We start from the raw sequence: 68,381 nt of genomic DNA, 5'->3' as shown, positions 1-68,381 counted from the left end.
AATGTAGCCCAAAATTAGAAGAATAGCAAACCAGAAACAACACGGAAATATCCTCCGCAAAATTGATAACTCCGGCAACACAAGCAACCCAGGAAAGTCGTTCTCTGAGATTCCCCTCCATAGTCCATACAACAATCAATTCCTCCAACTTTATCCATTTGAATTATAGGACTTCCAGTTCAGGAAACCCTAATGAGGAGAGGCAAACAGGTTTCTTGTCTGCGTACAATTCGGATCCCAACAAAAGCTTCAAGTTTGGCAACATACTGAGTTTGTCAATTGAGATTGAAATAATGGACACTTAGCTTGACGAGGTTTGGCCGGAAGTGCAGTGGATCAGGTAGATTCTCTAACTTGACTTCCCGGCAAAACTAAGCTTGAGAAGATGCACAAGTTTTGAAAGTCCCATGTTTGCTGGAAATGATTCTCCCAGCGACAACGATTGAAGGTACTGGAATATCTCTACGGTGGAAATCACTAAGTTCACCCGTTCTTCTAATAAGCCAACTATCTTTAGTCAAGTAAACCAACCTTAATTATAGTCTTGGCCATGCCATATGGAAAGAGGTGTGCAAGGGTTTAGTAGACGACGAAACTAGGGGTGTGCATCAAAGCTGGTGAACTGAGAAACAAGACTAAACCGAGTTGGACCCATAAGTAGTTCGAAACAACATGTTAACTTACAAGGAATCAGTACCATTCTCATAATATGATTACTTATCAACCAAGGAACGAAAAAAATAAGCAGCATTCTTTAACATAAAACATTTATTGATGAGTTGAGAATACTTCCACATTATGTAGGTCAAGGTAATTTCAGTTTCAGTATAATCAAGCACAAAAGCAAAATACAAGTAAATTTACATTACCATCTCCCATTAGCAGTTTATCGTCAGTTGCAAATGACCGGGCGTGAATTGTGCATGGAAATTTCGATATTAGCTTCCCATCCATACAGGACACGTTTAACACAACAAAAAATAAAAGGTGCTTCCCAGCCTCATCGGTGATTTTGTTTTTCCCCTTTATGAAATTTGTAACTAAAAAAACGTAAATATTCAAAAAGGAGAGGGAGAGACGCTGGGCTGCAGTGTGCGTACCTAAAAAGCATCAGAAAATTACTAGAAACATCAACCGAACCACCTTAATTTTTATAGCCACCACTTGCAGCCAGGAACTTCCTCTTGCCAACTGGCTCTTCAAGCAACACCACCACATCTGTCACCTTCTCGAACAGTTGCTCTAGCTGATTAACTCCAAACTTCTGATAGTCCAGCGTCTTTTTATACCTCTGCTGGTAGACCTCCTCAAAACAACCCAAGAAAATCCGACAAGAGTAGCTGACAAGAATCTCTTGCAGCTCATATTTGAAATTCTCCAGACTAGGATCATCAATTCCACATTCACCTACTGTTCTCACATTGGTCTTTCCTTGGCTCGTCTCATCGTATTCTTCTACAACAACTCTTTCCTCCTCTGAGAACTCATCTGATGAGCCATTGCCTGTAGTAATATCCATGCACTCTTCTTGAGTCCCCTTCCCTTTCTTGTTATCCCTCTTTAACAAAACCAAAGGTGGTGCACTCGTGCCCGTTTTACAGTTCCGGAGGTAGACAAATCTCTTGTTCCCTTTTCCCTCTACAGCCATTGTGTCACCCAGCTTCTTGAACAGATTTACGAGCTTGAATGCACCATACTCTGATACATAAAGAGGCCTTCCAAAAACTTTCTGATACTCGGTTGGAACTTTCATTAGAGGCATGCAACCTCCCGATAGCTCAAGCAGTCTTACAAGCTGTCCCTTCAGACCATTTAGGTCCCCTGGCTGGACCCACCAAGTAGATTCATTTTGATCACCAGATGTTGTAGGCCCAGCAGAAACTTCATTGAGACCAGATGGGAGACTGTGTGACCTTGAAGCAGTAGGACAGCAAGGCACCATTATGGAACTACTGTTGAATTCAGACAGTGATTGTGAGACTATTGAAAAATCTCTCGAGTTGTAATAGCTTTGTGATATTCCCTGATACAAGATAGCTTCTTCTTCATTTTGGATATCCACATTATCATTGATATGGCAACCCATAAGATACCCAGAAATATCAGTGTGACCCCCACGAGGATGCATTAAAACTTTAGTAGCAGGTACAAAGCCATCTCCACGAGCCACACTAGGCCAGTCCCACACGAACTTACCAGCATTGCTGAGAGCAGATGAAACACCAACTCCAGATGGAATTACCAGGATAACAATATATCCACGTTGCCCAAGTATATGAAGTGCTGGAGCAAAATCAACATCCCCGGAGATGAGCATGATGGAAGAAGGTGGAGGATTGTCAAGGGCAAACAGGAACATATCAACCAGGATAGCTTTGTCAGCAGCATCCTTTCTTCCATTTGGAACATCAATTAGTCTAACACCAGTTCTCTGGCATCCCTCACGGAGTCGTCTAGGGAAGCCATTAAAGTCCCCATAAGCAGAAAACGTCATAACTGCTCCTTTAATTATGGGATGCACCTGTAAAGCCATTCTGATATTACCAGCTACATCTTCTGGACGGACATCACTAGGGACAGGGCAGTTCTCAATATCCCAAAAGATAGCCACAGGACCATCAAAGGAGCCTCGGCTGGGCTGGTTTGTTGGAGCTTGAAACATGTTTGTGTTTGAATCTGATATATTTGCTCCTCTTTGCTCTGACAGTTCTGAAGGCACTATTGATGTTGATGTATATGGGAAAGCCATCACAGTTCAAAACTCATAGAATCCTGCTTACGCAAAGAGAAGAAAACAGAATAAGAATGGTCCTCAAAAGAATTATTAACAGCAAGATTAAACAAAAGCAAAACCTGCATCCCAAAGTATGTAGAATTTTAATACTTGAGCATAATTTTTCTACTAGTTACTGAAAAGTTGCGAGTGGAGTTATACAGAATTAGATACAGACAACTACGGCCTCCAGTGTCTTAATAAGCATAATTTCAAAGGCGAATAATCACAGGGTGAAGGCCTCTTCCAAAATAAACCACACTGGTGTACCGAAGTGGAACCCAAAACAAGCAGCATTAGTCTTTCTCTTGTAAAAATGCAAATTAAACCAAAAGCGTACCAATTAAAGCGAATGAAGGGTACATTATCCCCACTGACATACTTAATAGAATTTGACTAAATGTACATCAAATTGTTCATTTCTCATTATTCTTATATTGCTGTTGTTTCTTGTTTAACGAATCTTCCTTGTTAGTCAAATATAATAATTAACAGTTAGGTAATACTGGACTTAAAACTAAAATCTTCGTTTAAGTGGATAAGAAATAAATATTAATAGAAGATGGTTAAATGAAACCTAGGCATCAAGTACAAGTGAGCCATGTCTGTCGATCTTCTTATGAAAACGAACAAAGAGGGTGGAGGAAGCCTCCTCACCCCGCACCCCCACCCCTCACTAAATCTTGTCGACCTCCAAGCTCAACGGGTAATAACACTTTGAATCGCTCGGCTTTGGTTACCCTTCCTTATTTTCTATCTCTAACTCTCTAAACTTTCGTTTGCGCTTCTTTTAACAAAGACCAAAAGTAATCATGGTACTCGATTGACGTCTAAAATCTCATTTTCAGCCAAGTGCGATTGTAACAGTTGAGATTCGTAAACTTTTAGTGCCAGAAATCAACGTAAAATCTCCCAATCCGATCAAATCATCACAGAAATTTAACACCATGCATGGAATAAAAATTAGAAATTAAACATAAGAAATACAGAAGGAAGAAAAGGGTACCTCATACTTTGCCCGCCGCTGCTCGTCAAGGCCCAATAAACTTAGATCCTAAATACCAAAAAGAAATCTGAAATTGAATCAGAACCCACGCAAATTGGAGCCGAAAAAGCAGAAAATTGGATAGATAGAGAGCAAAAGTGGGAAGAAGGAAGGATGCTGGTTAATGGGGAATTGGGGATTTATGTGAGAAACTGAGAATTTATAAGGAAACCGATGAGAATTTATATGAATTCGATTAGGAGGACTGAAAAATCGTACCTACTCTCTGAATTTCGAGCAAATAAAAACTGTAGATTTGGGCTTTGAAGTCGATGCCCACAGAGAGAGAGAGAGGGAGAGAATTGTGATTTTTTGCGGGGTTTACTGCTGAAAGTCTAGAGAGAGAATACAAGATTATACAGAGAGAGAGAGAGAGAGAGAGGGAAAGAGTGTTGAGGAGGGTCAGAGCTTTTTCATTTTCTGATAAAACTTCACGCGTATTTTGAAACCGACATCCAGCACTTGCAAGATTCTTTTTAACATCTGAAAAATGCGTGCGCTTTTTTTTTCAATGAATTTTTATTTAATTTTTCAAATTCAATGAAAATTTATTACTAGCTACAAAGATACGGTTTACAAATTAAAAGCCCAAAAATAGAAAAACATAAACGAGCAAAAAACAGGTCAACCAAACAAACCAATAAGAGCCCAACCAAACAATTGAGGCCCAAAAACAGAAGAGAAAAAAAGAGAAAAATCGAAAAATTTGCTGCTACCACCTCTGTCGAAACAGTGCATCTTAACATACACAAACCCACACCCACAACCGAACATCGCCTCTCCAAAGTCATCATCCAACCCAAACAACTTTGCGAGCATAGCCACAAAGTAAAGATAACTAGCAAATGAATGAAATCAGTTGGCTATCAAGAAAAAGAAGCCCATGGAAAACCATGAGCAACATTACCAGAAACAACAAACAATAGAGAGAAGGTGGTGGTGTTGGGAACACCCGAGCTGGTTGAAGCATCGAAACTCTACGCACCATCTCCATGGAAAGTATGATTGAGGATTGCAACTTAGATGAACGAGGAGGACGGACTCCAATGAGGTAAGAAGAGAAGGACAAATCAAAATGGTGAGCAGGAGAAAAAGCAGCAGAAAACGAGAAAGGATGAGATAAAGAAAGAAAGGGGGGATCGGCCACTAACTCCAGCCAAAGCTAGAGTCAATGTCACAGAATTTGATCAGGATAGAAAACCCTCACACAATGAGGGAAATACCCTCAATCAAGATTCTAAAAGACGCTAAAATTTAGTTGGGCGACAGGCTGGTGCCTAGGCAGACTAGGTGGGTATAAGTAAATTTATGATATATTTTATAAATAAAGTTATACTTAAAAAACATGTACATAGTTTTATTGGAATACATAAATTGTTAAATAAAATGACATATAGATTATACAGTATTAAACCATATTAAAAATATGGAAAACAAGCATATAATAAGTGTTCATTCAAGTATTCAACAAGTCTCTTACATTTTATTGACAAAATAAAGTGCAAAATGAATATTATCAATTTTTGTCTAAGTGAGAGTTGCAACCTAAGCAGGTATAAGCGGACACCTAAGTGGGTCTAGGCGCACTTTCTTTATTTCCAAATACCTATAGACTAATTGGGGCGATGTCCAACCTCCTATTGTCGAGATGAGAACTTTTAAAACAGTGCTCTCAAGCCGAGGGAAGGTCTCTCACAGGGAGAGAAAGAGTGTTCACTTTTTATGCGCGTGTTTCATTGGCGGCATATATAATTTCATTCCTTGGCAAATAGGATGTCATATCATGGGACATTCTTATACTAGGAAGTTTTTTAGCAGTTCATTTTTAATTATCCTATACATAATTTGAAGCATGCTTTTTTTTTTTTAATAAGAAAGATAAATTACAAACACAATTACCACCGCCACTATCCCAAACCAAGTTGATCGAGTATTATAAAAAAGAAGAGAAAACATCCAAACTTGAGAATTTAAGGATCTCTGACCAATCTTAGCAAGAACATCACCAACGAAATTCGCTTCACGAAAAATATGTTTAAACTCCACGTTATGAAACCGACAAGCAATCTTCGGGATAACTCTTGACAGTGGAATCGATTAAGGCCCACCCTTCAAAAACAAGAATGTCTCAAATACCATAGGCACTTGTTGCATGCTAATTTACTTAAGTAATCATGGGAAATGTTCTTACCCTAGTATGACAAGTGGCGAGAAAGAACCGAACTTTTATGGCTATGAGTAATCTTTTAGGGTTCGTTATCTTAAGGGCATGTTTGGTATTCTACTAAAAAACTTTAATTATTCCTAAAATAATTTCCAAAGAACAGCACTTAAAAACAATATTTTTTTAAGTCTAAAAATTCAAAAATCTATTTGGTTAAATTTTTTAAAATAAGTTTTCTTAGTTTGAGTTCAAACTACCTTAAGCATAAATTGAAGAAGAGATGATTGGAAAAGACATAATAGAGGAATTAAATGGCGAGGAGAGAAAAAGATAGGGAGAGGGCGAGGGTGAGGAGGTGAGGAGAGAGAAGAAAGAGATGGTGACAAGGGAGAGAGCAAAAAAATACATTGAGAAGGTGAGGACCGAGGGAAGAATGAGGTGATGAGAGAGATAAGACAAAAGGTGAGGTGAGAGAGATGCGATAGGGTGAGGACGTGGGGAGAGAAGCAAGAGAGGGTTAGGAGAGAAGAAGAAGAGGTTAGGAGAGAGAGAGAGAGAGAGAGAGAGAGATAAAGAGAGAGAGAGAGAGAGAGAGAGAGAGAGCAGGAAAAGATGTGTAAGAAAGAGAGCACTAAAAGGACCAAAAACTCTAAAAACTCATTTTTGGTGTTTTTAAGAAATAGTCTATGTTTTTAAGTTAGTTTTGAATCTAGTTTTTAAAAAGAGTCTTACCAAATAAAAATTCAAAGCCTAAAACTCAAAAAGTGTTTTTGAGTTTAAAAAGTTGAACTCAAGCATCAGGGCAATATGTAACAGTAAATTCAAAACTGAGGCACCTATATCAAAAGATTTGATAGGAGCATATTTAGGCGACTTAGTTAGCTTGTTTTCGTGCATTTATGTTGTTAGTTCATAGTTATTTTAGTAGTTTAAGCTATTTTCGTGTGTTTTTAGGTTCACATGGCTAAGGAAGCAAAAAGGTGCATTTTGGAGCAAAATTGGACTTGGAATGGATAGCATATGCTTGGAGCAAAAGGAATGGACGAAATTGAAGACCTAAAGGTGTTAGGACTCCTAATCACAAGAGGACTCCTAATCAAAAGAGGAATCCTAGTCAAAGAAGGTTTCCTACTTGAAGTAGGAAAGTTAAGCCAAGGTTTCCTATTTTGGTTTAACCTTTCCTAATCCTTAAAGACCCCCTGTTTCAGCAACATTAAAGACTTCTATTCATTCTAGGACATAAACCAAACTCTCCTTGCAACATAACAAGCCTTGCCGTGCACCCCATTGACTTTCCCTTCCTTGCTGTGCAAGGGAGGTCCTTGTTTCCTACTCTAAGTCATTAAAACACATTCCCTTTTCACCTCAGTCTCAGCCACACCTCACATACCTTTTCTATTCCAAAAATCCTTGCCTAAATTCAGAATTAAAATCACATTCCCTTTTTCCTATCCTTGGCCGCAAGTTCCATCCCTTTCCCTTTTAATTTCTGACTTTATGACTCCTTTTCCTGATGGATTTGGGGTCTAAATCCTTTCCTAAACTATGTAATAAACTCTAGGGATTCTTGCTCCCAAATAAATACCAAGGCCGCACCTTTCATTCAACCCTAATCACTCTCACACATAATCTACCTTCATTCACAGAAACAAACCTTCTTTGTCGCAGCCTTCCAACAATCCTTCCACCCTTCATCCAATTCCATACCTTCACTCAACCATCCACACACCATCCCCAACCTTTTCCGCACCACCCTACCATCCTAAATCCATTCACAACCCAGAAAATCATCCACAAATCACCTTAGACTCTTGTGCCGGAACTTTGCAAGGAAGAAGAGAAGAAGAAGAAGCCTTTGATGTTTATGCATTCAAGTTGGATGTTGAAGCGTTTTTAGGTGTAATCTATCTTTTGTTTTCAATGTTTAATTCAATTTTCCATTGTTTTGTTGTGAACATGAGAGACTAAACTCGTTTTAGCTAGGGGATGCTTTGAAACCATGATTATGTTTATGATATTAATTGATTAAGTCCAGTTATGATTTCATAAATTGTGAATGCAATTTACTTAACCGTTTGATGGATAACTTATTCTTGTATGTTGATTAGGGAGGCCTACTTAATTTGCATGCTTGAATTTGGTGCTAGAATATAAGAGAGTTTCACATAATCATTACAAACTTATATTCACAAGTAGTTAAGGTTGTTTTCACAATCATGTTAAGTAAATTCCTAGCATGAGTATCATGATGTCATAGTTACAAGTGCTTTGTCAATACTTATGATTTTCATTGAACGTAATGATCTTTGATTGTATCTCTATTATGATGTCATGTAGGGAACTTTTGAAGAATACTTTGGGTTGTCGTATGATGTCATCCAATCCAATAACTTAAGGAAAATCTGAGGGTTAATTAGTGATGTCACGGTTAATCTGAGGTGTTGAGGTTCATGGTTTATCGGAAAAGCAACTGGAAATCAATTTATGTTTGAATGTATCATGTGTGGAGAAGTATCCCTTAGCTATCTAATCATCCATAGTTTTTCCCAAATTCATCAAAATCTGTTTTAAGTCTTTTAATTACTTGTTTTTCTCTTAAATTCATCCAAAACCAAATCCCCTTTATTTACTTGTTTCAAATCTGTCCAAAAATGTGTTTTTGAGTCTTTTGAGTCAAAAACAATTGTATTTTCGTCCAAGTTAAGTCCTAGAGTCTAAATTGAGTCTTTTTTATTGTTTTGAGTTGTTTTGAGTCTTTTAAGTTTGTTTTGAGTCATACAAGTTTAGTTAAGAGTCTTTGGAGTTTGTTTAAGTGTTTTGAAGCATATTTTTACATCTTTGAGTCAATTTTCATTAGATTAGCAATCCCTCCTAATCCTCGGCCTAGAACGATCCCTACTTATATCTATACTACAATTGTCAAAAAGAGGGTTTAATTTGAGTGCTATTATTTATCACATCAAGATCCCTTAGCAAAGTAGTGTTCATCTTATCTAGGTAAGCTTTTCTGATGGTTTCATGTGATGAAATCTAAAAGTGCATTTGCTCCAAACATGCACAAAACAAATACACAACAATGCCACAGAGAAGGAGAAAACACCAATTTGAAGATCAACAACCAACCTTTTCTTATTGGTTTCCAATGAATCATTAACTAACTCTGCATTGCAATCATCAAACATTTTTCAAGCCAATAAGCCAATGGATGAACAATCAACGACACGTTTTGTTACAGAACTATTTCAACGAATGCCTCAACCAAAAAAAGACGGGCTAAAAACTCAAAAGATAGAAGAAAGGTGCACGAAATGATGAGATGATGGTAACTAACACCTATGCTGGTAATGAATTAGGCATATGTCTAAGATATATGTGTACAACCTGTATAGTGTCATTTGAATACGCACTAAAGTGATAGGAGTCCTTACAAATAACATGTCGGAAAAAATCAACTACTCTGTTTATTGTTGTTAACTTCGTTGGCACGAATTGAAAAAAAAAGGTTAGGACTTCAGAACCCTCTCAATGGCAGCAACATAGAACTCCTTCGGCATGGTACCAACCAGATTCACATTTCTTCCCATTCTTGAACAACAAACTACAGGCACAACCTTAATTTCATAGTCCTCAACAACCTGCAAATCAACATCTATGTTAAGCCAACGTGGGAAGAAGGAAATAAGCTGGTTAATTGGTAATTGGGGATTTATGTGAGAAATTGAGAATTTATAAGGAAATCGATGAAAATTTATATAAGTTCGATTAAGAGGATTGACTAAATTCGTACCTAGTTTCCAAATTTCGAGCAAATAAAAACTGTAGATTTGGGCATTGAAGTCTAGGGATGATTTGGTGTAGGATCCCAAACCGAAAATGGGATCCCGAATCCCAAACCAAAAATTTTCGGAACGTGAATTTGCAAACCAATCCCAAACCAAAATTTTGGTATTCCCAATTTTTGGGAATCCTGAAATATTTTCGGTATTTTGGGATAGTTTGGTATTCCCAAATTTCATACAAATTGAAATAGCAATCATTCATACCAAGTAAAATTAACATGCAACCACAATAAAATAAGTAACAAACCCAAAAACAAAAAAATAAGTTACAAACCTAATATGTTAGTTTCGTGTTGAAGAAATTGACACTTTTGTAGGAGGTTCGTACTGGCAAATGTGGCGATAAAAGGTTATGGTTACTACCTTAGACCACACCAATTATATTGCTACTAGTAGTTAGCAACAATTCAAATGTATAATAATACATATATAAATATAATAAATATAATATATAGGGAATTGTTATTAGCACTCCAAAAATCTCATTCTACACTCCTCACAAGTGTATTTTTCTTTCTAATTATAGAAAGTTTGGAGTGCCAAATGAGATTTTTGGAGTGCTAATAACAATTCTCATATATGTATATAAGGAATAGGTCATAGGATCAAGGGACAAATACTTTTACACTCTTTTTAAGCCTTTTGATTACAAGACATCCAATTGTTCTTATTTATTCATTAAATGACATGGATGTTTATGTGGGGAACTTTAACGAAAAGCTTTCGGTACTGTTCACTTTAACGAAAAACCACATTTTTACACTAAAATGTCAATCCTGGTACTATTCACTTTACCCTTTATTTTGTCCTTATAGTTAAAACTCAAAGTTTTCAAGCCATTTTCATTAGTTTTCCTTAATATTATAGATAAAATAAAATTGAAAAAAAAAACATAAAATCTAGAAAATTAAAACTAAAATTAAAAAAGGAAGAAACCCTAGTTGTACACAGTCCTCCGTCTCCCCCTTTGCTGACGTGGTTTTGCAACTTCATGTTGCAGGTTCTGTTGTAGGTTGGGGTCGACAAGATGGTTGGAAAATTGAAACGAGAGCTGCAAAAATCGCAACTAACCCCGTTGCAGAAATTGCAACTACCCCCATTGCTCAACCTACAAGCAGAGACCCAGTTCGGTTAGCAAAACATTATACGCTTCTCAATTTCAATCTACAAGACGTGCACTAACAATAGTGATCAATCAGATGTCTCTGGAATTGTTGCTTTCTTACTTAAAACCCTAGAACATAAGTTCGAGTTCAATTGAAACACATGAACTAACAAAACTAATTGTTTTTTTTTTTTTTTTTTTTTTTGCAAAACCTAATTTAATCACCCCGCATATATAAACAATAAATAGAACTTAGGGTTTCATTTTGCTTACCTAATGAAGATTGAAGAGAATAATAACTTGACTCCTTGTAGAAGGCATCAGAATTTCGTATCAATCCGAAACATGAAGTTGCAAAACCACATCAGCAAAGGGGGAGACGGAGGAATGCTTACAACTAGAGTTTGTTCCTTTTTTTTTATTTTAGTTTTAATCTTCCAAATTTTATGTTTTTTTTCAATTTTATTTTATCTTTAATATTATTTAAAATCCACATAAGCATCTATGTCATTTAATGAATAAATAAGAACCATTGGATGTCATGTAATCAAAAGGCTTAAAAAGAGTGTAAAAGTATTTGTAAAAATATTTGTCCATTGATCCTATCCCAATATATAATAATATATATTATTTATTTTCAGTTCGGTATAGGTTACCGAAAGATTGAGTAGACAATACCGAATCTTGTACTGGAATTTTGGGATCGGTTCGGTATTTTATCCCGAAAATTTTGGAAATTTTGGTTTGGGATCGGGATTTTTTTGGTTTGGTTAGGATTTTCGGGAATTTTTTCCAGCCCTATTAAAGTCGAAGCTAGAGAGAGAATTGTGATTTTTTGGGGTTACCCCTGAAAGTCTAGAGAATGCAAAGATTATACACACACAAAGAGGAACTGTGTGACAGGGGTGAGCAAACGGGTCAAAGACCCGCGGGGTCGAGTAGTTGCTATTCGGGGCGGGTATGAATTTACTAGAAAAGAAACGGGTCGAGGCATAGATGAAAATAGGGGGCGAGGCATGTCCAAAACTTAGGAACCATGGGCCCCATACCTGTCCATATAAACTATCCATTTTTCTAGATAAAATCTCCATCGTTGACCACCCTTCAATTCCAACACAAATAATTCACAATTGACACGAGTCTGCTGTTTCTCGCACAGTCTCCTCAGTTTCTCGATCTATCTCTAGTCTCTCCACAGTTAGAGCATTTCCACCTCTAAAAAGGGCCCCGAGAAATAGGCAATTCAATCCCCCAAGTGAATGGTAATTGTCTTTAGTGAACAGTAACTGCCCAAGTGCACCTTCACCCTGAAATTGAATAGCCCAAACAATTCATATTAAAATATTTTTTTTTTAATTTTTGTATTTTTAATTAAGCTTTTAATTGTAGCTGACGTCAGTTTGGCATCACATGGCCTAGGGGTTAGGCTAGTCGATTTTAGCCTAGGTTAGCAACTAGGCTCCCCCAGAGCCCAGTGGATTGGAATGGGGTAGAGGAGTTTTTTTTTTTGGGGGGGGGGGGGGGGGTGGGGGGGTGGGTAGGAGACGAGATTTAATCCAATATCAACTAGGGGATTTGAGAGGGGTGGAAGTGCTCTTAGACACAGACAGACTCTCCTCATTTCCTCCTCTCAACTGAGTTTCTCAATCAAACTCCCCTTCCGTTTGTCTGTGAGTGGGAATTGCTAGTCGTCAACTCCCTCCCTCAGCTCCTCTCAAATCGACTCAACCACCACCATCAGGTATCAGCTCTTCTCAACTTGACTGGATAGCTCCCTACCTTCCCAACCTCCTGATGATTCTGAATCTCCTGACTCCAGACCTGTCTATCTCTGTTCCAAATCTTCAAAAAAAGGGTATTCAATTTTAGGGATTTAGTATTGAAGAATAAATTAGGGTTTTACAGGTTTAGGGATTTTGTGTTTTGTAGATTAGGTTTTCTCTGAACTGTGTGCACTGGCGGAGCCACATTAAAGGCTACCATGGGCTATAGCTTTCAGTGAAAAATAAAATTTTACATGTAATTTTCATTGATTTCCGAATGTAATCCACCATATATTTAGTCACTAATCCTAGTTCAATCAATTTAATTATAAAAATATATAATATAGTTTACAAACCATCTATATTTCTTACATCCTTTCTTATCGCTTCTTGTACATATATGTTTCAAGTTTGAATTTGTTTGAATTTTAACACATTTGTTTAATAACGAAAAATTCTTGGCTCACCTTATGAAAATTTTCTTAAGCTAGCTGATACTGTGAAAAATACAATATCGGTTTTCTTTGTTTACAAGATTTAAATCTTTAAGTTAGCCCCACCCCGTGAAAATTTCCTAGCTCTGCCATTAACTATGTGTCTATTTTCCGTTTAATTCACTGATCAAGAATTTTCCTGTCGCTCTGTTTCGTGGTTTGTAAGAGCGATCAGCAACAGAGCCACCCTATTAAGGTTGTTCCTCAATTGGCTGACACACCATGGCTACCACATATTGTGTGTTGCGCCATGCTTCATCTTCTTCATCAAACTCCTCATCTTCTCATCTCATATGCGCCCATTTTTCTTCCAATTTAGAATTGGATGAGGACCCCCAATTGGAATCTGAAGAGGATCCAAAGTTGGAATTCATTGCAAACTTAAATTGAAAGAAATTGAATTGAAAGAGATTAAATTGAAATAGATTGAATTCAAAGGTCTGTCAAATAAATTGAAATAGATTGAATTCAAAGTTGGAATTCATTGCAAACTTTTTTTTTTTTTTTAATATTGTGCAATATTCTTGTCTATTTGTTTTTACATTTTTTTATTCCCACATTTCATTGAAATATAGCAACAACAACAAAAAAATAAAAAAATAAAAAAAATAAAAAAAAAGTTAACTGATTAATTGTGTGATTTGTTTTAACTGCTAGCTCTGAAGCTACATTTGTAGGCAACATTGTTGAGGATATCTTAGTCCGAGTACTTGATGGCACATATTTGAATGTGGCCAAACACCCAGTTGGACTACAATCTTGTGTACAAGAGGTGAAAGAGCTTTTAGGTGTTGGAGGAAATGATCGTTGTGTGGTTGGGATATGGGGAACATCAGGAATAGGCAAGACAACAATTGTAAAAGCTGTTTATAATGCAATTGCTCATAAGTTTGAAGGTAACTGTTTCCTGGCAAATGTTAGAGAAGCATCAACATCACGTGCAAGCATGATCCAACTTCAAAACACTCTTCTTTTTAAAATTCTTTGTGGTACAAAGTTGAAAGCTGTAGATGTTTATGAAGGAATCAGTCTTATAAAGAAACTGTTGAGGCAAAGGAAGATTCTCTTAATTCTTGATGACATGGATGAATTGGAGCATTTAAACAACCTGGTTGAAGTTGATTTGCTCGGTGAGGATTGCTGGAATCTTATGGTGTTGAGTTGATATATAAGGTCCAGCAGTTAGAAGATGGCCAAGCTCTTGAGCTTTTAAGTTTGATTGCCTTCGGAAGAAAAGAACATTCAGATGATTATTTGAGACTCGCACGACGTGCAATAGCCTATGCTCAAGGCCTTCTATTTGCTCTTACTCTTATATGTTCTCACATGCGTAATAAAAGTATAGATCGTTGGCAAGCGATATTGGATAGTTACGATTCTTCCAAAAAAGAACCTTATAAAGGTATTCAAAGAATACTTCTGAAAAGTTATGATGCCCTGGATTATGTCTTGCAACAAGTTTTCCTAGACATTGCATGTTTCTTTAAGGGTAGAGATAAGACTATGTTTTACAAATAATAAGAAGTTCGAAGCTCAATGTACCTCAAGATTGTAGTGAAGTACTTGTTGAGAATGTCATCATAACGATTGAAGGTAATAGGATTTTGATGCAAGACTTATTAGAAAAAATGGGTAAGCGTATAGTTCGTGACGAATCGCCCAATGAACCAGGCGAGCAAAGTAGATTGTGGGATCATAAAGATGTCTACTATGTTCTAACTGAAAACAGAGTAAGTATAATATATGTTCTTGCATTTGATTTGGCATGGTATTGAAAAGGAAAACCAAAAATTTAAAACAGACCTTCTGTTTGTTTGTTAGCTAAACGACATGGTTTGTTAACAATATTTCAATTTTCTCCATCTTAGGGAACAAAGAAAATTCGAGGCATTACGGTGAAGCTGCCCGAACCAGATGTGATACTATTGAATGCAAAAAGCTTTTTGCTCATGACAAATCTTGAAAATTCTATGTACTTTTCATTTCTTTTTGCATATATAACGTGGCAAGCTGTTTGCCTTTTGCTTTGAACTACTAGAAAGCCTATGTTCATCTAGGACTGTGATTTTGTTTAAACAAATCATGCTTTACCCGAGAGAACGAAGATGGTTTCACCTACTACTTACATTCAATATGTGTGCATGTATTGAATATACATATTCTGCGCTCAGCTTCTCACTTCATATGTCTTTGTATGCAGTGACCCTCGACAGACGGCTCTGACTACAAATCTCAAAAACTTTGAAGGAGGCAGCACAACGACCACAGATAATGCTGTTTTTGAACTTACAGCGACTGTGATTTTGTGGTTTATCTTTCAACCTCATGGGAAGAAACATGCTTGCATAGTTTACCTTCCCGTCTATGATTTGTTTTTCCTATACGGAATCTGTCTGCATACCAAGTTATAACAGCAATATGGGATTCATGTGTAAGAAGGCATATGCTAAGGATTCAAGAGTTGCAGGATCCACCTAATGCGCGACCAAGACGAATTGGTTTCCTTGCCTTTGGGATCAACCAGTAATCTTGGAAAGACGCCTCGTCTGCTTGAAACCTCAGATATCTTCGATCGTGATCTTCAAGGGCAATGCCTTCACTTGTACCTGGACCCGAAGCCAGCAGATCATCCAAAGTGATTTGCTAAAATTTTAATGCCCAGAAAGTTTGAGTCTCTCGTTCCTTCTTTAGCCTTCGTCTCCTATCAATTCATCTCTCACCAGTCGCAGGCAAAACCCCCTCGTACACATATTTAGTAAGCCGGCGGAATGAAGAATATGCTCAAGTTGAGGAAGTGGGCCGAGGTCGCCAGTGGGGTCACCCCCTGAGAAACCTGACGAACGAGCTCCAAACTTTTTCACTAGAATTTGCAAGAGAGACCATCAAACTTTTTCACTAGAATTTGCATACGTCTGTGGTTCTTATTCGCACAGATTTATTTCTTTGCGGGTAGATAATTTAATAATTTTACACATATATATAATAATCAAAGATTATTTTTGGAATAATAATGGGTGGGGAAATAACATTTTAACTTTTTAACTTTTAAGATGCATGGGATTATAAGATAATGAGATGAGTCTAGCAGCTCTCTTAAAATTTTGAGAAATTGACAAAAATGGCATTTTCTTGTTCTTGAGACCAAAATAGGACAAACCAGCTATGCATACTCTAGCTCCTCATGCACAAAAATTGTAATGACAAAAATACCCACACATAAATTGTAAAAGCTCACAAGTGATGACATCATTTTTCTGAATTCGAAGAGAGGGATGTAGAGAGATAACTTTGAATTGTGGATTTTTGGGTTGAGATCTAATTTCGAAGAGAGGAAAGTCGATAGAGAGTTCTGAAGAGTGAGGTTGGGAGTTTTGGGTTGAGCCTCATAACTATGGGCTCCAATTTCAAACACAAAGATGTAGAGAGAGCTCAGAAGAGTGAGGTCGGGGTTTTTAGGTTGAGCTCATATTTGTGAGCTTTGTGTGATTCTCTCATAACCAAACACAAAAAAGTCTTCCATCCTAGAGATAACACATTTGTACCAAATTTTCCGTTTTTGGCTAGAAATTTCCATTTTTTCCAACGACCGAAGTTTCGGCAAACATATTTAGGCACCCAAGCATCTGCTTCGTTTTGGAGACTACTAACGTAGGGTGTTTAATTCCAAGTTCCTTCATTAATGATGTATTAGATTTTTTGTAAGATTAAGTTCAATTTTGTTTCATGTTTGATTTTTCACATGCTAGAATTCGCAAATACAAAGTCATATCATGGGACAATCTTACCCTAGGAAATTTTTTAGCAGTTCATTTTTAATTATCCTATACATACTTTGAAGCATGCTTAGAGAAATTACAAACACAACTACCACCTTTACTATCCCATAACCAAGTTGATTTGAGTATCAAAACGAAGAGAGACCATCCAAACATGAGAATTTGAGGATCTCTTACCAATCTTAGCAAGAGTATCATAAACGAAATTCGCTTCACAAAAAACATGTTTAAACTCCACGTTATGAAACCGACAAGCAATCTTTGGGATACTCTCCGTGGCATCGATTAAGGCCCGCCCGTCAACAACAAGAATGTCTGAAATACCAATCTTCGTAGCACCCGGCACACACGCCGCCTCTGATGACAAAGGCACTTGCTGCATGCAAATTTACTTGAGTAATCATGGGAAATGTTCTCTTACCCTAGTATTACAAGTGACGAGAACGAACTGAACTTTTATGGCTACGAGTAATTTTTCAAGGTTCGATTTCCTCCAACATAACTCCGCAAAAAGAATAAATATTTAAGCTATTACCTGGTTTGAACAGCTGTAAAGAGTTCATCCATAAAGATAACCGTGTTATACCGCTAAGGCGAATAGATCAGATGACTCAGGTTCACCCACAAAAACCAGGAACGCACCAGGCCAATGTGCAACAGTAATTAGCATAACAGTGTTCATCCGCTCGAGATAAGCTTTTCTGATGGTTTCATGTGATGAAATCTGCAAGTGCATTTGCTCCAAACATCCACAAAACAAATACACAACTATACCACGGAGAAGGATAAAACACCAATATGAAGATCAACAATCAACCTTTTCTTATTGGTTTCCAATGAATCATTAACTAACTTTGCATTGCAATCATCAAACATTTTTCAAGCCAATAAGCCAATGGATGAACAATCAACGACACGTTTTGTTACAGAACTAGTTTCAACAAATACCTCAACCAAAAAAAGACGGGGTAAAAACTCAAAAGATAGAGCAGGTGCACGAAATGATGAGATGGCAGTAACTAAGAGCTATGCTGGTAATGAACTAGGCACATGTCTAAGATATATATGTACAACCTGTAGTCTCATTTGAATACGCACTAAGTGATACGAATCCTTACGAATAACATGTCGGAAAAATTCAACTATGTTGTTGATTGTAGTTAACTTCTTTGGCACGAATCGAAAAAAAGGTTAGGACTTCAGAACCCTCTCAATGGCAGCAACATAGAACTCCTTCGGCATGGTACCGATCACAGAGTCACATTTCTTCCCATTCTTGAACAGCAAAACTACAGGCACAGCCTTAATTTCATAGTCCTCAACAACCTGCAAATCAACATCTGTGTTGAGCACATAGCACTTGAGCTTCCCAGCATATTCAGCCGCAATTTCATCAATCACCCGGTGCACCATCCTACACGGCCCACACCAGCTCGCATAAAATTCAACGAGGACAGGGGTCTCACTGTTGATGACTGATTTGTCCCATGAGTCTCCAGTAACCGCCGGAGCTGCATATATACAAACATAATACGGTTAAGAGACAAAACCGAACATCCCCAACATACATACACACCAATCTCTCTCAATTCGGATGGACAAAATGTATATAAAAGACGCGGGTTAGGCCAGCAGGAAAGGGGCCCTCCATCCGAGTTAGAATCCCTTCCCCGTAGATTTGAGTACTTTAAAATATCGTCTTGTTAAAAAAAAATCCAGTGGGATCTACTCTCACATCAGTTCCCAGAAACAAGTAATCCATCAATTTATGTTTAAACATGTATGCAATCGCCAAAACAGGCAGATAGATAAACCCAAATCTTACCATTCAAAACCAAATTTTAAGCATCGAAGGAAAGTTTTGGGGCCAAATTGTTGGATACCCAAATGCCAAGATGCCTCGAGGAAACTACCAATCGGAGGCACAAAGCACACAAATTATTCCCACAAAACCAAAACATTTTGCATCCATGAAATTAACTTTCAGATACACAATTCAATCAATCAATCAACGGCGGACCAAACAAGAAGTGACGAGCAAAAGAAAAATGGATTAGATCTAACAGAGGAGGGAGATCAGAAAACACCTTTGGATTCGCGAACGGAGAGGATCTTGAGGCTGCGAGGAGGAACATTTGGAAGGCCGACGATGAGTCCCCGTTGGGGCTGCTGCAATCGGAAAGGGAATGAGAGATTTTGCGGAGAGTGGGAGATGAGAGGCGAGAGCATTGGGTTTTGGATGGCGGGGGAGCGTAATGAAGTCGAACAGTGGAACGTGGAGGCGGCCATGGCAGCTCAGCAGCAGCAGCAGAGGGGGAGAGAGAGAGAGAGAGAGATGGTGGTTGGATGGTTTCTGGTGCGATGAGGAAGTGAGGGAGTGGAATGGGGATTTTGGGCAGGTATGTTTTTTATGATGAATGATCAAGTGACAGCGATTGGTGGAGAACAGGACAAGTGTGGGGCCTGCTGTTTTAAATGGGATATAGTCGATGATTTGGATTTTGGAGTCATGGGAAAAAACAAAAATACAAAAGGCATAAAAAAAGCTGGCACGCCCGGTGGGATTCGAACCCACAATCCTTTGATTAGAAGTCAAATGCCTTATCCATTAGGCCACGGGCGCCCTTGTTACTACAACCTACTTTAATCTGTTATATTGTTATTTCTATAATATATAAGTTGACATCATCACATTACCCTGATGTCCTATCTCAAATTGTTAACAAACTTTCTCATTTTTCATCAAGACAAAGCTCTGGATTCGTTTTTATGGCAAACCTGTAATATCACTTGCTCTAATTTACTTGAGTTGGAATTCATACTTATTGCAAGGGAGTACGGTAGGATTCAAATTTATGTGTACAGGAGTAAACGCATTGCACTAACCTAAGCCAACCCATATCAAAGCTCTTGATAGAAAATAGGAACATGCATCAAGTTTGTTGAATTGATTCTCACCAAAAAAAAAAAAAAGGTGGTTGAATTGATGTAGTTAGATAATCGTGGCCAACAACACTAAGAGAACATTTGAATAAACAAGCACCAAGCATTTTGGCTGCTAAGGGTTTTCATTCACATAGCTCCATTGTATCAATTCATAACTACATCTACGTTACATTCTGAATACACCGTACTTGGTTTCTTCGGGGTCACGGTTCATCGAAGCGGAGATGGAGAGACCGATGACTTTTCTTGTGTCGGCTGGATCGATAATTCCATCATCCCAGAGCCTTGCTGTGGAGTAGTAAGAGTTCCCTTCTCTCTCATATGCCTCCACTACCTTTGCCTTGAATTTCTCCTCTTCTTCCTTGTCCCACTGCATTACATGCACAGGACTCAGATAAACAAAAGCCTAGTAGTTTTCTTAAAATGCGCTTTTATCTAAGATGGGCGATTTCTACCTCAATTCCTTTCTTCTTCTTGTTGCCCCTTTCGATTTGAGCAAGGACACCAGCAGCCTGAGTATTTCAATAACGAAAAAAGATGTCATTCTACACCTAAAGCCAGCTGTCAGTGACATGGTCCAAGGAATCATCTATACTGTCTTGAATTGAAAACGGAAATTAGATCTCTCATGACATCCAAAGTCGAGAAGATAATGCAAAAGAAATATGCAGGAAAACAAATCATAGGTATGTTGTTTGAAAAGGGTCACCTGAGCACCACCCATCACGGAGATTTTGGCATTCGGCCAAAGGTACATGAAATCAGGACTATAAGCACGACCGCACATTGCATAATTGCCGGCACCAAAGCTTCCACCAATGATGATAGTTACCTTTGGAACCTGTAAACATTCATTGTTATTTGAGATTCATGATTGATTAAGTCATAATCATGATTGATTATACTCATCTCAAGGTAAAATGAAAGCCATTCCTATACGTGTATTTGAACACATGGAGAAAAATTAAGATTGATGAGAAGAAGGGCTGATGCTACAATTGCAAAATCAGGCGGAACTAGTAAAGTTTTAAGGAAGAAAGTAATACCCTCAAGACATGCATATTCACATAAGGGCGCGAGGGGGAATAGATTCATAATCACACAAGAACATTTATATAAACAGAAATAAGGAAGAACAAACCTTGGCACAAGAAACTGCCATCACCATTTTTGCTCCAGATTTTGCTATACCATTTGCCTCAGATCTCGAACCAACCTACCAAGGAATATAATATATCACAACTATGTAATAACGAGAAGAGCATTTTCTCCATAAATTCGGCGGTTAACGAGCCCAAATAATCTCAAATTTGAGATATTTGAACAGGGCATAAGTAATTTTTTTTTTACTGTATATTACTGAACCAAAATACTGCCAATGCATTAAAAATGTGGTGTAGAAGAGACTGCCACTACTCGAATACACCTGAGGTGAAAATGCCAAGGACTAACTTAGACCAGAACGAGTGAATCCATTTTATACCCTTTTAAGTACATTTCTGCTGTCGTATCGACCTTTATGTTCCAACTGTTCAAGTTCAAAGACGTTTTAAATACCTTCACAAATATGAAAAGGCTTGGGTAACCTTTTAAAGGATGTAATGAATATATAACCTTCCTATTCTCAATGAGCAAACTTTTGGTAAGCATGGCTTCCTCATTCTAGAATGGACCCGATTACCAAAGAAAATAAGAAACTTATTACGCAAGTTCAAAGAGTGACCCTCCAGAAAAGCAAACTGACAATGGTGTTGATAGCGTCTTCACTAAGAAAGTAAAAGAAAAGGACATCGAGTTTACAACTTTACATACCATAAATCCAGTGATATTCTGAAGGAAGACCAAAGGAATGTTTCGTTGAGTACATAATTCAATGAAATGTGCCCCTTTTAGAGCAGACTCATTAAATAGTATTCCGTTGTTTCCGATAATTCCCACAGGCTGCCCAAAGATTCTACCAAAACCTGTTACAAGAGTCTGCAGAGGTGGTATTGAAATTACAAAATTCATATATTAAAGGAATAAATTTAAACAATCAGAAATGAAATTGGTGCAAATGCCCTTACAGTGCCATACAATTTCTTGAATTCATCAAATTCACTTCCATCAACAATGCGAGCAATAACTGATCGGATATCGAACTGTTGCTTATGCTCTGTGGGCGCGATGAATCGAAGCTCCTTCACATCATATAATGGTTCTATATATTCAGAGTTTATGTTTTGCAACCCGCTTTTCAAGCTTCTCCCAGCCATGTGCAAGTTCTTAATAATATTTCTCCCAAGAGCAAGTCCATGGAGTTCATCTACAAGAACACGTGAGATTACAAACGTGACCACAAATAGCTAACCTCCCTGCTCCCTCCACATACATGCATAGAACAAATAATTCTAAAAGGTAAAGATAAACAAATGTGTTATTTTAAGAAAACATTCAAATTTCTCCTTTCCTATTTCTCACTCGATACTCCTCAACTATTTCATTTGCGATTAAGACTACTCTACAACATGTCTATCCCTAAAGAATGGACCTTTGGAATTGGGAATTATATCACAAGAACTCTCCATCAATATCAAGACGATGCCTGACATTACATAAACTAGTAATCTAAATGAAGCTCAACCAATCCTTAACTTTCAATGAAAATACTTTCTTATAGTCCTGTTGGTATTTCAAAACTTTCACATGATCAACAACAACAACAACAACAAAGCCTTTTCCCACTAAGTGGGGTTGGCTAATGAATCCTAGAATGCCATTGTGCTCGGTTATGTGTCACGTCTTCCGTTGGATCCAAGTACTCTAAGTCTTCTCTTAGAGTCTCTTCCAAAGTCCTGCTAGGTCTTCCTCTACCCCTTCGGCCTTGAACCTCTGTCCCATAATCACATCTTCTAACCGGATCATCAGTAGGTCTTCGTTTCGCATGTCCAAACCACCGTAACCGATTTTCTCTCATATTTCCTTCAATTTCAGCTACTCCTACTTTACCTCGGATATCCTCATTCCTAATCTTATCCTTTCTAGTGCATTTGTTAACTAATATATCAAAGGGAATTGTTATTAGCACTCCAAAAATCTCATTCTACACTCCAAACTTTCTATATTAGGAAAGAAGAATACACTTGTGAGGAGTGTAGAATGAGATTTTTGGAGTACCAATAACACTTCCCTATATCAAATTACATATAAAGAGAGCCTAAAGTTAGCAGCTAGTTAATTCAAAGAAATGCATGTGAGGTTTAAAGTATGAAATGGCAGAAAGTAATACCTTGAGCAAAGTAGTCTGAAACTCCTGATGTCTTGCAATGCACACTAGCACCCCCCAAATCCTCTGCAGATACTTCTTCTCCAGTAGCAGCCTATTGAAACATTTCCTTGTTATACATCTAGATTGTATACATAATATTCACATTTTTTTTTAACAAAGTTTAAAAAGCAACATACCATATAAATCACGGGACTCATGCAGAAACTACACAAAGCATATACATGAGAAAACTAAAAATAACCTTCACAAGTGGGGGTCCTGCTAGAAATATGGTACCATTTCCTTTGACCATCACACTTTCATCCGCCATCGCAGGAATATATGCACCGCCAGCAGTGCAGGAGCCTAATACCAACGCAATTTGAGGAATGCCTTTAGCGGACATTATACTTTGATTGTAGAAAATCCTACCAAAATTCTCCCTGTCAGGAAAGACCTCTGCCTGCTTGGGGAGGAAAGCACCCCCACTATCGACAAGGTATATACACGGCAATTTGCAGTGGGAGGCAATCTCTTGTGCCCTGAGGTGTTTCTTAACTGTGATGGGGTAGTAAGTCCCACCCTTCACAGTAGGATCATTAGCTACAAACATACAAAGCCGTCCATGGACCGGACCTATTCCAGTAATGATCCCAGCAGATGGTAAGGATTCTTCATACAATTCATGTCCTGCAAGCTTAAAATTAACAAAACATACAACAATTTAGGCAAGATATCAACTGGGTCCAATCAATTCGTCAAAAAGATGAAAACTTTTCATCAGGGTGAAGATAACAATCATAATATATATGATTTAATGGGGTTTTTTCATAATCTTATTCCAAATTTGCAACTTTTAGTGTGTTTCAATCAAAACCCAATTCATGAAAGCTACAACTTGAGGAGTTTGATGAAATGGGAAACCTGAGAAAGCTCGAGAAAAGAAGCGCCGGGGTCGAGCAGTCGATCAATGCGTTCTCTTGGGAGGAGCTTGTTTCTGCTCTTGTTTCTCTTCACAGCTACAGGTCCTCCTCCGCCAAGAACCTGCTCATCAATCACTGAATTAATCTAATGGAGAGATAGAGAGACAGAGACAGAGACAGACAGGCCGACCTTTTGGATGTGGGATTGGAGGTCGGAGATCAGGACGTCCATGGTCTTGGAGTTGCGAGAGAAGGCCTCGGAGTTCCGATCGACGCCATCGGGAAGGACTCCGAGGCTGTAATTCCTACTTGTTTGTGCGATTTGCAATGCGGCGAGTGATTTCCGTGAAGCCGAAGCTACTGATTTTCTCATCAATATGCTGAGCATTTCGAGCTTCTCTGTTTCTGACTCGAATGTCTCTCGCACTCACAGAGACGCGCGTATTTAAAGAGGGAGTGAGCAGCCTATCTCTCTGCTGATGTGGAATGCCTATCCGTGTGAAATTTTTATATAATTCTATAGTCTGTTAGATAAGGGTGCGATAAGTTTTGGAGAGTACGACCATTTATTGGATCAAAGTTTTGCATATGACTTGAAGAGATTATAACAACCGAATTCACGATGCCAACCAGATCGACCAAGTGTGGGGCGATGGCAGCACCCACCAGGGGGCCTATTCAAAGTCTATTGATGGAGCAATATCGTTGAAGGGATTGAACACAGAGGTGTAGGAGTTGTTATTAGAAATGATGATGGGACTTTCATGGCTGGTTGTGCGACACAACTATATGGTTATTTCGATACTTTAACAACCGAATTGTTCGCGGTAAAGGAGGGTTTATTGCCTGCATACAATGCGGGATTCATTTCTATTATATTGGAATTGGATTCCAAAAGCGCAATGGATTTTAATTGTTGCAAATGATGCTCGTCTTAATTAGGATGGCAATATATTGGAGGAGATTGATATCTTGAAGAAGAGGTTCTCTTTTTTTTTTTTTTTTTTTTTTTGTGTCAATGACAACGATGCGAAGGAAACATGGTAACTCATGAATTAGCAAAATTTGGTCTTCACAATGGAGGTTTTCATATTTGGATAGAGGAGGAGCCACTTTGGCTCGTTCCTTTTTTGGGAGTAGATTTGGAGAATAATAATTGAATGTAAGTGGGGAGCAACTTAGTGAAGTACTTTTTTCCCTCTACACTAGAGGTTTTTAACGAGGCTTCCCTTGCTCCCCCAATCTTCTTGTACTATGTCATCTTTACTGAAAAGAAAACTCAATTTCAGATAAATAAATAATAAAAAAAAAGAGATTATAACAATTTTGCTTTTATTTTTTACTTTTCACTTTTTATGAAAATTGAAAACCAACAATTTAAATTTTGTTTGCTAGCACTTCAGGCTGAAAACTACAATTTAAGCGTCATTTGATAACTATTTCGCTTTTAATTTTTTGAACTAATAATCATTTGGTAACTATTTTCAATTTTTATTTTTCACTTCTTCACATAAAACCCTTTTTTTTTACACACAAAAGCATGACTTTGAATGACTTTAAAATTATATATATATATTTCATCAATAATTCCTAACTAAAAGCATTAGGGTTTTTTTTTTTTTTTTTTTTTTTAATGACACATATCATTTGAAGAAGTGAAAGGCACTCCCCTAGCTTCTTTTAAGCATTTTATGGAGCACATTGTTACCAAGTTAATGAAAGTTTTCATGGAGTACATTTTACCAAGTTAATGAAATTACTAATTAGCATTGAAAAAAATTAATTTAGACCCACAAATTAAAGGAAATAGTTTTGCTCATTAAATAGACGGAGGAAGATGAAAATAAAGAACTTGTGTTCAATCTAGTAAGTGTTACGATTGGTCCCTAATTTTTTCAATCGCTTTGTCCTCATTAATGTAAATTGACCGGCTCGATCGACTCGGACCAACATTGACTGTTGACTGTTTTCTAGATTCACTACGGGACCCTCCATTAGGGTATTTCGATGCGCTGATCCCAAATCCACACTCCGTTTCTCCAAACTCAATTGTTTTAATAGAGTTTTGCTAATGGATCCTTTTATGTGCTTAGATCCTAACAGTTTCAAACATTCTAGAGGACAAACTCAGCTAGATTGTTGACCAATGAGCGGAATTTTATTTTAGATTTGTGAATTTCAGTTTCATTTTGTGAATTAAACATATTTTGTGATTAACGATGATGACGATTTTATGAATATGGATTTTCCCTATTACTTGTCTTGTGGGATGCATACACTTACACAAAATTAGAATATTGTACTAGTCTACAACTGTAGGACAAATCATGCATGTGTATGAGTTATATTTCAGTGTTTCAGCTTGTTCATACTATGTACATGTTCCTTCATCTTATACTAGCTAGGGCTAGTGTATGATTATAATTTCCACTTACACTAGCCATGACTAGTGTATGATTATGCTACTCATCTTACACATATTTAGGTATTATATTTATACTCTCGGCTTGTAAATATCTCAAAATTACTCAGCAATGACATGACTATATTATTCAGATTATACTAATTGATGCTAGTGTATGCTATTGTATGTTATGCCACAAGTAAAAAATCAGTATATGCAAGTACTAGTTTTTCAATTTTATAGCATGCTTAAACTTCAAAAATATATGTGTATATATATGTAGCAGCTATATAATTTTGTAAAATAGGGGATTAATATGTTAAAAAAAAAACAAAAATATTTTAGAAAGCTTTTTTTTTTTTTCGTCCACTCACATTTTTAGGCTTTGCGTCCCCTTAGGACTTGGTAGCAGTAGCAGTGATCATATTCTACGTCAAGACACCTTCCCATAACTCTGAGATATTCCTACCGAGTTGGATATCTACTCCTTTTAAAATCCCTTCGAATAAACGACCATTTCTATGTGGACTAGTACTCCAAAGTTATAAGTACTTTGCACTGTCTGTAGAATTTGTAAACTGGCATTTATGCTCTAAACCTATTATCATGCATGTAATAGCTGAGACTCATTAGGTGTGGCCTTTGGAGATGTGTTGGAAACTTGAAAATAAGCATGGTTGCTTGCAGATGTTTTAATTTGGGCCTATCTCTATTTTCAGGGAAGTTCTGCCAAACTTTTCGATAGATCTATTTCAGTTGACAATTTTAGTTACGTGTTCATGCATATTATGGTTACGTCGCCCATTTAAGTGATAGCTATCACACCTCAACATCGGTGCCTACGTAACATCGAGATTGGAGCATATCATTAAGTGAGATTGAAAATTTAACTAGACCACACAATAAATTAATCATAATTTTGTATTGAAAAATCATTCACGATGATCAAATTTAACACATCCAACTTACCAGCGTAGGAAAATACTACTAAATGATGCTAGGGTCAACAATACGCTAAAAGCATCTCCAGCAGTGTGGAATTGCCCTCCCACCCAATAAAAATTTGCTCCAACAGCGAAAGAACGGGAGGGCGATTGGGCGTGGGCTGCTGCCCTTGCAACTGCTGTGCCCTTGTGCTACAGAAACCGCCACAATTTGTGGCCCACCCAAGTGCACTCCCAAAAGCCGAAAAAGCCTTCTGCTTCCTCTTCTCTCCTTGGACCCGCCACTTTGCAGCTGCATCAAGAGACCCCCATATGCAATGCAATTCTAAATGGCTTGGAATGCTACTCAGCCGTTGGATTTCCAATCATCCTTTTACCTGGACAGTTGGATTTCCAACCTTAAAAAAATTGAAAATTATAAATTGTCGATATATGTTACAATCCAACGTATTTGATTTATGAGAAACCAACGGCCTAGATTAATTTGAAAGTAAAAAAACCCAAACAAATTCTAACCAATCGTAAAATTAAACACACTTAACAAACTTAAATAAAGATTTTTATTTTTAAAGAACAAACTTACTAAGTACACACTTACAAGCATAAAGCAAAAAAAAAAAATATATATATATATATATATATTTGTGAATAATAATCGTTCTTGTCCTTGTCCTTCCTCATTTCAAATTGATGGAGTTGCACGAAGGCAATTACTATTTAGAGTCAACAGTGTATCTAATCCAGTTTGTTCCCCATGCTTTCACACTCCAGCGTCAGTAGGGACCCAGACAACTGCCTTAGCTTTTGGTGTTCCTTCGTAGATCTTCGGATTTCACCCCTACACATGAAATTCCACTCTCCTCTAGCTCACTCAAGTTAATTGGCAATTTTATTGCCCTTGCCCTTTAATTGTCATTGCCCTTCACCAACGGGGGTGGAGATGCTCTAAGAGCAGTTCCATCGGAGGTGGACTTGCCCAGCACCCTGTCCAAAACACAGGCCAGCACCCTGTCCAAGTGCTCCAGCCAGCAAAACAGCCTGGCACCCAACCCAAGCCAGGCAACAGACCAGCCCATTTCGGACAGACCCAGAAGCCGGCCTATTTGGCTGGCGCGTGCACAACACTAACGACTGGGTGCGAGTAGGAGACAAGGTTGCAGGCGGCAGGGCCCGCTTGTCAGCCCACTTGTGTTTACCCCGATGAGGGCTACGTGGCCCTCCTCAGAGTCGTTGGATTTCCAACGGCTAGTTTTTGTAGGCCATTGGATTTCCAACGGTAAAAAAAAAATTAAATTTGGCTTTTAAAATGGATCGTCCTATCACAGATCAACGATCCACGTTTTTTTCACCAAAAATAAAAATAAAAATAAAATAAAGGCCCAACAGTCAGAATTTTGACCGTTGGCCACGTGGCAGCTCGTTGGCTATTGGATTTGATTATTTTTCAAATCCAACGGTCCAGTTAATTACAACATTAAAATTTATTAAAAATTGTGAAATTTTTTTAAAAAATACAGAAAAATTTTTAAAAATTAAATTTTTTTTTCTATAAATAGCTAACCATCATCTTTCACCTTACACCACATTTCAATATTTTCTACACTTTCTATGTTTGAATATTTTGTACACTTTGAGAGAAAAAAATGACTTCGTGGAAGCTCATTGAAGATGTTACGTTATGTGACTGTTGGGTTCACACTACTCATGACCCGATTACGGGTAATGAGATGGATAAGCGAGAAATGTGGAGTAAAATTACGAAATCATTTTGCAATGTACATGGAAAAGATGTCAGATCTAGTCAAGGTCTTTAAGGTCGTTGGAAAAAACTCAACGCATCCTTTACTTGTTGGAAAAATGCCATCTCTCATGCTTCCGGTAATCTGCGTAGTGGGACAAGTTTAGCGGATTAGGTAACAATATTTTTATTTATTTATATGCATTCCACCCACATCAATATTTTAATTTATTTAATTTCTTATGTAATTTTTATGTAATTTATATAAATTTCACGCCCATCAATATTTTAATTTATTTATTTGTGTTACACCTGTATTTTTTAATACTATCTTATCCCACATTTTTATAGACACTGCCAGCACAAGCATTCTACAATGCAAAGAACCGTAACAAATCATTCAACAAATGGGAATGTTGGCAAATTGTCAAAGATTGCCCTAGATACAAAATTGTGGCAACCGGTCCAGAAGTTGTCATGCACGGTATGGGTCTACACAGTTCGCCAGAAACAGACACAACCGAACAAGAAGCTAACACATTTGAAGACATGGAAGGGACGCCTGAAGAAGTGCCGGAGACCCAACCGACTCGTCAGTCCCTCAGGCCTCAAGGTAAAAAGGCATCAAAGAAAAAAGGTAGTTCTTCCAAAAATGACTACACTAAATATATGGAGGAACTTGCTCGCCAAGGTGAACTGAACATGGCATGGGAAAAGGCGAGAGATGAGGAAAAAGCTACTGTTATGGCAGCAATAATAGCAGCTACTGAGGCTCGTGATGTGGCAGTTGAGAGACAAAGAGAAATAGTTAATCGAGAGAATGAGATGATTAGAAAAGCACTTCATCGAGAGAATGAGATGCTTAGAGAAGAAATGATGGCTCAAACAGATCATGACACTATGAATAAGTCTCTAGTAGGACTGTCTCCGAATTTAAAATATTTTTGGACATCAGAAAAAAGAGATATCGTGCAAAGGAGGCGTGCAAGAGATGCCGAAACAAGTCAAGGGGGTTCCAGCTACAGAAATCCTAGCAACGAAGATCCTAGCACCACATATCCTAACTCCACAGACTTTGTATAATTTCGTATTTATTTGTACTACTTTATTTAATTTGTTATGTAATTTCTTAACATTTTTAGAACTTTATTTAATTTCTTATTTATTTTTAGAACTTTATTTAATTTCTTATGTAATTTTTGTACTTTATTTAAATATTTGAATAAGATTACATAAACTCACCAAATAAGCATTTAAAAAAAAAACACCAAATAAAATTACATAACCTCACCATATAAACTTAAAAAAACACACACACACACACACACACACACACACACACACACACTAAATAAGATTACTTAAAAAACCAACCACAAGTCTTATTTTAATTATCTTCGCCTTCGTGCAATCCCCACTGGTGGTCAATCAAGTCATTCTGGCAGGTTATGTGCCAGTATGGCTCTTGCAATGAAGTGTACCGCTGAACGATCAATTCATTGTATCGTCCATCTCGTTCTAACGGCTCGTGTTGCCCGGGATCTTTGGTCCGGTCATGAGCATAGTAGATTTGTGTTCTTGAGTTGTTCATCGGATCCGACTCGTATTCATCGACGGCATCATAATCATACTCATCTTCAACAATCATGTTGTGGAGAATAATACACGTCATCATGATGGATCGAAGAGCTTCGACATCAAACATTCTAGCTGCAACCCTGACAATCGCCCAATGAGCTTGCAGGATACCAAAACAACGCTCGACATCCTTCCTACACCCTTCTTGACACTTTGCAAAGTGTTTTTCTTTTTCACTCTATGGATGTGGCACTGTTTTGACAAATATTGACCACCTTGGGTAAATACCATCTGCAAGGTAGTATGGTCCCTCGTATTTATTACCATTAACCCAATATGTGCATCTCGACCCATTTCCTTATAGCAGTTCGTCAAACACTGGAGATTGGGCAAGGACATTTAGGTCATTCTAAGCTCCTGGAACACCAAAAAGAGCATGCCAAATCCATGTATCAAAAGAAGCCACCGCTTCCAAAATGATGTTTTTGGCTCCTTTTCTGTTGCCATAAGCTCCTTGCCACACACTTGGACAATTTTCCCAAGTCCAGTGCATGCAGTCGATGCTTCCAATCATGTCAGGGAAGCCTCGCATCTCACCCTTCCTCAGAAGCCTTCGCATGTCCCTTGGCGTGGGTTTCCAAAGGTACTCATTGGTGTAGAGGGCTTCAATTGCAGAGCAAAACTGCATCAGGGACTCCAGAACTATTGTTTTTCCCATCCTTGTGATCTCATCCACTTGATTTGCAGATGCTCCATATGCAAGCATACGCAAGGCATCCGTAATTTTTTGCTCAGGAAGAAGACCTAGAACATGAAAAGCATCTTCTTTTTGCACAAAATATGGATCATGGTTGCAAACAGCACTCATGATTTTATCGAACAAACTTCGTTGCATTCTAAAATGACGTCTAAAAACATGATCAGGGAAAACGCTGTTGGGAATAAAATAATCTTCCAAGAGATCTTAACCTCGTCTTTCCCTTCTTCTATTGATGTTTGCCGCACGTCTGGGTTTGGCTATTTGACCCACAACTTCCATGATACGGTGGGAATGTGAGGCCTTCCGCCTTCTATGGTGATCATCCTCATCCTCCTCCATTGCGAATGCCTCATCTCCACCTCCACCTTCGTCAAGCTTAACCAATTCTTCCTGTTGTGCCAACAACCTTTTCTGCTGCTCTTGCAATTGTTTATACACTCTCCTTGAAGAAGACATTGTAAGAACTCAAGATTTGAAAACGATAAAGAATAATTCTGAGCTAAAAAAAAGGATTGAGTTTAGTGTGAGGATGAATGTAGGGATGTAGGGTTTATATGGACAAAAAAAGAGAAGATGAGGTTCTGGACAATGCCACGTGGCACTGCGTAATTGGTTGAAAATCTTATCGAAATCTTGGCTAAATTATTGTAAACAGGAAGTGACACGTGGCGTGTTGGGATTAGTTGAAAATCTTATCAGAAATCTATCTACAAAATAGTACGTTCGGATAATGACACGTGGCGTGACAAGATTGGTTGAAAATCTTATCGAAATCTTGCCTAAATTATTGTAAACAGGAAGTGACAAGTGGCTTGTCGGGATTGGTTGAAAATCTTAGCGGAAATCTATTCACAAAATAGTACGTTCGGATAATGACACGTGGCGTGACGAGATTGGTTAAAAATCCTAGCCGAAATTAAAACTATTTTTTTAATTTATTATTTTATAAAAAAATTATTTAATATTTTAAATGAACTAGATGCCAGCGCATTTTGTAAAGATAGAGATCGTTTGTGCCATCACATTTTTTTTGGAGTGGAGATGCTTTGCCTATTATTATTCATTAGGGTCTATTACGGTTTACTGAAGTGGATAAATGGGCTAGGTGCTGGCGCAAAGTCTTCAGGGGTAGAGTTGTTCTAAGAATTTGACTATGGAAATGAACAGTTTTTGCTAAACGGCGCCGTATGGTGTGCTGACACCAAGTTTCGGGACCAAGAAAGAGAATCCGACAGAACTCAGATAAGGTCCATTTTGCGCCTTCAACCGAAACTCCGATTTGCCTCAATGGAGTCTCTGTCTCCGGTTCTCTCACCGACCGCTGTGAAATTCTGCTATCCGAAGCTCGCTTCAATGGCTGCCTCTGCAGCCACTCTTCCTTCGTTCTCAGTTACCTCCATGGCCTCTGCACAGAGAAGAACACCTACTTCAATACACTCTGCAAAACCCACTAAAACCCTCTCCGCAACAGCAACAACAAACCCAATTTCGGTGCCTCCCAGGAAGGTCTTTTCGCAATACCCACATCAGCTTTTCCGTCAATGTTGTTTGGTTGCTGAGAAAATGGATGAGAAAAATGGAAACTTTGAAAAAAATGGGTTGTTGGGTTTGTGATCTTTACTTTCTCAGCAACCAAACGGAACTTTAAGTGAGAGAGAGCTGAATTTTTTAGTTTTTCTTTTTTTATGTATTATGCGCAGGTTCTGGTGCCAATTGGGTATGGGACAGAAGAAATGGAAGCTGTCATTATGGTTGATGTTCTGCGCCGAGCTGGTGCCGATGTTACTGTGGCCTCCGTGGAGCCGCAGCTCCAGATTGAAGCTTCTTGCGGCACTAAACTGGTTGCTGACACCTCCATTTCCTCGTGTTCCGATCAAATTTTTGATCTTGTGGCGTTGCCGGTTAGTTGTTCTTGACCAATTTATGTTACGTTTCATGAATTTATAGTTTATTAAGTAATGAACTAGTGATAAAATGCGGTACATACACGTAAATTGGTCGTTGAGATTGTTAACCATTCGTAGTTACTGGTTATGGGGATACTGTGCATGATGAAACTTATTACTAAAGCAACCAAAGTTTTTTAAAGTAGAATGAGAGCCACAGGAAGTTGTCTTCTTTTAATTTTCGAGCTGGAGAAAGTTTAAAAGAAGTGCAATAGTGTGCATCTATAGTTTGAAGCAATACAAATTGTAGGCACAAGGTATTCTGCATTCTGGAGGTGTTATTTTTGGAATTCTTGCGATTCATTTGCACGCCTGAACTTTCGCCTTTCATTTGACTGGATCAATATATTAGAAAGTTTGGTGATGGTCTTGTGTTTAAGTTTGACAACTTATAGCATCCACTGATGATTTTTATGCGTATGACCTCAAGGGAGGAATGCCGGGATCGGTGAGGCTAAGAGACTGTGCAGCACTCCAGGAAATTACAAGAAAGCAGGCTGAGGAAAGTAGGTTATATGGAGCCATATGTGCTGCTCCGGCAGTAGCACTTCTGCCATGGGGTCTTTTAAAGAGAAGGCAGGTGGGTTGTTGGTTAAATTTTCAAAATTTTGTCAATTTCAGTGTGCTTTTTTCGGCTAATGGTTGTTAGTGTGTTATGCAAGACTACTTGCCACCCTGCATTCATGCACAAGCTTCCGACGTTCTGGGCAGTCAAATCAAACATTCAGGTGTCAGGAGGACTCACAACAAGCCGTGGCCCTGGAACTTCTTATGGGTTTGCCCTATGCCTAGTAGAACAGCTATTTGGGGAATCCGTTGCCAAGGAAATTGGAGAATCGCTGGTGAGTGGTGAGCCCTACTACTGTAATAGTGTAATGTTAGTGTGTCCGAACTCATGCTTTAGCTTGATTCTTGATAGATGCTTAGTAAAATCCTGTCTCATTTTTTTGTTCATTATACAAGCGTTTGAGTGAGCATTCATGTCTGTGAAGTCATTGTATAAACTTTGCAATCCTTTTATCCAAAAAACTCCATCCTTTGTCAGACAGTCTCTAGGAAAAGCCTGCCTAAACTATGGTTTTCTTCATCTAATAAAGATGTTTCTTTTCAGATTCTTTATATTTCTATGGTATTTCCTTCTCATATTCAGTGTCGTAATACCTTTTTCGTGATAGCTTTGAGCTAATACTCTGCATCTCTTGTATTAGTTGATCTGTCCTGATGATGAGGAATCTAAAACGGAGGAGTTTAATGACGTTGAATGGTCTTTTGATCACATCCCTCGAGTAAGTTTCTTTTATTTCTGCTTCATGACTAATCTTTTGTAACCTCGATCTATAGATATGCAGTTCGATTGGATGCAGAACATCCTTCTCTACAAATAATGTATATGAACTTCAAAATTCTTTGTCATCTAAAAAATTTTGAAATGCTTGTTTTGATTAACGATAAAATATGTTTTGGATAACAATTCACCTCCACGCTCTTTTCATTTGACTCTTAACCCTGTTCACATTTCTGATTACACTTTTACATGACTGCCTACATTTATTTATTTTGGTTTTTTTATTACATAGTATCTTCTGCCTGTCATTCTATTTCTCTGTGTCCCTCTTTTTGGCGTAAGAAGCTTTTTATCATTCTATTGTCATGCAGGTTCTGATTCCAGTTGCAAATGGATCTGAAGATATTGAAGTAGTAACTATTGTAGATATTCTGAGACGAGCACATGTGGATGTTATAGTTGCTTCAGTTGAAAAATCTGTGCGGATTTTGGGATCTCAAGGCACCAAAATCATTGCTGACAAGTTGATTGGTGTTGCTGCAGAGTCAACATACGACTTAATCATTCTTCCGGTGAGACAAACCGAATAGTTAGTGATACATTTATCTTTCTTATGTTCTTAAACAAACTATCAAGATCTAAGATTAAGTTATGAAGCGTAAATATTGAATTCTGACTTTGGTGATGGTATTTATCTTTAGCGTTGTGCGGTGCATAATCAAAATGAAAAAGCAAAATGTAGAATTATTAATTCCTTAAATGGGTTGTAGAGGTATATACTTATTCAGTATTAGATAGATAGGCACTTCTTAAGTACTGTTGCGTTTATGTACGCTTTTGTTTTGTTGGTAACTGTGTGACAAAAAACAAAAAAAGATTTTTCCCTGTTACAAAGTAGACCATTCAATGGTTCTGGTTCCTTCTGATAGGGAGGAAATGCTGGGGCTGAGCGGCTAAGCAAATCTAGGATTCTAAAGAACCTCCTCAAAGAACAAGAACTAGCTGGAAGAGTATATGGGGCGGTCTGTTCGTCGCCAGCAATCCTACATAAACAAGGCTTATTGAAGGTACCATAAAATTTTCTTTTCTTTCTTCTATATTTTTAATGTTTATTTTTTGCTTATATGATTCCTTATGCTTTCTTTGCAAAATATAGGGTAAGAAAGCCACCGCTCATCCTTCCATTGTAAGCAAACTCACAAACGAAGTGATAAATGGCACCAAAGTAGTTATCGATGGTAAACTGATTACAAGCAGAGGACTTTCTACCGTCACAGACTTTGCGTTAGCTATTGTGAGCAAACTACATGGTCATGCAAGGGCAAGAAGTGTTGCAGAAGGCCTCGTTTATGATTACCCGAGGACTTAGGATGATCTAGACTCATAGATTGAAGTCCTTGCGGATGGAAGGCGATTCTTTCTTCAGCCCTTAGCCATGAAGAGTATAGTCTGCCCAACTCATAATGGGCAACGGAAGGAGAATCTAGTTACCAAGCAGTTTGGATGGATTTTTGAGTGTTGAGTTTGTCCATCCGTTTCCCCAAGTGCCCGTTCACAAAACAGATACGTCATCATTGCATTACACGACACTGCTGATTCACCGGTCCAGGCTTCTAGCTTTAGCAATTGATGTAAAAAATAATGTGTTGGAGATGGAAAGGCCTGAATATTATGTAGAATATTTTTGTTGGTACGGCCGGCTGTAAATGTTTTCTACTTTTATGTCTTTTGGAATGGAAAGTTGATGAGGAATTGTGAAGACTCTGAAAGAACAGGTGCAAATAGAAAAATGGTAGAGAAACCAAAACACAAAAAGGTTATTCCGTTGCCGGGACTTGAACCCGGGTCTCTCGGGTGAGAGCCGAGTATCCTGACCAACTAGACTACAACGGATTATTATTCCGTTGAGCTACAAATATAATTAATACTAGAAAAATGGTTTGGCTAGTAATTAATGATGAAAAATAGAAAGGAAATTGTTATTGGCACTCTAAAATTCTCATTCTACACTCCAAACTTTCTATATTTAGAAAGAAAAATACACTTGTGAGGAGTGTAGAATGAGATTCTTGGAGTGCTAATAACACTTCCTAATAGAAAATATAATTTCAAATACAAACAGTACCTGACAAAACTGATCACACGATATACGATGAACGGACATGATTTACAGATTTTGTTGGTCCAAAGAGAAGCCAATCAAGTGGCACATCTTGCACGAGCTGGAATTGGATTGCAACAGGAGGTGAATTGGTTTGAGGAACCTCCAAATTTAGTTGCAGATGCCTTGTTAGAGGATAGTGTTATGTAGTTTTCCTTTGAGTATTTGATGTATTTGGTGGCCCCTTTTTTTCCTTGATTCTGAGTTGGCAGCCCCAACAAGGCATTTTTAGGGTTCACTCTCTTTTATTTTGCTATCCTCTTGTTATGGTTCCTTATTCTCAATAATATCGTATCTCATCTCAAAAAAAAAAAAAAAAAAAACTACTATTTCCTGAATTATATATCCAAATATTGGTATGAAAATGGTAATTAAAATTTGAACCTTATTATATCAACTTTATATCGTTGTAAATAAGAATTAAAATATCATAATGCATCATGAACCAGAAGAATAATGGTGAATTCAGTTAAGTTTTTTTTCCCTTTTTTTTTTTTTTTTTTTTAATGTTGATACAAGCGATAGATAGTGGTGGATTCGAACGCAAGAGTTCAAGTGAAAAGTAAGTGCTTTTAGCCAACTAAACTATAAATTGGTTCCTTGCAAGTGAAATCAATTTATATGAGCAGCAGAAACGTGTTAACTAATAAGATGAAAACTACTAAGATAGTTTAAACTTGACTTGTTTAATTAAACTAGATTCCCACTGCCATCAAACGAGGATTAAAATACTAGAATGCACCATGAACCAGAAGAATAATAGTGAATTCATTTTATTTATTTTTTTTCTTTTTTCAATGTTGATACAAGCAATAGGTAGTGGTGGAGGGGGATTGGAACGCAAGAGTCCAGGTGAAAAGTGAACGCAAGAGTTCAAGTGAAATCAGTTTATATGAGCGGCAGAAACGTGTTAATTAATTAGATAAAAAATTCGAAGGTAGTCCAAATATGGCTTGTTTAATTAAACTAGATTCCCCCTGCCATCAAATGAGAAGCAAAGAATACACCAAAAACACAAGAAGTTTAATCTACAGGATGAGACTAATTAACTTTAATTATTTTTATAATTTACAACTCAACACTCCTCTCCTATACAGACCAGTTACCTACTGTTTCTAGTATAAGATTGGATTCAGATACCAGATACAAGCTCCAATCTCTGTACCGAACTACCTATAACGTTCGTAAACTCGAGCACTCATCTTATATTCGCAGTCCAATTTCATCCGAGTTACCAAGGGCCTGTCAATGTTCGTCGTAAGCATTGCCTTTTGCCTCCCCATTGCCGCTTCATTGTCTCCAACATCTGCCAACACATTCAGAGAACGGGATTGGTCGGTTTACTTTGCAGTTAAAATGCATCAAGATGCAAGTGAACACTCGAAGAAATATACTTGTTTTGCTTCATTGGTTATCTTATCTGAGAGCAATGAATTACATAGAGACTGGAGAGATACGAACAATGATGTACCTGATCTTTCTGCACTTCCATAATTTCCTCCTGCGGAGAAACAAAGTGAAGTCGAGGAGGGTTAGCGAAACTAGGACAACCAGGTTGATAGACAATTATGCTTTAATGTACATATATCATGTACCTGTTTTTTCTGTAATTCTTCGTTCATTTCTTTAAGTTTTGCAACTTCTGCCTCTAGTTCTAAGGTATAGGCCTGCAGGAAACCGAAAACAAAAGGTTTAAACAATTATGAATCGTCTTTCTTAAACAAAAGGATGAACAAAGCAGATCGCCATTAATTGACGGAGCTGTTCTAGGATTCAGAAAACATCTCAAGTTCAAAATCCCTGAAGACGTTTAGCCCTCAGTGACTTTTGAAGGAAAAGATTCACGTTTGAACTTTGTACATTGGCAGTGCAGAAGGCTGCTTTATGCATTCAGACAATGATACAATCATATCGACACCACAAAACCTCCTCACTGGGTTTCATCAAATATTAGTAGATGCTCTATAGATTTTTAGGTACATAAATAGCACCCATTTGCATAGACAAAAAGCTAACAAACCTTTAATTGGAGGCTACAGTCGGTCATTTCTACTTGTTTGTTCCTCACAGAAACTTTTATAGTAAAACCAGAAGACTTGTAAAAGATTAGGGTTTGTAGGGATTTCAGTTTGAACTGGATTTTGTTTTAAGTCCGAAGATTTAGGCGGGATATCATGTCCTTACTTGGTCACGAGAAGGGATCAGTAAGAATTCTACATGTGAATGCAAATGTCCGAAGGTATGCATCTTTAATGTTCTCCCCAAAAAACTATACATTTGTATGGTTCAGCTGAAATGCATGTTGATGCACAAAGTGCCACCACTCTAGACATCAAAATATAGGTCTAAAACTACAGCTAAACCACAAGACCACTCGAACACAACAAATTAAAGTCAAATTTCAAAATACAATGTGCAACACATCGAGATAGTATTTAAATGTATGATGGTAGCAGAGCCAATGGGGTCACCTGTTTACGAGCGCGAGACCTTGCAGCAGATTCTCTGTTTTTTATCATTCTCCTTTGCCTTCTCTCAACTACTTTCTCCACAGCTCCACTGCACTTCCTTCCCCGGTTAAACATGTAAGGTACCGGCGACAATGAAGATGTATCCCCACTGCTCTTAGCAATTACATCCGGGGATATCTGATTTGCAGGAGATCTTGTTGCAACTGCACCGCCCCCAGTGCCCAAACCAACCGCGCCAATTCCTGCGCCCGGAAACCCTCCAGCTTGAGAGAAAGCGGTGTTCATAGAAGGTTCCACAACCCCAGCCATTGGTCCCCTAGTTCTTGGGCTACTTAGCTGAGCATTGTTTACCAAATGCATAGATGGGGCAAACGCCATGGTTGAAGGCTTGGGGAAGAGTGGCTGCTGTTGTGGGGGCAACTGCAGCGTTTGTTGCTGAGAAGTTCTCACTCCACCAACATTAAGTGCTAAAGTAGGAGACTGATTTGGAACTGAATTTTTGTTGTCCGCAACTCGATTCCCCAAAATACCGTTGCTTATATTCGGTTGTTGAAAGCCGGAAGCTAAACCAACGTTGTTTTTAGGACGGTATAATTCACCATAGAATCCACCATTATTAGGCCTTACAACTGGTGGCTGTATATCTTCTCTCACGACCCCTGCTTTCAACAGAAAGTCCTCCAAGGTCATCTCTCCCAAAGTTTGTTGTCTCTGTGGCAAATTCGAACCGGCGGCAACATTATTATACTTATAATCAGTAGTCTCTCTAATCAAATTTTTCCAAACCTCATCAACCGTTTTCTGACTAAGCGTTCGCGGCAACGTTAACGAACCTTGTCTCTGCAAATTACCCCCCGGGGCATTTACTTCCCCTCCGACCCCAGAAGTAGCCGTCATGCCTTGAGTCTCCTCAGCGGTCCATATATTTTTCAACAGTTCATCCATGTTCATTGATCCATAATCCTTTCCAAGTCCACCTATCGTGTTCTGGAACTCATCAAACGTCAATGAGTACACCGAAGACTGCCGCACCAATCCAAAACTTCCTCCTGCCCTCCCACCATTGCCTTCCACTGGTGGTGCTTCACCAAAGCTCTTGAAATTGAAATTAGACCCCATCTTCTAAACTTGAAAGCTAGCTGTGCAAACAACTCTATATGTACATCCAATTCACTCAGTCAGCCACGTTCATAAAAAAATCAGGAAAATGATAGGTAAACGAAACAGAAAATTTACTAGCACTACACATTTCAATAACCATTTTTTAAAAACGAATCGAAATGATGCAGGGTTAAACCTCAGTGGATCGTACGCGCACAACAACCACTACTGACTAGACAAACGAAACATGGGAGAGTAAATTCCAACACACCCCTAAGTTTAAGAAACAGACAAATCAATGAAAACAATCACAACAGTGGCTTTATTCAATCCACCAACAGCAGCTTGACAACACTGAGATCATGACAAAAGATTCCATTTTCAAGAATTTGCAATTATGAAGAAGCAGGACAGAGTGTGAAAAATCATCAGAAGCAAACAACTTATCCTTCACACCTTTCCACAAGATTCAGATCAAATTTGGAAATTACCATTACTTTTCCATTGCATATTCTCTTTAGCTTCAGATCCACAAATTTACACCAAAAACAAACTAACAAGGATTTCCAAATTCTCCAGCTCCATTAACTCATGACTGTCACCCAAAAATAACCCATTTCTCTAAATCTTACTTACCCCCAACAAATTAGAAAAAGTTGCAATCTTTCCATTAGAAACTAAGAGACAAATCAAAACCCTAATCATATTTTTACTTCAAAATTTCACCACCAAAACAGCTAAAACAACAACCCATCTAACAAACTGCATAAATTTGCTTCCCTGCCTAACAAAAACAATTAAAGCTAAAAGAAAGGATAAAACCCAGAAAAATTCGGAGGCTAAATTAATTGAATAATGAGTAAACTGTATTAAATCAGATAAAGACAAACCGAATAAACAGAAAAAAAAAAAATCAGCTGAAACGAAAAATAAACTAAAAGACAGAAAGAAAAACGCTGAAAGAGAAGGACTTAATTACCTTAATTTTCTTTTTAATTATTTTTCCTTTTTTTTTGGAAAATTGAGGGAGTGACTCCTCGCTGGAGAGAGAGAGAGAGAGACTGTTTCTCTGAGCTTTCGGCTTTGTCTGCGATGCGTGGAGGCGACAGGTGTCTTGTGCCGCCTCCACACGAGTCCATATTTAAGGTCGGCTCGGAGGCTACGAATTTGGAATTTTTTAGATTTTTTAATACTGAAGTGGGTGGTTGAGCGATCAGATCTCGAAACGTGGACCAATCACGAGCTGAGATCGTGATTTGATGTCTGGCCACTGTCGTATCGAAACGTGGAGTGATCTCCGCCGCTGATGGGGGCTTTCCGACAGGTTGATTGGAGTGCGAGATCTTTTGGTTGTTTTATTGGTTGATAATGGTGGGCACAGTACGGGGATTTTATTTATTTATTTTGTTGGGGTTATGATCATGTGGACTTTCGTTTTCCTTTTTTTTTTCTTTTTTTTTCCTTTTTTTTTTCTTTTTAATTTGAAAAAAAATCTACCGTTAATAAGTCAATTCCAAAAGCACTTTCGGGAGAAGGAGGTCGTGCTTATCTACAAGATAAGCAAATAAAGAAGGTCATGGATGTTTTGTGTGTTTAGGTTTACTGATATTATGACTTACTTAGGAAGAAAGCTTTGACTCCTTTTCTCTTTAGTTTGTCTTTAAGTTGCAACACATGGTGATGATTTTGAATTGGATAGCGTATGGTGAGGTCACTAAATATAGATCAAAGTTTGATTTAGTCAAATATATGGAGGTCCAATGCCTTTTTGTGCGTTGAAGAAACCTAATTGGATGTTTTTGGTCATGCCCTAACTTTCGGGTGTTGGACCCATGGGAAATGATCTAGCAAACAGAAGAAAATTATAGGTCTTGCCTCTCTTTTTAGTCTAAGTCATTAGTAACCTTCAACAACATTCTTTTGTGGATAGTCTCAGATTTTATGTTGATACAATGTTTATTGTCATCACAAATTAGAATATCTGAATAGTAGTTGAGTGCATGTAAAAATTTTAAATGAGTCTTTCTTGTTTTAGTAAGGATAAGTCTTGGTCTTAGCAATTTTAGCTCTAAACTCCTGAGGCGAAGAATACGAATTTCAATGCCTTATCATACAACGCTGAAATGGAGCCACGATCAATTTTGTTTCTTTTGTTTGATGCATTGGTAGTTTGGTAGAAGTTCATCGTATACATGTTGGAAAAAGTTAATTTATTTTATTATTATGTAACCGTAGTTTGATACTTTATGAGTTTTCTTGTGGGCTTAAGTTTTGGATTCCTTGCCATTATGATGGATTAGGTTTCACTTACTTGCTTATTGTTGGTGTCAAAACTTGGACGGAGTTTGGCATTCGGTTTCAAAAACATATTTGCTCTAAATGTTGCTTTCGATCTCAATGCCACGAGATGATTCGTGTGAAAGAGAGAATATGCATGTCACTATTGGAGGCTGCCAAAAAAGAATGATTGTATATGAGTGAATGTGAGGTTGTGCAGGAATGACTTCTTAATCAAACGATTATGCACGGTGTAGGATGCCGATTCGGCTAGGTTATTTTCGGTGCCTTGAGTGAACGAAGACTTATAATTCAATGCAAATTTGTGTGTTTTTGCCTAAATGTAAATGCAAGATAAATGATAACTTAAAGCGAGAAACATAATGTAAGCATTTCAAAACGGAGTCAGGATTGCAAATGTTCATAAAGTAAAATCTAGGCTAATGGGCCGGACTACGTGGCTTAAAATGTAAATGAACTTGAAATATAAAGAAAGCAGTAAAAGCTTTTAGCAAGATTCATGCCATGAATGGAAAAATAATGCTAGAGTCCACCGAGATCACTGTCTTCGGACTGGACTTAATACAAAACATACTCCTCAAAAAGGGAATTAAAGTGGTTGTATTTGTATGTCAACCAAATCATACCATGAGCTGGCATAGCTATAACAATTTTAAATCTAAAGGAATGAGGCAGTGTTTGCTTTGAAGGAAGACTTTGGGTTTGTAGTTGAAAAGCAATTGGCTTTGTGCTGAAAAGCAATTGGGTTGACTGCAGAATCACTAAAGGTTTGTATAATCATATAAATTGAATTTGACGAAGGTCATGAGCTCGAAGGTGTCTATTCTATTTATAGGCAATGGAAAAGGAGCAACCTCGACTATGTCACGAGCTAGAGTAAGGGTGAACCGATCATTTGGCATTGACAGTGACTGTAATTCCTAGTTGGTGGTTTTCAGCTGTATTTTGAGGCGCTTCGCATGATTGTGGTAGTGACCTCAGAGTGTCAAATGTCGTGTATGTATGCATTTACGATTACAAGATATTTCAAGGCTTTAGTACTCTGTGTGACAAACGCGCCTCAGAGATACTCATGTCCGAGCCCTCGTATAGGTTGGAGAAAGATGAAATGATCATCTAAGCTCTGAGATGCTTGATAGGAATTAGGGTTAGCTATATCAATATGGTGTTTTGTTATTCTATTGATACAAGTCAGTCACAATGTAATCTTCGAGTTATGCAGCCACCTCAACTAATTTGTTGTTTTCTCCTTCCTTTTGTTCAACATAATTATATATATCCATTTGTAGTCAGTTTGTTCATCAATTTGACAGTTTGTTATGCGTATTTTGATTTTCAACTATATATCTAAGGTTGTCATGCATTTTCTTGTAGTTATTCAACCATTTGTTTTGTTTTCTCTTGGCATTTGACAATTCATATCAAGTAAGACAAATAGTGTGCTAATCATACTACAATAAAATTAACACACCCCAACCCTGATGTCCAATGGGCACTAAAATTAAGGCTTTCAGGCTATCACTCGGATGGGTGATGAAGCCATGATATGCATAAAGTTATAACGAAAGTGTTGAACTATTACAATTTACTGAAAATTTGCTAGAACTTCCCTTAAAATAGGGATAGGCCCAAATATAAACACCTACAAGTATCACCAATATTCCAACACCTCCCTTGAAAGGCCACACCTAATAGGTTTTTGACCCTCAATTACACGTCTGATAATATGTTTAGAGCATATTTACCAAAATACAATTTGTAATAATAAAGATGAGTAGATAACTTATCTGATAAGAATGTGTCGGAGCTTTGGGAAGATGTATCCACGTCGAATATGCTCACTATAAATGCTACTAACCCCGGTGACATAACATACAATATCATATGCTAGTCGTAGTTAGTAAGTTGGTTAATATAATCATGTCATTATTGAGTAGTCTTGAAGTAATGACAATACGAGGGCATGACTGTATAATCATGTCATTATGGAGTAATCTACGTAATGAAAAGCTGAGTATGTATCATGCACTTGTAGACCAACCTGAGTATGTATACCATATACATTTAAGCTGGATGTCATGGTCATCCATTAGTCGTGGCTAGTGTAAGCCAAATCATACAAACATATACTACAATGTTTGATTCTAATTCATAAAATCTATTTTTGCCATAAACATGACTAAAATCATATTTAGCTAAGCCTGCTTAATATTTGATGTTGCCCACATATCGAAAATCAAGGTCTGGTCACCCATTCAGCTTGCTCCTCCTTAAGGAGTCTTATCCTTGTCAATCTAGTAAAGTTCGTAACTAGGCCGAAACACAATAATGTCTCATTCTGAATTTCGAGACATGAATAAAATATTTAATTTTATTTAATCTTGTGCCTGCATCTAACTTTCAAGTTAGATTGCCTACGTACATTGTGAAGGGATCAAGGTAATCGTAGTTCACCTTCTGTAAGAGAAATTCAATGTCGACTTCATAATTGTTTGAAATTATTACTGATTCACCGATAGCAACTGCACATAGACACGTACAATAACCAACTAGCAAAACTCTGTTAAGACGATTAATTTGAAGAAATATGGTGCGGAATTGGAATAACACGTCGAAATACCCTAGGAGGAATCCTAGCCTCTAGGGTTGAAACCGAAAAACTCAATGATCAATTTTAGTGGACTATTTCACCGCCACAAACGAAATATTCTATTAAAACTAACTGCTAGTGAATGGAATATTTGACTCGGATACAGGTCCGAACTAGGTCAGATTTGGGTTCAGATCATGTCGGATCCAGGCTGCCAAATCCGAACGGGGTTTTCGGGTTGAGTTGACCTGGTTCCTCACCGTTGCAATGCCAGACTTCTTGTCGGAATCTGGGTTTTTTCGTCGAAAAACCTAGAAGCTTCCTTAGCCTCGCCACTTCTCAACCATTTCACACCACTATATATGAAAAATCATCTACTCAACGAGAGGAATCTAATTATGGTGGTTAGAAACCTTACCTTCCCCCCAAAATGGCAAAATTTCGTCGAAAAAAGTGAGCATGCGGCGGAGCTTTTAGAACCATCGTCTCAGGTTCGATTTCCAAAAGCTAAGGTTAGGAACAAGTCTGAGAGGATGATGATGGTGGTCTCAAGAACTCGATACGTAGAGAAAATTGAGAAGTGATCCTTGTGTGCGTTTGCCTGAGGAGAAAACGAGAGGGAAAGGATATTTTGAGAGCTTTCCAGAGTCTCTTTCTCCTCTCCCCCCTCCCCAAAAAGTGAAAGAACAGGGGCCATAGAAAAATATCCAAGTGGAAAATTACTAAAATATACTTGGCCTTAACGCTTCGTAAAATGTTCGTTTTAACTTCAAATTTCGTTCCACTTGCGTTCTCACATTCGTAACGTCAAGTGTTATAAGAATAAACTAAAATATTATCTCATACGTGTCATGAGCACAAGGTCAACAAAAGTCAAGCCTTATCCTTCTAGAAGTATTTTGGTCATTTCACTCTCATAAGGATTAAATATTCTAAATTCAGGGACTCGTCGAAACAAAAATGGTATCAAAACAAAGGAGTACGTTGTCTATGAAAGTGAGCATCTGCATTAAGCTATAACCGCGGGTGAAGAGGTTACAGATAGTCATGGACGCTTTTGACTGTCATGCATCACTCATGTTCTACTTCTACCATTAGTTTATATCACCTAATTAATAACATAACTTTATTATTAAGTTGCTACTATAATAAAAATAACACAACGTTCCAAAGTGGGTGTAATTTGAATATGATAATGTTGTTGGTGGTATAAAGTATACATACTAATAAAATCAAAGATATTATTAAATATCTTAGAAAAATAAAAGTGAAGGCCAATATGCACATGGGGAGTTTAACGTCACAAAGGTGTTCTGTCTCAATAACAAAAGGATATCTAAAAAAATGTTAACATATATTTTTGTATTATTGGCATGAGACACTATGTGTCGATGTACCCGTACAATGCAAGTCCCTCTTGTGCATGTGAGTATTGTGGGCTATACCCCTTGTCAAGTGGTCCAGATCCAAGGAATAGGATAATCTTCGGATCTCTTTCATCCATATCCTCTAGATCATTCAATCATATCCGTTCAAACAAAAATCGAACGGTGAAGAATCAATTCCCCATTCACCTTCACCTTCACCTTCTCATGTTCACCTTCTTCCCTCTTCTCCAACTCCAAAATTAAAGAATCCGGAAGATCCAAAAGGTAGGGATCTGGAGAGAATCCCAATCACAAATCCAAAATTAAAGGACTGTGATACTCACACACCCCTTTAAAAAAGAAAAAGATAAAAGGTTCACGCCTTTGTGCCTTCCCTCTCTCTCCTCCTCCCTCTCTTTATGAGCTTTTTGCTCACACGTCTCCAAATTATAATTTGAGTTTGAGTAATCAGTCCGAGAGGTCTTTCTTCAAAGTTCAATCGTTCAAGAGTTCGCACTGCCATCGCCGATGGGCCCAAATGAACGACCTTGCACACATTATCAAAATCCTTAAATTTGTTGGAACTAGGTTACCATTGAAGATTGTTGGAATTGCTCTAGTGACATGTGCAAGGTTTCTTTTGAATCTTTGAATCTTGTTCTCTGTTTTGGTAGGTGTACCAATAATTTGAAGTGATAAACTTCTTTCCCTTCCTAAGTGTTTTTGTTTAATTGCAATGTGCATTTTTCCAAAATCTTATTCTTGTTCCTCTCTCCTTATTCATACACAAAAATGAAAAGAAAAAAAAAAGCTCAGACGAAGAGGGAGGGGGAGGGGGAGATAGAGGGGATGGAAGGGGGAGAGACGGGTAAGGAAAGAAAACGGAAAGGTTTCACGCGTGAACTCTTTTTCTTTCTCCCCTTTTGTTTCAAATCGGATTTATTATTTTGGTAAGGTGTAACAAGGATGGTTTAAGATTATTGATTAAGTCATCGTCAGATTAATCTAAGAGTTCAAATGAAAGAGAACTTCATAGAGCCTTTAAATGAGAACTTTAGGTGAGCAACACTGGTTTTGTCAAATTCTGTAAGATTTCCTAACGAGTATTTTTTTTCCTTTAAAAAATATAATTTATCATATATGGCATATGTGATACATTTGCGATTCAAATAAAGTGTTAGGAAAGCGAGAAACCAAAGACAATATTTTGCGTGAAAAGAGTACTAAATTTAACTATCTGAGTTATAAGCTAGTTGCGAAATTTCTAAGTTTGACAATATGTTACTAAACAAGATTGTGCCACTACACATGGCAATGTATTAGTTTTGAGATCTAAATGAGGTTGAAAGCAAGCCTAAACTAGAGTAAATAAACACGGACACAATAACTGGCAAAAAGAATTTTGATATAGCCACTTAATTACAATGACTGAAGTCTGTTTGAAATTGCTTCCCTAAAAACCATTTCAGTGTAAGTGCTTTTATTTGAAATAGGACATTAAAGCTCGTCTGGCAAGTGTTTTTGAACGACTAAGTTAGTGGTTTTAGATAAAACGTTTTTAGAACCATACCTTAGTAAAAAGGCAAGTTAATTTTGGAAAAGCACTTCAAGTGCTTCTAGCAAGAAGCACATAACTGGTACTTTTAGCAGAAAGCACTTCAAATGCTTTTAAAACCAAAAAATATTTTCCCTAAGAATGCTTTACGTCATCTAAAAGTACTTACCAAACGAGTCCGTAATTTGTTGTTTGAAATATATGGTGGTATTTCGGGCCACTGATAAAACCTGAGCTTTGTTAGACAAGAACTATAATGGGCCGCGTTGGATCAGTTGCCCACTATAACCCGGCCCATATTCCAAATCCTCTCTCAGTTTTCTTTTGAATCTAATCATCGCTCCCTCTTGAGTTTTATCTCTAATCTGATAAAACCCTAAACCCCTAAACCCCGAAAGGAATTTCTGGTGTATAGCAAATCGAATCGAAAACCCCAAAGCATAAAAGGAGGTTGCTTTGCTTTACAGCCTAAACCCTAACCCTAAACCCCCAATGATTGGATTCATCCGTGCTGCTAAGGAAGCTCATTGACCGTTTGGATTTCTCTGAATCCTTCATGTATGTTGAGGTAAAAACCTCCTTTTTCTCTGTTAGTTTTTACCCTACAATTTGTTTTTTGTTTGCTTTCAGGGAAATAGTCTTCGGAATCCGATCAAGTTTTTCTCTTTTGGTGTGAGCAAATGACTATTTAAGTATTTTTCCTTATTTTTATTGGTAATTTAAACTTTAGAGTAGTAAATGAATGAGAGAAATTGGATAGGAACAATTAAAATTATCATTTGATACGCTTGTTTATCCAAATGAATCACGTTTCCTGATACAATGGCAGGTTTTCGAGTTTTATGTGTGTTGTTGTAGGAATTTTATATGAAGTGGATTGAATTTCATTTCACAATGTTTGCTGAAACAGTGTTTTCTTCTAGTAATCGAAAAAATATGTGTAGTCCCGAAGGGAATATGGAATTGGCATGGCTTGTTTTATGTAATCGAAGTTTATTCTCTGCCCGGCTGATGTTTTCTATATCTGTTTCCAGGTTGGTGCCCACCTGCAGAGGTAGGCATGTTTCCAAATTTTTGTCCTCACTTCGACTTTGTTGTCAATCGTTCTCGTCAGCTACAAATACTTTGCAGTTGCTATCAGATGGCTTTGCGAATGATAACAGAAACGATAATATCGATTTTCTATTCCACTCCTGCACAAATGTTCACCATGCTAAGCAACTCCATGCTTATCTTGTGGTGTTGGGAAAATCTAAGAATATCTTTCTTGCCGCCAAGCTTGTCAATCGTTATGCCTACCTTGGCAATGTGTCATTCTCTCGCCGCACATTTGATTCGATACCAAGGAAAGATGTCTATACCTGGAATTCCATGGTATCTGCTTATGTTCGCAGTGGGCGGTTCTGTGAAGCTTTAGATTGTTTCTCTCAGTTTTCATTGACTTCTGATCTTCATCCTGATTTCTACACCTTTCCTCCTGTCTTGAAAGCTTGTGAGAATCTGGTTGATGGGAAGAAGATACACTGTCGAGTTCTAAAGCTGGGGTTGGAATGGGATGTCTTCGTGGCCGCTTCTTTGATCCATATGTATTCCCGTTTTGGTTTTATTTACGTTGCTCGTAAATTGTTTGATGATATGCCATTTCGAGATACAGGGTCTTGGAATGCAATGATTTCTGGGTTTTGTCAGAATGCAAATGCAGCAGACGCGTTGGATGTCCTGGTTGAAATGAGAATGGAGGGGATAAAGATGGATCGCGTAACTGTCGCAAGTCTGCTTACTGCTTGTGCTCAATCAAATGACATCTCAAGTGGGATGCTGATTCATTTATATGTCATAAAGCATGGACTAGACTTTGATCTGTTTGTATGCAATGCCTTGATTAACATGTACTCCAAATTTGGTAGCTTGGGACATGCACGAAGGATTTTTGATCAAATGGAGGTTAGAGATTTAGTTTCATGGAACTCAATAATTGCTGCATATGAGCAGAATAACGATCCAATCACTGCACTTGAATTGTTTAACGCCATGCAACTACTTGGAATTCAGCCCGATTTTTTAACACTAGTGAGTTTGGCTTCAATTTTAGCTCAATTAAGTGACTCTGAAAAGAGTAAGTCTGTTCATGGATTCATCTTGAGGAGAGATTGGTTTGTGGAAGATGTTGTCATTGGAAATGCAGTTGTGGATATGTATGCTAAATTGGGTGCTATAGATTCCGCACGTACTGTTTTTGAAGGACTTCCTACCAAGGATGCTGTTTCATGGAATACTTTGATCACAGGCTATGCTCAAAATGGTCACGCAAGTGAAGCAATTGAAGTGTACCGCATGATGCAACAATGCGAAGAAATAATTCCAAACCATGGAACTTGGGTTAGCATTCTACCAGCATTTACCCACGTAGGAGCCTTGCAACAAGGGATGAAAGTACATGGACGGGTGATTAAGAACCGTCTCTACTCAGATGTATTTGTGGGAACCTGCCTGATTGACATGTATGGAAAATGTGGAAGACTAGATGATGCATTGTTTCTGTTCTCCCAAGTTCCTAGGAAGAGTTCGGTCCCTTGGAATGCTTTAATTTCGTGTCATGGAGTTCACGGGCATGGTGAGAAAGCTCTGCAGCTATTCAGTGATATGCTAGATGAGGGGGTCGAGCCAGATCATGTCACCTTTGTATCTTTAATGGCAGCGTGTAGCCATTCAGGTTTGGTCGATGAAGGTCAATCATTCTTTCATATGATGCAGGAACAATACGGAATCAAGCCTAGTTTGAAGCACTATGGCTGCATGGTTGACTTGCTTGGTAGAGCCGGGCATTTAAACAAGGCATATAGTTTTATAGAGAATATGTCTGTACGGCCTGATGCTTCTGTGTGGGGTGCTCTACTCGGCGCTTGTAGAATACATGGAAATGTTGAAATGGGCAAGATTGCTTCAGAACGCTTGTTTGAAGTTGATTCAGAGAACGTGGGTTACTATGTTTTGTTGTCAAACATATACGCAAATTTCGGGAAATGGGAAGGTGTAGAGAAAGTGAGATCTCTGGCCAGAAATCGGGGATTGACGAAGACTCCAGGATGGAGCTCAATAGAAGTGAACAATAACGTTGATGTCTTCTACACTGCAAATCAATCGCATCCAAGGTGCGAAGAAATATACGAGAAGCTGAGGGATCTAACCGCCAGAATGAAGAGCCTCGGTTACATTCCTGACTTCAGCTTCGTGTTGCAGGATGTCGAGGATGACGAGAAAGAGCACATCCTCAACAGCCACAGTGAGAGATTGGCAATTGCATTCGGAATCATCAGTACAGCCCCGAAAACACCCATACGGATCTTCAAGAACTTGCGGGTTTGCGGCGATTGTCACAACGCAACGAAATTCATATCGGTAATCACGGAGAGGGAGATCATTGTGAGGGATTCTAACCGTTTTCATCATTTTAAAGATGGAACTTGCTCTTGTGGGGATTATTGGTGACAGCAAATATGAGTTAATGTTACGATGGGAGATCCATATTCTTTTGATTCTTGTAATCATAATTGCCAACTTGGTGCCAGATTACTAGAAAAGGCCTTGGTCAAAGTTAGACCTGTAAACGGGTAGGGTTTATTGGGTTTGGATCAGGTTCAATCCGACCCGTTAAGTTAACGAGTCATCCGAATCCAACCTATTAAGATAACGGGTCATCCGAATCTAACCTGTTAATCTAATAGGTCACCTGTTTCACCCATTAACATTTTTTTTTTTTTTTTGCATTCCAATACACTTGCCCATATTAACCGTGGAAATTATGAACTTCACCTGGTTGAAAAGGATTCCCAAGAGCAAGATAAGCAGCTATATTTATATCAGCGTCATCAAAATTCACAAGGGGTGATTTGCCTCCTCGTTCAAGTGAAACTTGTTTCAGATTGCTCTTTGGTGCAGCCTGCATTATTTCAAGAGCAAGCGTCAACATTACAAATCACAACATGGCGTTCCAAGTATTGTCATTGAATTTCGTAACAATTTTTCACATAAAGGATTCAAATTTGAACGAAAGAAAGAGAATTTACTTTGTCAATGTCCATATGATGGCTGATGGCAGCACCATCAATCTTTCCAAAATCCGGTTATGACATTGAACACTCCGTTAGGAACACCAGCCTTCATAAGAATTTACAAGAGAGAGTCAACAATGGCGAGCCACATTGGCAATAAACACGAACAAACGCAGAGAATGATTGAGCTTACCAACTTAGCCAGATGCACACAGTATAATGCAGATAGAGGTGTTTGCTCAACAGGTTTGGTGCTAAGAGTTTATTTTTTTGTTGTTAAGGTTTTACTGAAATTACTCAAACATTCTCAACTAACGGGTTAACGGGTTGACCCAAAATAACCCGTTATTTAACGGGTTGTTAACGGGTTCACCAGTTAGTGACCCGACCTATTAAGCATCCACCTAAATACTAATATTAATAGGTCGGGTCCAAAATGCCAAGTTTAGTCAAAGTCTACAAGAAAAGACATTCTCTCATATAATCAATTTTTAGTCCTAATGGCATTACCGTTCAATATTTTTTGTTGTATGTTCAAAAAATCCATTGCATGTTCAGTAAACGACTGTCAAGTAGTAAGCTAGTTACATAAGAGAGAATCTCTTGTACAACAGGCTCCAACTTGCAGGATGAAAATCCTCTCCGGATTCCTTTTGTAGGGATCTTAGGGATCCTCACATCATGACCATTTATCGTACATCGTATGGTTAGTTTTCGTTAGATATTATTTGTATTTAATCTTAAATAAAAAAATTGAAAATAATTTCTGACCACACAATGTACGATAAACACAAACTCTTCAGCGAAAAACCTTGTCTAGTCTTATAGATTTCCTGCGTGTTTTACCTTCCCTGCCATCCTAGTTTTATAATGGATCCAAATACGTATCTGATTCTTGGATGTGAAGGCAGCGTTTAGAATGCTGTAAGAATATCTACCTGTTTTTTTCTGTTGATTCCACGTCGGCTATGACTCATTCCACTTTGCCAGCTTGTGTCCAGACACCTTGCTTCACTTTGACATCATGGACTAGAGAAATAAATAATAAAGAAAAATTGACCATTAATAAATTATAATTATAATTGCAAGTAACGCGTAATCATAGTTATAATGGTGAAAAGATTGCATGACGGTATGAATTCGAACTCTGTCGATAACTAATCAAATAAAATTTATCATTTGACAAAAATAAAAATTATAATTCATCTAATCCAACGATCAAAAATCAAAAAAAAAAATGTGAAAGGTAAAAATGTCGTATGGTAACACTTTAATTATAATTAACTTATAAATAAAAAATTAAAATAAAAGACTCCACCAACTGTGGCCCACTACTATCTGACTGTCATCTTTGTACGGACCCGCAAGCGGGGGGCCCACTACGGCCTTATTCTGAAGTGGCAACCAATCAACACGCGCCTATCTATAAAAATGCCTTCCCGCTGCCGCCAAACCCTCATCCTTTCCGGCCGCCACCAAAGGTCCAAAACGACGACGACGCCAGCATTTCCTTGGCGACACCATGAAAAACCCCCACGTACCACCGCCTCGCCCTCTCTACAAGCAGATTTCGTGGTCGCCCGACACGATCCGGGAAGAGACGTGGCAGCGTCGTACGAGCATTTCTGGCACGCGCCGCCTTGTTCGTAGCAAAAGCGTTTCCGGCGATGATTTGGAGGAGCTGAAGGCCTGTATTGAGCTCGGATTCGGGTTCGATTTACCCGACGTCGACCCGAAACTATCCGATACTTTACCTGCTTTGGAGTTTTACCACGATGTAAATAAGCAGTGCAGTAAGAGCTTGTTAACAGGTTTGGTTGATGTGAACCGTTGGATTGATTTGATCTTGGACTTTTTTTTATCGGCCGGGTTTTGATTGGTGTTTTTTGATATATTGTTTCAGACAGTGGCGATGCGGAGGAGGTGAAGACGAGATTGCGGCAGTGGGCCAAGTTTGTCGCTTGCTCCGTTCGGGAATCATCATCTTCTTCCATCTAATCTCAAAAATAATTTTTTGAATTTCCTAAAGTGTAAAGTGTAAATTATAAATTTAATTATTTATTTCAATAATTTTTTAGTTTTTAATAAAAAGTGAAAAAAAAAAATGGTTATCAAACGACTATTTGATTTTTATTTTTAATGTTTAGTTTCATTTTCAGAAAACGAATAGTGTTCTTGGCAATTCTTTTCAGTTTTTGGTTTTCAAAATTGAAAACAGTTAGGTAACAAGCTTTCACTTCTTAGTTTTCAATAGGTGAAAACTAAAATTGAAAATGAATTGATTATCACACGGTCACTAAAGTAGTAAGGGTGTAACTTAATACAAAATCTTCCTCATTATCAGTACCAATCATATAAATCTCTCTCATTATGGGCCCGTAACACCTAACAACAGTTAGGCTATTTTCGAGTGATTTATGACAGACTTCAAAATTAGTAACAATAAGACTTCAAAATGTTAAATGAAAGGGATTAGATAAGCTATCTATGTGCACTACAACGGCATGTAAGAGGGAATTGCTAAACACTACATGGAAGTAGGCATTTACAGATCTCTCTCACATGCATTTGCAATTGCATTTCTAATCCTCTCTATCTAACTTGACCTTAATTTCTTGGGACTTATAAATCTATCACCCAAACATATCTTAACAATTTCTCTCTTCCTTTAGTGTAGAAATATCGTGTTGAATTTGTGTCTAAACCCATATTAACTCTATCGGGTTAAGTTTAATCTCTCTAAACCCACTTCACTTGATCCTTCACCGCTATCGGTCATGGTCCTTACCATGTTACCATATACAAGTAAAATGTCAATATTAGTTGGCTAAATCACACAATAGATTATGATAATAATTAAGTATTAAATTCGTGATGCATGTGAGTACAACTTGAGACCTTTTATTTATAAGTAGAGAAAAATAGTACAAATACACGCACTTTTGAGATGTCATTGGTAACATTAAGACAATATCCTCCGAAGATGTGCGAACATACGACATCAGACTATGCTTACAGGACATAACTATGACAATGCAAACATGTATCGGTCAGTCTTTTCCAACCTTGTGGACTCGTAAAATTTCAGGCCTAAAAAGGTTAGAATTACAAAAAGCTACAAGGGACATGAATGCTAGGGAGACCAAAGTTTTTAAACTAAATTTGTAAACCAAATGATGTGGTTGTTGATGATTGGATATTATTTAAGCGTTGATTAATGTGCTTATTTTCTATTAGAGAAACATCATTTGGTTTACAAATTTTGGTCTTCCTAGCATTACCCTCGGTAAAATATCAAACTACAACCTACACGTGTCACCATACGAAAGCTTAAGGAGCAATGAAATATCTCATATTAAATTATGTGTCTTATTTGCAAGTAATTAGATTGACCTAGTGGATATAGCATTTCTAATTACACTTACTCCGTTTAAGTTCAAATTCTCTCCTTTCTCATAGTTTAAATCACTTTAGTATTAATTATTTATTGTTTGATAAAAATAAAAATTGTGTCTTACTATTGTTGGATACTGTGAGATTATTCCTTTGCTAGAATAGAACAATTGCAATACCATTAGGTCGCATTCTCAGTTGAATATAACATGTGTGTTAAAGAGTGTTTATTTACAACCTAGAATATATTTTATTTAAGCGGATAATACATGTTAGAGACATGTTTAAAAATATTTTTAAAATGACCAAAAAAGTGTTTTTAAATAACTAAAATCTCTTACGACAATGTTTGAAATAAGTGGCTCAAACTGTTTGTGAATTTTAAAATTAATACTTGCCTTCTGATGTAAGCGTTTCTTTCATGAAGCACTTCTAAATAATTTTCCAAAAAACACTTGAATTTTAATAATATTTAGTTGTGACCAATATCATCAAAATATTTTAAGGGAGCTAGTATTTGTACTTTTAATATCTCAATCTGCACTCCTTCTATATTTTTAATTTATCTATTCTAAATTTCTTAATGTGATTTCAATTTTACCCCTATATTTTTTTTTTTGTTAAATGATCGATTTGTTAGATTAGAGAACCAATGGACTTTGAACCCACACCGTAATGCAAGAGCACCACTTCCTCCCCCCCCGGCACAATTGTGGTGACCACTTGCACCCCTATATTGTTATTAACGTCCATAAAATTTCGAAAGTCTCATTAAAAATAATTTTGATAACATACTTAATGTCCTAATAAAAACAATATCACGTGTTCCTTATTTTTTAAAACTCAAGAAAAATTAATAACATATTGATTATTATTTTTTAAAACAATAATATATGTGTTAAAATATCATTGGACAAAATCAAACGATGAATACTCAATAATGAGTACCCAAGTATTATCTAATTTTGGAAGTGTTTTCCTTTGGCAAGCCCTACTAATCTTTCATTTGGGTTTGATTTTGATGACGAGAAAAAAAAAAATAGTGGAGGGATTTCTGGTAGAATTTTGTTTCCTTCCAGATTTGATATGAGACAATAGCATAGCAAACGTCATTAAGGAGCATCTTTCTTTTTTATTTTCAACAAAATAAAGTTATGCTAAACAAAGGCAACAAATAATCTTTCTAAATACAAAGAAAAAGAATGACTTACCTAGAAAAAGAAAGAACGAACAACTTTGCCCAGACTCAGAGTTCAAAAAAAAAAAAAAAAAGGTCTGATGATGAAGAACGAAGAAATTTGGAGAGAGATGTAATTAAAAAAAAGGTCTCTACGTCTCCCTATTATGATTATGTTATCATACTTAACGAGGTTTTCAAGATTTTAGAAATTACATTAAAAAAATTATAATATATATAGAGTTTTAACGAAAAGTCTGTGATATTGTTCACTTAAACGAAAAATCATATTTTTACACTAAAAGGTCAATCCTAGTACTATTTACTTTACTCTTTTGTCTTTATTGTTAAAACTCAAAATTTTCAAGCATTTTTCATTAGTTTTCCTTAATTTTTTTTGTTGAACGATAGATTTTATGAAATTAGATGATAGATTAACTATTAACCGAGTTTGAACTCACACCGTCATGTAATAGCTCTCTTCCTTTCCATCATTGTGATAAAGGGTCACTTACTAAAAAGTGCAGATAAAGATTTTGAGAGTACCAATTACAACTTGGAGGAGAATTCTCTCCCCTTCTACTTAAACGGTGATAGTTAAGACGCATGAACATTTTATATTGATTTTTATTACAAAGACAATAAGATAAAAAACAAAGTGTGAGAAAAGAAAGAAACGGAAATAAGAGGGAGGAAAATGAGAAAGAAATGAGAATAAAAAGGAAAAAAAATCATATTCCTTACAACTCCTTATGTTAATTCACACGTTATAATAAAGGCGAAATAAAATGATGTTACATAAGCAATTGCAGTCACCCAACAAATTTATTCGTGATCATGTAACGCCACATGCTCCACTAAAACCCAGCGCGTGCGTTCTAGTCGCCCCGCACCGAATATGCCATCGCTCCCAACTTCGAGAGTACGGCACGAGAACTCGTCCCTGACGAGGAAAGAAAATATCTGGGAGATATTTCTTGAGGATGACGTGGCATCTAGCTGATTCAACCGACGCGTGGAAAGAGCCCGCCATCTGGAGCTTTCATTGGCCCTAACCCAACAACAACAAAAAGCCCCCCTCTCTCTCTCTCTCTCTCTCTCTCTCTCACATTGTTCGCGGCCCTCCCGGAACAGAACGACGAGGGTTTTTCTGCTGAATTTTATAAGCACATTTTGTTTTGCTCCCTCTTTTTCTTCCGCGAGAGCTTTCGAAACGCACCGTTTCGTATTCTGTCCGATCGGCCAGCTGAACTCCGGCGATGGGAGAGAATCTCCGGGAGAATACTCAGCCTCCGGATTCGGATCCCGAGTTGACTCTCGCCGTCTCCAATTCGCCGTCCTCCTCCGCCATTATGCTTGACGCTTCCAAGGAGCTCCGGCTTCGTTGTTCGCATGCAGCTTTGGTAAAATTCCATTTTATTCAGCTCTGCTTTCTTACTCTTACCTCTTATTCCGTACATATAACCGTTCTTTTTTTTTTTTAATTCAATAAATTTATATTAATATTTGTAGAAGAATTACTGTTATTCTGTATTTGGTTGAGATTTTGTATGCTTTTAATTTTTTTGGTTTCGGATCCACTGATGGTGTTTTGCATGCCATTTTTTAGAATCAAATCTATTTAGTTATTTTAAAAAATTTAATGTTTTTATATTTACAATGGATAATGTTTTAGAAGAAATCTATTATACAGAAGAAGGAGATCGCATTTCCAAACATTTTGGAATTTGAATTGAGAAATAACTGGTGTCATTTTTGTGCAGTTTTTACTTTTGGAAATTGTTTGTGCAGTTTTGATGCTCTTTTGATGTGTTTAACATTTCCAGTGGCGGTGTTTAGAATTATTTTGAGCTCTCTGTGGATTCATAGCGATGACGATAATTTGTATTTAACTCTTTCGTCATGGTTTCAATTCTATGCAAGGACGTTTGAGTGGAGAGTTGATTATAATGTAGGACTACGAGTCGAGGATCGAGCTCATGATCAATGCTTCCTTTGATAGTGACAGTCCACTGTCTACTTAGGAGAATTCAGGGGCATGGAAGCATTTTTCATTTGCTTTCTCTTTTCCTTGATACTTAAGTTATATGCACATTCGTTCTCATCTGTTCCGTGTAGTAGTGTTTTGATTTTGATTAGTATTTTAATGAAGTTTTTCGATTTTAAATCACTTAATGGCATGTACATTAGTGCCCTGAAACTGCAGGATTTAAAACTTTCTTTTTATAAAAATGGAATTATACAATTTGAAATATGTGTTTATCTTCATGGTGGTTAGAGGTGTTGGAAACAATTTCTTTTAATATTTGAAAGAAGATATTGCTTTAGATTAACAAAGTCGAACTAGTTTAGAATTGGGATTTATGCAAGCTGAAATGAAGAATCTGGGACAAGATGTTGTAACTACTGTAGCGCTGTGCCTAAGCGAACATCATAACTCCTCCGATTATGCAGTTTCGAGAAATATGCTTTGATAATTCGGATGATGATTGTGAAAAGAAAGGGATAGAGAACTTGATTTTGTTATCCATTCAGCTAGATCCTTAGGGCGTTCATGTTCTCAAGTAACAAATTTCAAGAATGCTTTAGAGAACAAGAAACTAAAGGTTGAGTCTATTATGAATTTGATTGTAAGTTAAAGGGTAATCTCCTTTTCTTATTATGCTCTTTGAAGTTAATATGTTTTGTTTTACTTCTACTGTTGTAACTTTCTGCACAATTTAATGATGAGCTCCATTGTTTTTGTTTGGTCATATATGTTAAAACTTCATAATGATATTCTATTGCAGGATGCATCGATGGAGTGGACAAATGAGAAGCATGAACTGTATATTAACTCTTTAGAAACATCATTTGTTAACAAGTTATACCGTTCCATGCGTTTGAGGGAGTGGAATAAACAAAAGAACGTTAGAGGAACTCATTCATCACATGAGTTGCCATTCAAGACTCAGAATTCTTCTGAGCAGGTAAGGGATCAAATCTGCTATACGTCTTGGTTGTGTCTGTGAACATGTGGGTTATGGTTTGGTTTGGTAATTGTATACATCATGAATTATTTTGCAGTTCATGGTTCTTCAAGATGGCGGTTTGCAGAAAATCAACCTTCAAAGGAATGAAACTTTGATGGAAAGCACAGCTGATTCTCATGTTACTTTGAAGAGTCCAGGCATAAGTCATTTTCTGTCTGCAGGAAAAGGCTGCAATGGGTCATCTCCTAATCTTCGAGAGCATGTCTTGTCTTGGAGTACGGGGATCCACTTAAGAGAGAGGCTGACTTCGAAAAACATCAATGCCTCATCAAGAGGTAACTATGACTAACTTGCCTATTTGTGCAGAATTTCACCTTCAATCTCCTTATGATAAGTTCTTTCAGATAATTTCTCCCAAATTTCCTTCCCTATTTCGTACGTTACTTTCATGCACATGCACACTACCTCGCTCTCTCGCCCCCATGCACATACACGCGATTTGCATGCATAAGTGCAGGAGATATACGTGGATTACAAAATTGTGGAAAGAACAGTAGTTCTTGGTAATTGCTACATATGTACCTAATTGGGAAACAGGGTACGATGCCTACCTCATGTACCTAATTGGGAACTCAAAATTTTAATTGATCTTTCCACTTTCCCTGGATTAGCCATTTTGGTAAATACATTCTGGTCAACTTATGCCTGTGTATACATATACACCAATACACATAACAACGTTTTTTTTCTTTTGAAAATTTGGTATTTTGAGTAAAATAAATGCTTTCACTTTTGCCTAAGTACCTGTAGTGTCACATTATTGACAGCTATGAACATATGTCATCCTTGCATTGCAGTGTTGCTAGACAACACCATGTTATTGCAGTATTCCTTAATTTGCATGCACTGGGTATTGAGAATTCCATCATATGCTTTTATCGATTCGTGTGTTTCACTTTTTCATTTTCCATTTTGGTTTTTGATCTTTGTCTATTCACAGAAGTATCTGGTCAGAACTTTGTGGATGAAGACGATGGAGAGAAGCTAAGAAATGAATCTGTACCAAAAAGGCATAAAAGAGCTGCGGCTGATGCTTTCAGCAATGATCAAGTAAGTCTACATTAAACACAAGAACACCAAAAAATAACATTTGGAACAAGTTCTGCATATTCCTCTTGCCTTGGTTATAACACATAAGATCCCATGGTTATTGTCCCGTCTTAATTGTTGAGGTAGCCATTTTTTTTAACTCCCTAATGTGCTTTTTCAGCTTGTGCCTTCGGGAAATTTTGATACTAAAGAGGTTTCAGTGGTCCATAATGTTCCCTTTGAAGGAGTAGAGCGTACAACAAATTGCTGTTAGAGCACCAGGTGAGCTTCATATGTCCGAATTCTGATCTTCGCTATGCCTAAGAGGAAGCTGAGCTGCAACGTCGTATTGAAGTTTTGACAGGTAAACATTACAGATTCATTGGAAGGATATACTTTACATTTTCAGCTGTTGGAAGATGGCTAATGCAATCGCATACATGGAGGAGACCATCTCCGTTCTTCGGGCAAAAGTTTACATGGAAGAGACCATCTCCGTTAGACTTCGGCAGTAGGTTTAGTTGATAATTCACATTGGTAGCGGTCGAGATAGGTTTCTCCAGTGTATGGAATTCCATTATGATATTTCTAATTTACTTTGTGGACAAATTTCAGAACAGGTGAATTTTGTTATAGCATTTGGTAGTTTCTCTTTTTCCTTCTCTTCTGATGGAAGGTTGATTAATATTCTGTAGGGGCACTTAATTACCAGATTGACATGCATGGGCCCCGTTTGGTGGGTCGGACAGGATTGGATGTATCCATCGTTTCATGTAGATCTTAACCTATATAATAATCCATTATGTATGTGCCACCAAACGAGGTCATACTCATTTATTTTTCTAGAATTGTTATTAGCACTCTAAAAATTTCATTCTACACTCTTCACAAGTGTATTTTTGTTTCTATTTATAGAATGTTTGGAGTGACAAATGAGATTTTTTTAGTGCCAATAATAATTGTCTTTTTTTGTTTTTAGTACAATGATATATTTTGGGAAGTGTTATTGATATTTCAAAAATCTCATTCTATACTCCTCACAAATATATTTTCTTTCATAACATAGAAAGTTTGGAGTGTAGAATGAGATTTTTGGAGTGCTAATAATAATTCCCTATATTTTACACTAAAAAGAGGGGGGGGAGCTAAGTTACACAATAGACAACTTAATTTAGTATTGAATTCGCTATTTACGAGATTTAAACATAAGACCTCTCACTTATAAGTGAAGAGGAATATCATCAGACCGTAGTACAGAGTTGCTAGGCCATACTTTTAAATTACCAGATTACCAAATTTCAACTACTCATTTATCATATAGCAACCTAATGTAGCCTAATCCTGGACTAGGTACCTTTAGGCTGCGTTTGGTCCACCAGATTGGATATGATAAGTCAAATTACATTGGATATTAATCTTGTCCATTGTTTGGTGGAGTTAAGTGTATCATGAATCGGATATGAATTTCAAATTTATATCCAAAAATAGGGGGTTTTCAATCTATGTTTTTTTATTGGATTTCAAATACAATCTTAGACGAATTTTCAAGTCAATTCAAACAAATGCAATTAAATACCCAGAGTTCAATCCAATCCAATCCGAACCAGTTCACTAAACATGCCCTTGCCTCTTTCGTGGGAGGTTATGACAAAGTCAATATTTGAAAGTGTATTTAAAATAAATAAAAGTGCTTTTAGATTACAAAACTCATCTAATTATAAAGTGCGTTCTAGATCACGAAAACGCTTCTGATCATGTTTAATTGAAAAAGTTAAAAGTGTTTAATTTTTCAAAAAAGAACTTGAAGTGCTTTTTTGAAATCATTTGTTATGTGCTTCTTTTGGAAAGTACTTCATGTGTTTTTTCAAGAAGCATTGACATTTTTCTTGATAATTTCAAGGTGCTTATAATAGAAATATTGTTATTGAAAGCTCTTTTCAGCAGAAGTGCTCTCTAAAGAAGCATTGCCAAACCAAATTTTGTGAGACTTATTTCCATATGCAAGTTCCCTATTTGAGACTAGCATGTTCCAAAATCAATGCCAACAAGTCGTTTTCCTCAACTTTTCCGAACAATATGTTACATCAACTTGAGTATTTACACACTCAAGGGTATTGTTGTAGGCGGATCGACTCATCAAGTTCCATTGAAATAGGATCCACACAAGGAAAAGCACTTGCCATTCATTAGTTATTTAACATGTAATTGTGTAATCTTAGTTAGATTTGGATTATAGATTATCCATTATTCTGGTGATTCTTTTCTTATAGAATTGTAGTTAATCCTCTTCTTTAGTGTAGTACAAAGAGTATCACACAATCTAAGCAACCCTCACATAAATAGGACGCAACAAATATTAATAAAGTGATGAATTATTATGATGATTATCTTTCAATTTTAATAAAGTAAGAAGTTACTTTTAGTAATTATCTTTAATTCAACCTAGTGCGTTATGGATTCACACCAAAATACAAATAATTTGGTTTGATCTAGTCGATTCTAAATAGGCGAACCAAATCATATTAATTACGGTGTGGTTTGGGTGGTTTGAACAATTCGGGCGGGTTTGGCCATCCGTAGCGTTACCGTGTCTCCATGATTCCATCTTCGTCGAACGCACAACAAAACGATGCTTTACGTTTGCTTCTCCAAACAACAAAAACAATTTTTCCAAAAAAAAAAAAAAAAACAAAAAGACAAAACAAAAACAAAAACAAATTGAACACTCCTGACGGAGATGTCATCAGACTCTTGAACCTTTGTGGTTGTTTGACTTGCAACTCAAGAAAAATCAACCACTCCACGAGTACATCACCATGATTAAACCCATTTCCTCTTTGCCATCGAAGCCCGCACCTAACCCCGTCATGTTCCTCCGCTGAAAAACCCATTACAAGTCTCGACTTTTCGGTCATCTTCGCGGGAGCGTCGGAAATTTCCCGGAAAACCAATAGAGCCACCAATTTGGTTCGTTTGATGGGCTTGATATCCACTCAGAGAGGCTCGAGACCAGCGGAGACCTCCGAAGGCGGCTTACCGGTCTCTCTTGGGGTGGCTTCGGCGGCAGCGCCCAAGAGAAAATGGTCCAATCTGATGCCATTTTTTGTTGCCCTTGTGGTGATAGCAGAGATCGCGTTTCTGGGTAAGCTCGACATCGGAAATAACACAGGTTTAGTCGATTCGTGGGCGGACTTGTTCGTCCGGACGCCGTCGACTCATGAAGTGGCGGTGCCGGCGGCGGAGAGTGGGGACTTGGTGTTGCTGAGTTGCGAGGAGTGGTTGGAAATAGAGGATGCTCTCGAGTATTCCAGGGATTTTGACAAAGAACCTATTTTGGTTTCTGGTGATGAGAAGGTAATTTGCAGCTTTTACTTAATTTTATTTGTCTTCTTATTTCTTTGAAATTTATTATAAAGTGGTTTTTTCTTTTTTAATTCAATGTGGTTTTCGTTTTATTGGATTTTTGTTTAAATTGGATTGAGATTTACATCTCAATAGTTTCATGACATGAGTGAGACAGATAGTGCAAGTTTGAATTTTTGTAAGATGTTTACACTGCTTAAGCTGTTGATCCTTGTCCTTGAAAGCAGGATGTGAAGTTTGATATTCAGTTTTCGACTGCATTGTGTTAGTCATGCCTAGTTCTTGTACTCTACTAGAGCAATTGATCCTTGACATTTGAAGATGGATAAGCGGTTGACGCTTTTGGCTGCATATGTTCTTTTATTGTTCAATTTTTGCTGCGTTATGTTAGTCTTGGTAGAAGGTAGTCTAGCGGTTGATGCTTTTACGATACTCTCTTTCTCTCTTGCTCATATTTGAAATTTAGGTATACTGAATTGAGCCTTCGTTCTGGGGGACTTCAACATGGAGTTTTGGGACATAGCTGACACAATACACTTTTGTCACGTCTTGTGTTTGTTCTTAATTACTTTTGTATTGTCAACTACATAGGAATGGAAATCTTGTTCTGTTGGGTGCCAGTTTGGATACAATCCTGCAAAAAAACCTGATGCTGCTGTTGGTTTAGCTCACCAATCTGGGACCGCCAGTATTCTTCGGTCCATGGAATCAGCTCAATACTATTCAGAGAATAATCTTGCTCATGCACGACGGTGGGTAAGCACAAACAAATATGGCCTTATTGCAGTTTTTGAAGATTTTCTCTTTTTCATTTTATGTTGTTTGAAGAAATGTTATCCCTTTATCATAGGAATTGCAATCTCGTACAAGTATTGAGCAATTTTTATTTAAATGCTTTTAAGATATTTGAAGGCTTATTTTCTGGGAAAAAAAGTAACCACAAATTTGAAGAGATGAAAACAAATTATTTTATCCCATTAAACATTAACCATTGGTTTAGAATATCTCATATGTCAAATGTCTAAACGTCTATCAACCTGAAACATTACCATTTGATGATGCTGTGGGATATAAGCCTAAGTGTGCTGGTGGGATATACCAATTATTCATGTTGTCAATTGGAATTACTTAATGTAATCATTTCTCGATTGCATTCTGGACAGTGTTCTTCTTTTCCTTTGGGGGAAACCCTCAGAATGAGAACTTCATTTCTACTAAAACTTGTTTGTATATCTAATATTTTTAAACCTTTACCTTTGTACTGGTAGGAAATATAATATTGTTATGACAACTAGTCTCTCATCGGATGTTCCTGTTGGATATTTTTCTTGGGCTGAGTACGACATCATGGCACCTGTCCAGCCAAAAACTGAGACAGCCCTAGCAGCTGCATTTATTTCCAACTGTGGTGCCCTCAACTTCCGCTTGCAAGCTCTTGAAGCACTTGAAAGTGCTAACATCAAGATAGACTCTTATGGCGGTTGCCACAGAAACCGTGATGGAAAAGGTGTGACATTTCAGATACGATTTGTAAAGTAATAATAATTAGACCATGTTAGTTTCTCGTGTCAAATCATTGCAAATTGGAGTTGTAACTCTCTTGCTTTCGTAAGTATGTTGTGCTTTCTTGGCGTGTCGTATGAGGTTTGCAACAATCTGGGATTCAATTATCATGGCATTTATTTTGTTTGTGTTGAACATGTTCTGCGTTGGCTCCATGCTGTCTTGTAGGAAATTGAATTCTAGGTTTGCAATCACATTGGACTAGATGTTCCATATATTGGCTAAATAGTTGGCATCTTGAATCAAATCCACTAAAAGAGAAATGGAGATAAACATCGCTACCTTTTGCGAACATGTCATTTGGATATTCACGTCAAAAAAGTTAAAATTTTTTGGGTATAAAAAGAGTTTAAAGTTCGTTCATTACAATATATGAATGTGGTTGCCTCTAGGAGAGAAATCTATTGGATTTAGTATTTTTTTTTTTCTTGTTCTGTATATGGCAACAACACGGTGCACAGGGAATATACTTGCTTGAAGGGTTAAGAATATATCTTCATGTATGTGTGCATATAACATGTGCAACGTATCTCTTGGGGAATGAACAGATATATTATGGCTTGATATCTATAGTTTGATAAGATATACATAACCTGTTACTGTTAAATAATTTGCTTTTTTTTTTTTTTTTTTAATTAATCTAGCAGTTGATAAAGTTGAAACTCTGAAGCGCTATAAATTCAGTTTGGCCTTTGAGAATTCCAACGAGGAGGATTATGTTACCGAAAAATACTTCCAATCTCTTGTTGCTGGTATGAAACTACTCTCTCTCTCTCTCTCTCTCCCCCTTCCTTCCTCCCTGGTGTGTTGATTATGTAGTTGTGATGTATAATATGGAAAACGTGTGGAGGAAAAAATCAGAATTTGGGAGCAACCAGGAAAGCCTTACCAAAATGGAAAAACAGATAAATGTTGTGTAAATACTGCGGAAGAAAAATGTTGGTAATACTTCAGAAACAAATTTAAAAGATGTTAATAAGGATGGAAGACTATTACACGCTTTCATTCATATTTGAATTCACAGCATTTTTCCTCTAACATCTACAAGATCTAATGGATTACATTTTCACATTTAACATAAGGATTATTATCATGCATATGAGAAAAAAATTGTTGCAAAAGAAAAGTTCAATATATGTATTCAAGTTCGAGAAAGATGCTGGGAATGGATGTTGATATTTATTATTTCAGGATCTATACCTGTGGTTGTTGGTGCTCCAAATATTGAAGAATATACTCCTGCGCCTGGTTCAATTTTACATATTAAGGAGCTAACGGATGTTGAATCGGTTGCCAAGAGAATGAAATACCTTGCAGATAATCCTGAAGCATATAATCAGTCATTGAGGTGAATAATTAGTTGTTTGTTTCTTCTCCTTCTCTTCTTTTCCGTTATACATCGAATATTTTTTTCTTTGTTTCAGTATTAAGATTGAATGAGATGTTTAATGATTAGGTGGAAGTATGAGGGTCCATCTGATTCTTTCAAGGCTCTCATGGACATGGCAGCAGTACATTCATCATGCCGTCTTTGCATTCACCTGGCAACAATGATTCGCGAGAAAGAAGAAATGAACCAAGGGTTCAAAAAACGACCTTGCAAGTGCAACAGAGGCTCAGGAGTCGTCTATCACTTATATGTAAGAGAGAGAGGGAGGTTCAAGATGGAATCTATTTTCTTAAGGTAAGTTCATTTCCCTAACATCAATTACCACACTAGCATCCAAGACTGCCGGGAATGGGATTTGTCTGTGCCATCGTTTAGAACCTCCCCACTTTTCATCATGCTTAAAGATTTCCGTCTAAGTTTATTTCATATTTCCAGAAATTGAGGGAAAGAAAATGAAAAATTTGTATCATTGCATTTTTAGAAATTAATTGAGTATTTTTGTCTTCATGCGGCCTTCAGATGTCCCCAAATCTCTTTTTCTGTTCCTAAATTTGGAGGACAAATCTCATTTCTGTTTTTCTGGAGCAGGTCTGGCAATCTGACTCTTGGAGCGTTTGAGTCTCTGGTTCTCACAAAATTTATGTCTCAGAAACATGTGCCCATTTGGAAACCGGAAAGACCTGAAAGCCTAAGAGGAGGAGACGAATTCAAAATATATAGAATATATCCTATTGGCATGACACAGAGGCAAGCTTTATATACCTTCAGATTTAATGGGGATGCTGATTTTAGAAGACATGTTGAAAGCAACCCCTGTGCAAAGTTTGAAGTCATATTTGTTTAGACTGAAATATGCATTCCGTCAACTGTAATCATGGATATGCTGATTTTAGCAGCTCACCACTGATATATATGTCTAGGGATACCGAGGTGGTCTCGTTCGGATAATTGTTATGCCCTTTTTCTACAAACTGATTGTTGCGGGAGTGATCTGCAATATCATTTGGGAAGAAGGAAACATATGGTAAGCCCATTGTTGCAGCTAATTTAGTTGTGAGATTCTGTATTCCCTCCAGCAGAGTATATCGAAGCAAAAGTGTTCCTTTCTG

At 37.4% G+C, this 68,381-nt stretch overlaps 9 protein-coding genes and 2 non-coding genes across 21 annotated transcripts in view; 5 read left to right on the top strand and 6 right to left on the bottom strand.

Moving 5' to 3' along the window:
* Positions 1–1,144: 1,144 nt before the first annotated feature.
* Positions 1,145–4,188, bottom strand: LOC103937999. Its single transcript, XM_048573189.1, has 3 exons — positions 4,038–4,188; positions 3,780–3,846; positions 1,145–2,772 (listed from the first exon to the last, which is right to left on the bottom strand). Exon 3 carries the CDS (start codon positions 2,747–2,749, stop codon positions 1,145–1,147), a length of 1,605 nt encoding a protein of 534 aa, XP_048429146.1. The 5' UTR covers positions 2,750–2,772; positions 3,780–3,846; positions 4,038–4,188.
* Positions 4,189–17,758: 13,570 nt separating this feature from the next.
* On the bottom strand, positions 17,759–19,299 carry LOC103937996 (thioredoxin M3, chloroplastic). Its single transcript, XM_009347986.3, has 2 exons — positions 19,047–19,299; positions 17,759–18,470 (listed from the first exon to the last, which is right to left on the bottom strand). Exons 1-2 carry the CDS (start codon positions 19,246–19,248, stop codon positions 18,151–18,153), a joined length of 522 nt encoding a protein of 173 aa, XP_009346261.2. The 5' UTR covers positions 19,249–19,299; the 3' UTR covers positions 17,759–18,150.
* A 210-nt stretch (positions 19,300–19,509) lies between these two features.
* On the bottom strand, positions 19,510–19,582 carry TRNAR-UCU. Its single transcript has one exon. It is a non-coding gene; the product is annotated as a tRNA-Arg (tRNA).
* Positions 19,583–19,962: 380 nt separating this feature from the next.
* LOC103937995 (methylcrotonoyl-CoA carboxylase beta chain, mitochondrial) lies at positions 19,963–24,553 on the bottom strand. Of its 2 annotated transcripts, XM_009347985.3 has the most exons (10): positions 24,266–24,551; positions 24,077–24,196; positions 23,415–23,849; positions 23,174–23,264; positions 21,972–22,210; positions 21,718–21,882; positions 21,047–21,121; positions 20,615–20,746; positions 20,361–20,417; positions 19,963–20,275 (listed from the first exon to the last, which is right to left on the bottom strand). In XM_009347985.3, exons 1-10 carry the CDS (start codon positions 24,461–24,463, stop codon positions 20,072–20,074), a joined length of 1,716 nt encoding a protein of 571 aa, XP_009346260.2. In that variant the 5' UTR covers positions 24,464–24,551; the 3' UTR covers positions 19,963–20,071. The 2 variants fall into 2 exon arrangements, with proteins under 2 accessions (XP_009346260.2, XP_048429157.1); XM_048573200.1 differs by lacking the exon at positions 19,963–20,275 and having other exon boundaries at positions 20,377–20,503; positions 24,266–24,553.
* Positions 24,554–32,657: 8,104 nt separating this feature from the next.
* LOC103937994 (protein DJ-1 homolog C) lies at positions 32,658–36,491 on the top strand. The gene is made up of 8 exons (XM_048573157.1): positions 32,658–33,005; positions 33,200–33,400; positions 33,876–34,025; positions 34,108–34,287; positions 34,654–34,731; positions 35,102–35,302; positions 35,660–35,797; positions 35,887–36,491. Exons 1-8 carry the CDS (start codon positions 32,787–32,789, stop codon positions 36,097–36,099), a joined length of 1,380 nt encoding a protein of 459 aa, XP_048429114.1. The 5' UTR covers positions 32,658–32,786; the 3' UTR covers positions 36,100–36,491.
* Positions 36,492–36,550: 59 nt separating this feature from the next.
* On the bottom strand, positions 36,551–36,623 carry TRNAE-CUC. The gene has a single exon. It is a non-coding gene; the product is annotated as a tRNA-Glu (tRNA).
* A 1,206-nt stretch (positions 36,624–37,829) lies between these two features.
* LOC103937993 (bZIP transcription factor 23) lies at positions 37,830–41,597 on the bottom strand. 4 transcript variants are annotated; one of them, XM_009347983.3, is made up of 5 exons: positions 41,443–41,597; positions 39,363–40,515; positions 38,487–38,558; positions 38,363–38,392; positions 37,830–38,197 (listed from the first exon to the last, which is right to left on the bottom strand). In XM_009347983.3, the coding sequence occupies exons 2-5, from the start codon at positions 40,479–40,481 to the stop codon at positions 38,123–38,125; spliced, it is 1,296 nt and encodes a 431-aa protein (XP_009346258.2). In that variant the 5' UTR covers positions 40,482–40,515; positions 41,443–41,597; the 3' UTR covers positions 37,830–38,122. The 4 variants fall into 4 exon arrangements, with proteins under 4 accessions (XP_009346258.2, XP_009346257.2, XP_048429148.1 ...); XM_009347982.3 differs by lacking the exon at positions 41,443–41,597 and adding an exon at positions 40,955–41,395; XM_048573191.1 differs by lacking the exon at positions 41,443–41,597 and having other exon boundaries at positions 38,286–38,392; positions 39,363–41,398.
* A 6,992-nt stretch (positions 41,598–48,589) lies between these two features.
* On the top strand, positions 48,590–52,046 carry LOC103937992 (pentatricopeptide repeat-containing protein At4g33990). 2 transcript variants are annotated; one of them, XM_048573212.1, is made up of 2 exons: positions 48,590–48,831; positions 49,308–52,046. In XM_048573212.1, coding segments are annotated over exons 1-2 (2,457 nt in total). In that variant the 5' UTR covers positions 48,590–48,829; the 3' UTR covers positions 51,763–52,046. The 2 variants fall into 2 exon arrangements, with proteins under 2 accessions (XP_048429169.1, XP_009346255.2); XM_009347980.3 differs by having other exon boundaries at positions 48,591–48,841.
* A 1,591-nt stretch (positions 52,047–53,637) lies between these two features.
* Positions 53,638–54,392, top strand: LOC103937991. The gene is made up of 2 exons (XM_009347979.2): positions 53,638–54,136; positions 54,229–54,392. Exons 1-2 carry the CDS (start codon positions 53,848–53,850, stop codon positions 54,321–54,323), a joined length of 384 nt encoding a protein of 127 aa, XP_009346254.2. The 5' UTR covers positions 53,638–53,847; the 3' UTR covers positions 54,324–54,392.
* Positions 54,393–57,982: 3,590 nt separating this feature from the next.
* Positions 57,983–61,611, top strand: LOC103937990 (cold-regulated protein 27). 5 transcript variants are annotated; one of them, XM_048573158.1, is made up of 6 exons: positions 57,984–58,298; positions 59,685–59,864; positions 59,962–60,202; positions 60,868–60,977; positions 61,138–61,238; positions 61,334–61,611. In XM_048573158.1, exons 1-5 carry the CDS (start codon positions 58,155–58,157, stop codon positions 61,228–61,230), a joined length of 768 nt encoding a protein of 255 aa, XP_048429115.1. In that variant the 5' UTR covers positions 57,984–58,154; the 3' UTR covers positions 61,231–61,238; positions 61,334–61,611. The 5 variants fall into 5 exon arrangements, with proteins under 5 accessions (XP_048429116.1, XP_048429115.1, XP_009346251.2 ...); XM_009347976.3 differs by having other exon boundaries at positions 61,321–61,611; XM_009347975.3 differs by having other exon boundaries at positions 61,312–61,611.
* A 2,006-nt stretch (positions 61,612–63,617) lies between these two features.
* The window catches only part of LOC103937988 (glycoprotein 3-alpha-L-fucosyltransferase A), a 4,949-nt gene continuing 185 nt past the window's right edge, over positions 63,618–68,381 (top strand). The window contains exons 1-7 of one of the 2 annotated variants that reach the window (XM_009347972.3): positions 63,618–64,310; positions 64,911–65,071; positions 65,588–65,826; positions 66,527–66,634; positions 67,074–67,230; positions 67,339–67,566; positions 67,861–68,381. The exon at positions 67,861–68,381 is cut by the window's right edge and continues 185 nt beyond it. In XM_009347972.3, the coding sequence (XP_009346247.2) occupies positions 63,933–64,310; positions 64,911–65,071; positions 65,588–65,826; positions 66,527–66,634; positions 67,074–67,230; positions 67,339–67,566; positions 67,861–68,116 (1,527 nt within the window). In that variant the 5' untranslated portion in view covers positions 63,618–63,932 and the 3' untranslated portion in view covers positions 68,117–68,381. The remainder of the gene's footprint in view (positions 64,311–64,910; positions 65,072–65,587; positions 65,827–66,526; positions 66,635–67,073; positions 67,231–67,338; positions 67,567–67,860) is intronic. The other variant, XM_009347973.3, reaches the window with a different exon arrangement.

The sequence above is a fragment of a genome, unplaced genomic scaffold, assembly GCF_019419815.1.
Source record: "Pyrus x bretschneideri cultivar Hongxiangsu unplaced genomic scaffold, Pyrus_bretschneideri_v1 Contig64, whole genome shotgun sequence".
Classification (NCBI taxonomy): domain Eukaryota; kingdom Viridiplantae; phylum Streptophyta; class Magnoliopsida; order Rosales; family Rosaceae; genus Pyrus; species Pyrus x bretschneideri.
Note: the sequence above shows the minus strand (reverse complement) of the source record. Positions and strands in the feature narration are given on the sequence as shown.

What these genes read in the sequence shown, in the direction of transcription:
- LOC103937991 (XM_009347979.2), top strand. Translation starts at nt 53,848, where the DNA reads ATGAAAAACCCCCACGTACCACCGCCTCGCCCTCTCTACAAGCAGATT. An exon ending in CAGTAAGAGCTTGTTAACAG is followed by an intron (nt 54,137 to 54,228) that starts GTTTGGTTGATG and finishes ATATTGTTTCAG; the next exon opens with ACAGTGGCGATGCGGAGGAG.
- LOC103937996 (XM_009347986.3), bottom strand. Translation starts at nt 19,248, where the DNA reads ATGGCCGCCTCCACGTTCCACTGTTCGACTTCATTACGCTCCCCCGCC. An exon ending in CTCCGTTCGCGAATCCAAAG is followed by an intron (nt 18,471 to 19,046) that starts GTGTTTTCTGAT and finishes GTATATATGCAG; the next exon opens with CTCCGGCGGTTACTGGAGAC.
- LOC103937995 (XM_009347985.3), bottom strand. Translation starts at nt 24,463, where the DNA reads ATGCTCAGCATATTGATGAGAAAATCAGTAGCTTCGGCTTCACGGAAA. An exon ending in CAGGACCCCCACTTGTGAAG is followed by an intron (nt 23,265 to 23,414) that starts GTTATTTTTAGT and finishes ATGTTTCAATAG; the next exon opens with GCTGCTACTGGAGAAGAAGT. An exon ending in AGAAGAAGAAAGGAATTGAG is followed by an intron (nt 20,276 to 20,360) that starts GTAGAAATCGCC and finishes CATGTAATGCAG; the next exon opens with TGGGACAAGGAAGAAGAGGA.
- LOC103937994 (XM_048573157.1), top strand. Translation starts at nt 32,787, where the DNA reads ATGGAGTCTCTGTCTCCGGTTCTCTCACCGACCGCTGTGAAATTCTGC. An exon ending in TTTCGGTGCCTCCCAGGAAG is followed by an intron (nt 33,006 to 33,199) that starts GTCTTTTCGCAA and finishes TATTATGCGCAG; the next exon opens with GTTCTGGTGCCAATTGGGTA. An exon ending in CTTTTGATCACATCCCTCGA is followed by an intron (nt 34,732 to 35,101) that starts GTAAGTTTCTTT and finishes ATTGTCATGCAG; the next exon opens with GTTCTGATTCCAGTTGCAAA.
- LOC103937999 (XM_048573189.1), bottom strand. Translation starts at nt 2,749, where the DNA reads ATGGCTTTCCCATATACATCAACATCAATAGTGCCTTCAGAACTGTCA.
- LOC103937993 (XM_009347983.3), bottom strand. Translation starts at nt 40,481, where the DNA reads ATGGGGTCTAATTTCAATTTCAAGAGCTTTGGTGAAGCACCACCAGTG. An exon ending in GGTCTCGCGCTCGTAAACAG is followed by an intron (nt 38,559 to 39,362) that starts GTGACCCCATTG and finishes GGTTTCCTGCAG; the next exon opens with GCCTATACCTTAGAACTAGA. An exon ending in AAGAATTACAGAAAAAACAG is followed by an intron (nt 38,393 to 38,486) that starts GTACATGATATA and finishes GTTTCTCCGCAG; the next exon opens with GAGGAAATTATGGAAGTGCA.
- LOC103937990 (XM_048573158.1), top strand. Translation starts at nt 58,155, where the DNA reads ATGGGAGAGAATCTCCGGGAGAATACTCAGCCTCCGGATTCGGATCCC. An exon ending in GTTGTTCGCATGCAGCTTTG is followed by an intron (nt 58,299 to 59,684) that starts GTAAAATTCCAT and finishes ATTCTATTGCAG; the next exon opens with GATGCATCGATGGAGTGGAC. An exon ending in ATGCTTTCAGCAATGATCAA is followed by an intron (nt 60,978 to 61,137) that starts GTAAGTCTACAT and finishes GTGCTTTTTCAG; the next exon opens with CTTGTGCCTTCGGGAAATTT.